Source organism: Myodes glareolus, chromosome 10 (genome assembly GCF_982192425.1).
Source record: "Myodes glareolus chromosome 10, mMyoGla1.1, whole genome shotgun sequence".
Lineage (NCBI taxonomy): Eukaryota > Metazoa > Chordata > Mammalia > Rodentia > Cricetidae > Myodes > Myodes glareolus.
Genome location: NC_142035.1, coordinates 59,938,772 through 60,007,750, shown reverse-complemented (window position 1 = coordinate 60,007,750; position 68,979 = coordinate 59,938,772). Strand labels below are relative to the sequence as shown.

Sequence of the window (68,979 nt, the reverse complement as noted above, 5' to 3'; positions counted from 1 at the left end):
GGCTTGGTGGCTCATTCCCATACTCCCAACATTCAAGGGCCTGAAACAGAAGGGCTGCTCTGAGTTCAAGGTCAGCCTGTGCTATGCAGTAAGTTCCAGATCAGCCTAGGCTACAGAGTGAGACCCTGTTTCAGAAAAACAAAAATAAGGGGCTGGAGAGAAGGCTCAGGCTAAGAGCATTTGCTGTGTAAAATGAGGCCCAGAGCTCAGAGCACAGCACTCTGTAAAAGCCAGGCCTGTCCATCATTGCCTGGAATCCCAGAAGTGACTGGAGGCTTGCTGGAGCTTGTTGGGGCTCACATGTTGCTATCCTAGCCAAAAAGCATGAGCTCTAGATTCAGTGAGAGGCCCTACCTCAAAAGGAACAATGTAAGCCAGGCATGATTGTTGACAGAGGTTTCTGTCCTACCCAGTCCCACAGCCGTTCAGTCCCAAAAAAACAGGCTTACATTAATTATAAACTGACTGGCCTACTAGTTCAGGCTTCTTTTTAACTCTTATAACTTATATTAACCCATAATTCTTGTCTGTGTTAGCCATGTGGCTTTGTACCTTTCATCAGTGAGGCATTCTCATCTTACTTTCTTTGTATCTGGGTGACGACTGCAGACTGAGCCTTTCCTCTTCTCAGAATTCTACTGTTCTGGTTGCTCCGCCCATACTTCCTGCCTGACTACTGGCCAACCAGCGTTTTATTAAAGCAATACAAGTGACAAATCTTTATAGGGTAGAAGACCATTGTCTCACAGCACATGGTGGCATATGCCTTTAATCCCACCAGAGGCAGGCCGATCTCTGTAAATCCGAGGCCAGCCTGATCCACAGAGCAAGTTCCAGGACAGCCAGGGCTACACAGAGAAACTCTGTCTCAAAAAAACAAAAGAGAGGGGGCTGGAGAGATGGCTCAGAGGTTAAGAGCATTGCTTGCTCTTCCAAAGGTCCTGAATTCAATTCCCAGCAACCACATGGTGGCTCACAACCATCTGTAATGAGGTCTGGTGCCCTCTTCTGGCCTGTAGACATACACACAGACAGAATATTGTATACATAATAAATAAATAAATATTTTTTGAAAAAAAAGAAAGAAAGAAAAAAGGGACAAGGTAGAGAGTGATAGAAGAAGATGCCCCATATCTTCCTCTGGCCTCCCGCGTGTCCACAGGAGTGTGTGTGCACTCACCTACACATATGCACATGCATCATGCATACATACATATACATTCGTGCACTCATACGCACATGCAGAAATCAACAATCAAACAGAAAGAGAAGGGAAAGATCGTTCCCAAAGAACTTCCTCATCCTTGAACCTGAAGCAGCGCCCGTTGACATCATCCTTAGAGATGACAAAAACGCAGGACCTCTCAGACTCTTGACTCTGCTATTTTTTAATTCCATGCTGAAGATTTAACGAGAGCCTTGCATCCTATGGAAAATCTGCATGGTGTACAGATGCGTCCAGACGATTTGGGGGAGTGTAGAATAACTGTCCTAGTGGATCGGTTCCCTCAGGGACCCCTGAGCTCTGTCTCACTAGTGGCCTGTATGTGGGAATCTTTGGGAAAAGTATGTCCCCGCGGGACAGCCTAAGTCCTCTGTTCACAGCCTGCCCTCCAAGCTCGTTGGGGGTCAGAAATGGGACTAAGAGGGATGTCTGGGTCCTTGGATAAGGTGGTCCCATGATGGTCTTGAGTTTTAATCGACCTGCCAAGTATCCCCTGTGTGTGCTACAACTTGTTTGGAGTGAAAAGGCAGGACGCTGGTATATTATGGTTCTGTGTTGCCTTCCAGAAAAAGACTCTGCCTGGGTTGCCATGACAGTAAATGCCTGAGCTACTGACCTCCTCATCCAGCCACACTCCTGGGCCTTGAGGGCAATATGAAAGAACTGGTTCTCGTTCTCTCTCGCTCTCTTGTTTGGTTGTTTGGTTGGTTGGTTAGGTTTTTTTTTTTTTTTCAAAACAGGGTTTCTCATGTAGCCCCAGCTGTCCTGGAACTGCCTCTGCAGACCAGGCTGACCTCGAACTCAGAGATCCACTGGCCTTTGCCTCCTGGGTGCTGGGATTAGAGGTGTGAGCTACCACTGCCCAGAAGAGCAACTGTCTAATCCCACACTAGGAAGGCTAAGGCAGGAAAACTAGAAGTCCAGTCTGGGCTACAGAGCTAAGATCCTCACTCAGAAAGGGGTTGTGGGGATGTAGCTGGAGAGATGGCTCAATGGTAAAGAACACTGGTTGCTCTTGCAAAGGACCCACCCCCGGTTTCCAGCACCCAAATGGTGCCCACATCCGTCCATTGACTCCGGTTGCAGGAGATCTTCTGTCAACCAAGGGCACCAGGCGTGTACATAGTACACATACATGCATACAGGCAAACACCCGTGTGCATAAAATAAATAAATGTAAAAATGTTTAAGGGGAATAAAGTAATATTTGTACAAATACTAATATTTATACAAAGCATGTACTATTTACATAATGAGTAGTAGAGGATTTAGAGGATATGGGCAGGTATGCATAAATTATATTGCTGTTTTATTTATGTAAGAGATGTGACTGGATTTGGTATCAGAGACGGGTCTGGAAACCAAAGGTACAGGTGTTGGTATGACAGGTGTCTGTATATTTCACCTTATATCCTCCTGGAGTTTGAGTTGACCCGGGAAACTTACCCTGGTGATACAATGAAACTGCTTAGTGATTCATTTAAACCATGCTGGGACCCTTTAATATAGTACCTCATGTGGTAACCCCCAACTAGAAAATTATTGCTACTTCATAACTGTAATTTTGCCACCGTTGTGAATGGTGATGTAAATATTTTTGGAGGTAGGTTCCTCAAAGGGGTTGAGAGTCACTGCTCTAGGGGCTCTCCTGGTATTTGGGGGCACCCGTACACGTGTGGCACACACACATGCATAGGTAAGAAAAAACGCTAATAAATCTTTTTTAAAATCTCACCTTCTTGAGGCCTCTGCACATACCCAGTCTGTAACTGGTTTTGGTGCTCTGAACATGGCCCCCTTCCCGCCCACCCCCTTCGTGTTTCTTTGCCTTCTTTCTTCCTCCATCCATCTGCTTCCGCCTTCTGTAACTTCTGGAGGAGTGGGTGCTCAGGTTTTTGCTTGTCCTTACTGAAGATGTCTGGGATAAAGCCAGAGTCAGCGGTGATAGTCTTCTGAAGTGCAATTCTCCACCAGGTCAAGCAGAACAAGGTGTACGTCCTTCTGAGCAGAGCCCCTGGCAACAGCCTGCCAGCCCTGCTGGGGGAACTTGGAATAACTACCAGGGTGTTTCTTTTCTGCCAATCAATAAAAGATTCCTGCCGGGCGGTAGAGGCGCACGCCTTTAATCCCAGCACTCCGGAGGCAGAGGCAGGTGGATCTCTGTGAGCCTGGTCTATAGAGTGAGTTCCAGGACTGACTCCATAGTTACTGGGAAATCCTGTATCTCAAAACCAAAATAATTAAAAAAATAAAAGACTCCCGTCAGTGTTCCAGTGTAACCTGGTTGCCTTTCTGCTTCCCACACTGCCCCACTCCCAGTTCAGTATGGCGGTTCTGGCCTGGGCTACCTAGAACATGTGTTGGTGATGGAAGAGATATCCCGGGCTTCTGGAGCAATAGGGCTCAGCTACGGTGCCCACTCCAACCTCTGCATCAACCAGATCGTCCGCAACGGGAATGAGGCTCAGAAAGAGAAATACCTTCCCAAGGTGAGGAGACGGGAACGAAGGAATCCGCGAACGAAGGAATCCGCGTGGACTCGGCACTACCACTGTATGACATGCCCTCCCCTTGGTGGGGACAAGCAGATTCTCCTTCTTGTCTTGTTACCACGAACTAAACAGAATTAGGAGAATGACTGAGATTGATTTGAAATACTTAAATCAAAAAATTTAACTGTATGGTGGTGACGCACACCCTTGATCCCAGCACTTAGGCAGCAGAGACAGGGGAATCTCTGAGTTCAAGGCCAACTTGGTCTATCGAGCAAAGTCTAGGACAGCCAGAGCTACACAGAGAAACCCTGTCTCAAGAAAGGGGGGCTTCAGTCGGAGCTGTGGTGACTTGTGACATGTGTGGAGTTTCAACTGCTTGGGAGGCAGAAGCAGGAAGATCATGAGTCCCAGCTTGGGTGCTTTGGCAAGGCCCTGTCTCAAAGCAAATAGGAGTGGGTAAAAGTGCTTGCCTGCCACCAAGCTTGATAACCTGACTTTGACACGCATGATGGAGAAAGAACCAACTTTCTTCCACAGATTGTCCTCTGATATGAGGGTGCACATACACACAGTGGCCTTTGTGCATACATAAACACAGAACAAATAAATAAAAATATAATTTTTAAAAGTCTAAAGACTAGGGGGTGATGGGAGGGCTCAATGGTAAATCCCTTAGCATGCCTGAGACCCAGGAGCCAATCCCCAGTGCTGCCAAAAGTGGTGGATGCGGGAGTGGAAGAAAGAGAGGCCTTCCAGATAGTTACTCCACTTTGCTCTGCGGGGCGTTTGCAGGGTGGAATATGGGCAAGAAGAGCGGTCCCCAGAGCTGCTGCAGGGGCCTTCCAAGGTCCTAACAAGGCCGGTCTTGGTTTTCCTTGTAGCTGATCAGCGGCGACTTCATCGGAGCCCTGGCCATGAGTGAGCCCAATGCGGGCTCTGATGTCGTCTCCATGAGACTTAAAGCAGAAAAGAAAGGTAAGGCCACTTGCCACAAGGCAGTTGGGGGTCTCTGCTAGGTTCCCAGTATGGCTTCTCAGCAAGGTGGCAGCAGTTACCGGACTGGTTGGCTGAAGCAGGACAGGGGACTTCAGCCAGCGGCCTGTTGTCCCTTAGGAGATCACTACATTCTGAATGGCAACAAGTTCTGGATCACCAACGGTCCTGACGCCGATGTCCTCGTTGTCTACGCCAAGACAGATCTGTCTGCCGTACCAGCTTCTCGGGGCATCACAGCCTTCATTGTGGAGAAGGTGAGCATGGGATCAGAGAGACCTCCAGCCGATTGAGATTCAGTCAGTGGTCAGTGTTCTGTGCTCTGCTCCCAGGACGGGGTGGGTAGCAGAAGCTGAGGAAGGTAGCCCAGGAAGTCAAGTCTGGTGCTGCTCTAGTTGCTCAGAGGTAGAGCAGCTGCTTAGCACGTAAGACCCTGAGTTCAATTTTCAGCACTACAGAGAAAAAGAAAAAGAAAAAAAAGAGACCCAGAGAGGCTGGGTCAAGTCTGAAGACAGAAAAGCTGTCTGTCCACAGAGTCAAGGAAGAAGAAAATGGAAAAGAAGCTATGTGGTTTTCTTATGAGCTGAGCAGGAGCTGTGGGGGAGACTGGGGCCTGGGCGGGAATGCAAATGCCGATTTGGACATGGTCCCTCCAATAGTATGGACAAGGACAAGATACATCAGGAGTTAGATTAAAACTCAAGAGTTCCGGGAGCTGGAGAGATGGCTCAGTGGTTAAGAGCATTGCCTGCTCTTCCAATGGTCCTGAGTTGGTTAAGAGCATTGCCTGTTCTTCCAAAGGTCCTAAGTTCAATTCCCGGCAACTACATGGTGGCTCACAACCATCTGTAATGAAGTCTGGTGCCCTCTTCTGGCCTGCAGACATACACACAGACAGAATATTGTATACATTTAAAAAAAAAAAAAAACTCAAGAGTTCCATTTTGGTTTTGCTTTAGTTTTAAACAAACCAGGAACTGGACAAGGTGATGTGTAATATGAGCCGTGCTTGACGGGCAGAGGCAAGGCTGAGGCTAGCCTGATCCTTGTAATAAGGTCCAGGACTGTATCGCTTGACTGTCCCCAAAAAGTAAAAGCAGGAGACAGCAAAGTTTTCTGTATAGAGAAAAGAAAACCAGGGTCATCTTTTGTTGCTGTTTTATTGTTTTTTAAGATGGAATCTCTTTGTGTAGCCCTGTCAGGCCTAGAACTCACGGTATAGAGCAAGTTTCCCTTGAACTTACAGAGATCTGTCTGCCCCAGCCTCCCAAGTGCTGGGATTAAAGGCATGCGCCCCAGCCTGGAAAAAGTTGGAGATATATAAGTTAAGGGAGTGGGTGTTGGCCTCACACCATCTGCCTACTGTTGGTGAAGAAAGAGGGCAGGTGCCACTGAGGCCTGGGGACCTGGCTACAGGGGAGTGGTAGGAAGTTTACTACCTGGTTAAGTTAAGCAAGGGGTTGGCAGCACACCCCGTGAGGAGGGGGAGTCGCTGGCCAAGACGGGAACTGGAAAGGCCTGGAGGTAACAGAACAGCGTGTGCCTTCACTCCACTGTCACCTGGTGACACCTGTGCATCCAAGTCACCCTGGCCAAAGCATGCTCATGGTTGGGGCTCCTTTAGGGACAGGTGGCTAAGGGAAGGGACAGAGGAGTTGGCGTGGGCTCTGAGTGTGTCTTCAGCGTCCTGTCCCTGGGAGAGTGAGGAGAGCTGGGGACTTACTGTTTTGTTGAGGAAGAACTGCACCCCTGAGAACTCAGGAGAAGCAGACTGGCAAGAGAGATGTTGGGAAGAAAGGGGGTGGGACATGAAGACTGAGTTTGGCATCCAGAGTGAGAACTTGGGAATAAGATGTGGGCAGGTATCCGAATCCGTGGGTAGAGTGAGTTTCCCCTTTACTAGGCCCCCTTGGTGCAAGTCTAACCAGGACCTCCTTTGGTTTCCTGCGAAGGGTATGCCTGGTTTTAGTACCTCCAAGAAGCTCGACAAGCTGGGCATGAGGGGCTCCAACACCTGTGAGCTTGTTTTCGAAGACTGCAAAGTTCCTGGTAAGTGTCCCGAGAATAAGGGAGTCTCCATCCTGGCTCCTTTGCAAGCCGGAGAAGCCCATCTCAGCATTACAGAGGTTCACCACCGTTACGTGTTCCGTGATATGCAGCTAGGCTGTGGGCTTAGAGCTGCCGGACAGCCGTCTGTCCTGGCCACAGCCCCTGCTGCTGTTTGCTTGCCTGCCCAGATGAAGGCTGGTGAAAGGTAAGGCTTACCGTCGCCCGCTGACACCTGACACCGTAGCCCACTGACGTCCTTCGATATCTCTGTGCATCTGCCTGTGCAGCCAACATGCGCTAGGCCGGCTTCTTGTCTCCTTTGAAAATAACCCAATAGAAATGAGTTAAAGGAGGAAGAAGTTCTTTTGGCTCGTGGTTTCAGGAGTCAAGCCTATGGCCAGTTGGCTCCATTTTTCCTGTGCCTACCTTGAGCCAGAGCATAAAGGTAGAAGGGCCTGGGGAGAAACTGCTTATCAGGATAAGTAGCAGAGATCAAAAAGAAGCCAGAGTCCCATTAAACTCTCAAAGGCACACACTCAGTGGCCAATTTTTCCTGGAGGCCTTGTGTGTGTTTCCATTGTCTCATTAATGCCGTCAAATTAGGAATCCATCATCGGGTTAATCCATTGATTGGGCCAGCCTTCACGGTCCGGTCACGTCCCAAACCCCACCCCAGAACACTGCTGCACAGAGAACCCCGACTTCAGCACACCGGCCCGCAGGGGGCCATTTTGTGTCCAAACCACAACACTCTGAATTACACTCGGTAATGATGCTAAAAGCCCTTCTGAAATAAATTGACAGAAGCCAGACTCGATGAAGGAGAGCTAATTTGATATTGCAGGAATATTTTATCCCCTGTGCCGTAACTGTGAACGTGACACTATGTAGCACCATGAGAGAACGGAGGGCGTGGATCTGGTCATGAAGGAGGACCGTTTCGTGTATCAGTGTAAACCTTTCAGAAACAGATGTCGTGTCCAGAAAGAGTCTCTAGGAAGAATCCATACACACTCGCCTTTTAGAAAAAGACAGAAAATGCATTCACCGGCAGGTTAGGTTGTCAAGTTTCTATCCCAAACGTTCTGCCCACATCTCCCATCCTCATTAGGGGGTAGCTGCTCATTGGCTTCTGCCACTATCCCCCTTACTCTCATGGGCATCGCAGTAGGGTGACCCTGAACCCGAGCACACAACCTCAGTCCGATCAGTCCTCTGATTGCTGCATGAGTAGACGTCAGGTGTAGAAAGAAGCGGAGAGGGGAGGGTGACTTCCAAACCAATCCTAGGGAGTCCAGGGTGAGAAAAAAAAAGGCCTAACAACTTGGGGCCCTGCAGTGTTGTGGACGGTGCGGGGTCCCGAGAACTCCGCTTCTGACTGAAGTGACAAAAGCCATCTTTTCCTCTCGCTGGAAACCCGAGGTGAAGGTCGAATAGTGTGCTTTTGTGCCTTGTGTAACACGGTACATTGTGTGAAAGTGAAGAGGCTACGAACGGCCCTCTCTGGCGTTTATCCCGGCAGCTGCTAATATCCTGAGCCAAGAGAGTAAGGGAGTCTACGTATTGATGAGCGGGCTGGACCTAGAGCGCCTGGTGCTGGCAGGTGGACCCCTTGGGTAAGTATGAGGGGGACCGGAGGCCTCCTGGGTAAGTTTTACCAGTGTGAGGCTTACTGGGGAAGCTAGTGCACCCCTGGATGAGTGTGAAACCTGGGGCAACCTGAGCTTGCCAGTCTTGTTAGGTTAGCAGCCTCCCGCTGATAAGGAAGGGAGGAACAAAGGAAGCTACTTTGTGGTTTATCCTCCGTCCTCGAGAATCTCCCCCTGTATTTAATTTCTTCACACAGAGGGAAATGTCATTATGTGACAGATGGCAGGTGAGGCCTGAGAGCAACTCTGCTTAGTCAGTGTGGTTGTGAAACAAGAAGCCCAGACTCTGACACCTGCCTGCTGCTCCACCACACCCAACTGATCCCAGAGGCCGTGTCTGGGAGCTGGGCGGGCACTGCTGTCACTGAGACAGCAGGGAGTCTCTCGGGAACTTCAGTTCCTCCTCTCCCTCACCTCAACACTCAGACCTAACCCTCTGACACCCTTTCACCCTGCTGGACATCACACCCCCATGCTGTCTTCTCCCGACAGGATCATGCAGGCTGTCCTCGACCACACCATTCCCTATTTGCACGTAAGGGAAGCCTTTGGTCAGAAAATCGGCCAATTCCAGGTAAGGGAAGTACTTTCTGAAGTGGCCTCTTTTGCTGGATTAAAGGAGATGAGGAGAGAGCTGTGCGGTTCGGGTTATTGTCCTTCTCTAGCAAAATGAGCTTGAGTTCTTAGAACGCAGCCCCTTTGCCCATCAGCCTGGCTTTGGAGGGCCGTCACGTCTCTTTGTCCTGCCCATTCCTGTTGGAGACGGACGAACTCCACACTGCAAGGCTGGAGGGTAACGCTGCATTTCTCATCACACCCATCTGCCGGGAGGAGCTGCCGAAAGTTAGCCACACAGGCGGCAACTCTACAGCCTCATCTAGAGCACTTTCCATCTCCACAGTCCGAGGCAGGCCCCATCTCTTCTCTGTGCCCCTGGCGCCTCATCCCTGGCCCTCAGCTTGTCCTTGCCCTTGACCTGCTTTTAGTCCTTAGAATGTCCCAGCGTGTTGATCCTCCCTTTGTGCCCAGCTGATGCAGGGAAAGATGGCTGACATGTACACCCGCCTCATGGCATGTCGACAGTATGTCTACAACGTTGCCAAGGCCTGCGATGAAGGCCACATCATTGCCAAGGTGAGCGCCAGCTCTGGGGGAAGAAGAGGCGAATTGGTGGGTCATCTCCGGGGACGGGGCCAGTGTGTTTGTCAGGCCCCTGCTGAGCAAAGCCTCGTCCCACAGGACTGTGCCGGCGTGATTCTGTATGCAGCCGAGTGTGCCACACAGGTGGCCCTGGACGGCATTCAGTGTTTAGGTGAGTGGCCCTCACTCTCCACTCCTCACTCTGCTTAAACTAGCCACAGTCATGCTGGCATCTCTAGGCTCTGCCTGCCTCCAGTGATGAGGAAAGGGAAGTTTTTGTAATGGCCATCAGTAAGTAAGTGGATCTTTATTATTTTAAAGAGAGTAGGGCATGGAGACACAGTTCAGTGGTTAAGAACACTGGCTTCTCTTCCAGAGGACCCAGGTTCTATTCCCAGCACCCACCTGACAGCTCACAACCATCTGTAACTGTAGTTTTAGGGGAACCAACATCCTTGTGTGGCCTCCGAGAGCGCCAGGCATGAATGTGGTGAGCAGACATGCTGGCAAAACATCCATATACATAAAATCAATTTTTTAAGAGGGGGAAAAAAAACCACAGGGTGGTGGTAGCACACGCCTTTACTGCCGGCACCCAGGAGTCAGAAGCCAATGGATCTTGAGTTCAAGGCCAGCCTGGTTTATGGGGTGAATTCCAGGACAGTCAAGGCTACACAGAGAAACCCTGTCTCAAAGAAAAAACCCCAGAAATAAAAAGGGAAGAGGAAAATAAATGGGTGGGAAAAGGTTGGAGTGTTCCTTATCTTCCCTGCCTGGCCTAAGGTCAGCAGGAAATGGGGAGAGAGAGTTTCAGGGGAAGCTACCTCGTTCATTGGTGGCTTAGGTTTGAGTTCCATGTCTGCCGCTGATTATGCAGTTTTTTGGTTTTTTTTAAATGAGGTCTCAGGTGTGTGAGCTGAGGATGACCTGGAACTTCCAATCCTCCTGCCTCCACCCCCTGACTACTGGGATTATAGGCATATGCCACCACACCTGTTTTGTGTGTGGTGCTGGGGACTGAATCCAGAGCTTTGGGCATGCTAGGTGAACACTCTGCAGTCCCAGGCCCAGGTTTTGACCTGTCCGTCTCTAGGTCCTCAGCATCCTGACCTTCTAGACCAGCTCTTCCATGATTTCCTGGCCCCAACAAGCGTCCCTCATTGCCTCTGCTTCTCTTTAACCAGCCGTCCTCCAGAACCTGTATATCCTGGAGTTCTTCTGCATTCAACCAACAATCAAATATATTCAGAAAAGGCTGGGCATGGAAGTACACACCTATAATCCAAGCACTTGGGAAACTGAAGCAGGAGGATTGCAACGAGACTGAGACCAACCTGGGCTACTTAGTAACTTCTTGGCCAACCTGGGCTCTAGCTCAGTGTAGCACACTCAGTAGCACACACCTGTGATCCCGGAACTCAGGAAGTTAGAGGTTAGAGGATCAGAAGTTCAAGGTCATCTTTGGCTATTTTGTGAGTTGAGGGCCAGCCTGGGATATGGCAGATCCTGTCTCAGAAGGAAGGAAGTTTGGTCCCCAGGACTCACATGGTTAAAGGAGAAAATTCACACACACACACACACACACACACACACACACACACACACACACACACACATATACACACACACACCACACACACATATACACACACACACATCATTATCCTCTGACCTCTACATGTGTGCCAAGGCACCTGTGCATGTGCACACATACACACAAAATAAATAAGTGTAAGACAAAAGGAAAATTGTCCTGAGGTGAACATAGACTTCTCTTGTCATGGTTCCCTAAACATTCCAATATAACAACTGTTTAAATGGCACTTGTATCACATTAGATATATAAACAACCTAAAGATATGTAAAATATGAACTGGGGTCATAACTCAGTGGTAGAGCATTTGCCTGCACGGGCAGTGGAGGGTATTGGGAGAATGCACGCAGGTTATATGCCAAGAATCCAATCCCTGAGGTACTAGGGAATGACTCCTTGGCTCTATTTTTCTTGCTGCTTTCAGTTCTGTCCTTTCTCTTCCACCTGTTGTTTCTCTTCACAGGTGGAAATGGCTACATCAATGACTTCCCCATGGGCCGCTTCCTTCGAGATGCCAAACTGTACGAGATCGGAGCGGGGACCAGTGAAGTGAGGCGGCTGGTCATTGGCAGAGCATTCAATGCCGACTTCCGCTAGCACCACGGCCAACCGCCCCTGGTCCTAGCACCGAGGCTTTTCTTTAGAAGCAGAGGCATGCCGTCTCACGGTAGCCCGCTGCCCACACGAGGCGGGGTTCTCCGGCCGTGTCAGCCAGTCTGTCAGGAAAGCTTAAAATGGACTGCACAAAGGACTTGGGTTTTTCTGGGGCTCATAGGGGGCTTCAGGGACTGTGCCCTTACTCTCCACCTGCAATGCTGATGTTCTCACCCTCTGGGATGGCACCTGGGATATGCAGGTACCCTACTCCTGAGCTGGGGCAAACCTCCGGCAGGGAGCCCTTTCCACTCAAGTGTAGCCAGAGCGCTGCTGCTTCCAATTTTCTTAATGGTTTCTTTTCTTGAGGAAAAGGCAAAAACCTTGTCCTCGTTAGCTGTTTCCCTGAGGTCTAAACAGTTCCAGAACATCTATGTGACAGATCCATGGAAGACAGGGTCCTGGTCTAGCCGTGACAGCATGAAAGATTGCCTCTTGATGGCGTCCCTGGTGTACCTGAATCTGACTGCATCACTCTGTCATGGACGAGCTCTGGAACTGCTCATGGGACCTTCTGCAGCTGACTGGGCAGCAGGCACAGGCCCTGTGGCCGGCCCGGGTTGCCTGGCTCAACTCCAGTCTCTCTGCCTGTGTACATTTCTCTAGACACCCTGTGGCTAATTTTGTTACGGCTGCACAGCGGCTGCTGCCATTTTGTATTAAATATACTGCAAATCGAACCCTTCTGTGCCCAAAGCAGTGTCTGGAGGAGAAGCAATCCGCTTCTCTGTATCCTGAGTGTCTTGAAGAGTCCTGCCCTTTGCTCTGCCAGGAGTCAAGAATGGGAAGTCACAGACCCAAATCTCCCAGTGACTTTTCTTTTGTGGTGCTGAGGTTGAACCTGAAGTGTGTTAGGCAAGCACTATAGCACAGAGTCCGCTGTCTCCTCCTTCCCCTGTAGCCCAGACTGGCCTTGAACTAAGATCTTGAACTATAGATCTGGGCTGGGCAGTGGTGGCACATGCCTTTAATCCCAGAGCTCAGGAGGCAGAGGCAGGCGGATCTCTGTGAGTTCAAGGCCAGCCTGGTCTACAAGAGCTAGTTCCAGGACAGGCACCAAAAACTACAGAGAAACTCTGTCTCAAAAATAAAAAAATATATATATATATAAATAAATAAATAATGAACTATAGATCTGCCCTTACCTCAAGAGCTGGGATTACGGGCATGAGCCATATGCACCTCCCTGTGATTTCTCTTAAAAGAAGTGGGGGTTCCAGCATGAAAAGGCAGAAGGAGAACCGTATTAAGTTTCTGGAGACCATCCTTGAGAGTTGTTTGGTTCTGAGACAGGATCTAGCCTGTCTCTGCCTCCTTAGTGCCAAGGTTACAGGCATGAACACACCCCGTGCATCTCTGAGTTTTGTTTTGTCTCAATATATATCCGTGGCAGGTCTTGAACTCAGATCCTTCTGCTTCTGCCTCCCAAATTCTGGGATCAAAAGAATGTGCCACCACCATGCCCAACCCAATCTCTGAGGGTGGTTTTGTTTTTATTTTGTTACTTACTATCCAGACAGCTTGACAGTTTTCAAGGTCAGAATTGAAACAGATGAGCTAGTAGTGAAAAAATGGAACATCCTGAACATCCCAACCCGGGGCCGATGCGTATAGCATCCTAGGTAGGAGCACCTGAATATCCCAACCCGGGGCTGATGCGTATAGCATCCTAGGTAGGAGCACCTGAATATCCCAACCCGGGGCTGATGCATATAGCATCCTAGGTAGGAGCACCTGAATATCCCAACCTGGGGCTGATGCGTATAGCATCCTAGGTAGGAGCACCTGAACCCAACCCGGGGCTGATGCGTACAACATCCTAGGTAGGAGCACCTGAACATCCCAACCCGGGGATGATGCGTATAGCATCCTAGGTAGAGCACCTGAGTTGTCCCACTCCTCAGTTCCCAAAGGTCAAAGTGGTTTCCTGGATCCCAGCCCAGCGGTACTTGGTCTGAGCCTACAGCCAAGAGCTGAGGCTTCAGACAGGTGAAGTTGGCACCTGCCCAACCCAGTCTCATCTTGAGATGATCCAGAGCTCGCGGCTGCCCCTTCACTTGGCTGTTCTGGGTCCTGCCATGACCACGAATGCAATAGAAATAATGGTCAGCCGAGGCAGGACGCTGGAACGACCCACTGAAGAGGGTCCAAATGCTGCAGGCCTGCATGAAGGCTTGTCTCGCAGCCTGACCATCTGCACTGGGGTCCCACGAGGTGGATGGAGAGAAATGATCCTCAAGTTGTCCTCTGACCTCCACAAGTTAACAGGAAGAAGCCTGTCACCCCGTCACACCCAATTTGAGAGTGTCCCCAGAAGTACACGTTTTAAAAAGTCTCAACCCCAGCCCTCTGTTAATGACTGGGGTAGTTGGACCCTTGTGACTTCGGTGGCTTTATAAGATAAGGGTCTTAAGCAAGTTTGCCTGCTGTCATGTGAGGTCCCCTACCGTGCTATGGTGCAACAGAAGATCCTGGCGATGGGAGGGCCAGTGTGTCTGGAAGCTTGAGCTAAATCTCTATAATTACCTAACTGGTGTTCCTCCAGCTATAACAACAAAGGAAGGAGGTGATTGTTTTCCTGTTGTTGTTGTTGTTGTTGTTGTTTAATGTGATGTACTCAAGAAATGTTTTAAAATAAAAGACAAAACGAACTGTGTATCCTGAAAAGTGGATTGGGAAGCAGGCAGGGGCTAATGAGATGTGTTCATTGTGGCCTGGTCATGGTCTTTGTCAGAATCTAGTGACACAAAAATGTAGACACCTGGGTCCCCTGGGAAGTGACACTGGGCTAAGGGCAGCCACAGAATATTACAACAACCCAACGTGGGCCGGGAGGGAGTTTGTCCCCAGAGACTTGAGTCTTAACCCTATAGCGAAGTGGTAGTCCCTCACCTCTGTAATATTGTTTCACTTCGCACACCAAGTCCCTGACCTTTGCAACCAACTGGGTGCTCCAGGCAAGATTGCTTAAGGCCCCCATACAAAGCCCTGAACCTGGAGTTACTTAAACCTAAGGGACCAAGGGTGAGTCAGCCACGCCCGGACGCCGGGGAAAGGTTGGGTGGAGCCTGAGACCGTGTAAAGCAGCAGTTTGCGGGATTAGGGGGAGTGCCTAGCACTTCGCGGGCCTTGATGGGAGCTGGGACCCTCGGACCTGGATGGTCGTTGGTCGCGATCCGCAGCCTACACAGATACGGAGTGCTCTCTTTCCGCCTCCTGCTTCAAAGCTCTGAGAGCCGCTTAGCGTAGCGGTGGACCCGCGGGACCTGCTCGGGCTCTGCGTGGAGCTCGCCTGACCCCTGCCGGCCATCCGCGGGGTCGCAGGTGCGCGGATCGGGCCATTCCACGTTCCCACTCTGCCAGGGTGTTTTGGATGAATGCACGGTTTCCAAGACAGAAATTTCATCATGAATTGTATTTTGCTAATTTAGAACATTAAAAGGACATCGTCCTCTATCACCACCCTCTCATACAATAATGACCGAGCAAAGGCGAGTGCCGTATTTTTTTTAATACGCACTGTTTCAAAAACTGTAATTTTATTTCAAAACTTATTTTATGTGTATGCGTGTTTTGCCTACATGTATGCATGTACTCTGCTTGCGTGCCTGGTACCCGCATAGAGCAGAGGAGGGCGCTGGGTTCCCTGGAACTGTACTTAGGGACTTGTGAGCTGCCATGTGGGCACAGGGAAACTCAACCAAGATCCTCTTTGAAAAGAGCGAGTGCTCCAAACCACGGAGCCATCTCTCCAGTCTCCAAAACGGTGTAGGCTTTGAAAAGTTTATGGAAAAGAAAAGCTTGACTCTTGTTTCTCCTGTACCTTCCCACTTCTCCAGGACAAAACCACCTTTGAGTCTGTAAGGTGTTTCTTTTTGATTGAATTCAATTGATTGAATTGTAGGCTCTCCTAAGGATGGCGCTTGCTATGTGCGAGTATTTTTCACTTCACAAGCAGGCGTTTAGAAAAGCCCTGGCTAAGATGAAGCAGGGGCCTTGTTCACATACCAGCAGCCTCTGCTTCTGCCTGCACCCAGCCCCAAGCACAGGCTCTCAGAGCCACAGTTATGCAGGGTGGAGGCTCTCTCAGTGAGCTACGCCTACTTCCTCCAACCAGGAGCCATTCTGGAATTTTGACTTTTGACTTCTCCACGATCCACCAACCTGCCTCCCTTTTCCAAGCCAGGCTGCTCAACCTACCTCCACCCTGAGCCAGTGGGGACAAGTCTCCCCTAGAGCCGTCATGTGTCCTAGCACATTTGAGATCAAAGGTTACCCTAGATATAGCTGTGCGGTGAGGTGAGTCCTGTGTTTCCAGCACTCACAAGTTGGAAGCAAGAAGATGGCTGTGAGTTTGTGGCCAGCCTGGACTGGTTACATATCCAGTTCAAGGCAAGCTGGGTTATATAAAAGTAAAACTGTCTGGAAAATGCCCCAAAATAAAGACCGAACATTTCAACAGAACATCTTTGTCCCAGCTAATTTGGAGACTGAAGCAGGAGGATCCTTTAGATCCAAGAGTTTGAGGATAGCCTGAGCAGTGCACTAGACCCAGTGTTAAAAAGGAGGAAGGACAGACATGGTGGTGCACACCTTTAATCCCAGCACTTGGGAAGCAAGGGGGGGGGTCTCTGTGAGTTCAAAAACCAGCTTACTCTATAGAGAGAGTTCCAGGACATCCAGGACTATTGAGATCTTGTCTTATAAAAAGAAAAGTCGAGTGGTGGCTCATGATTTTAGTCCCAGCATTTGGGAAGTAGAGGCAGGGCCAGGTGGATCTCTGTTTGAGACCAACCTGGTATACAGAGCAAGTTTCATGACAGGCATAAAGAAAGAAAGAAAGAAAGAAAGAAAGAAAGAAAGAAGAAAGAAAGAAAGAAAGAAAGAAGGGAGGGAGGGAGGGAGGGAGGGAGGGAGGGAGGGAGGGAGGGAGGGAGGGAAAGAGTGGGATGAGCTGACTTAAGGATTTGAAGGCAAACATTACGAACCATCTTGTACTGTCCTCCTTGCCTGATTTCCTAGCCCATGTCTTTGCCCCAGCTGGTTCCTCCTTCCAGGAAGTCCAGCCCTTACCTCACTGTGTTTTTGCTTCATCCTTGAAGCCTCAATGCAGGACTCCTTCAGAAGAACTCTCCAGCCTTTCCCCAGTCCCCTGTCTCCTCCTCACCCCCTCCATGACCTTCCTCTTGCCTTGGCCTATGTGCATCCATGAGCTTGCAACCGTGCAAGGACAAGGTGGGGGCCTCTCTTCTTCTTCTTCTTCATGTGTTGCACCTACTTCTTCCAGCCAGGGACAGTTCTAGAAAGTGACTTCAGCACGCTTCATCTGCCTACTCTCAGATAGAGGGGCTAGCCTCATTTCTGCCATGTATTTCTTGGGTCTTGGTTGCTGTTAGATTAACCAGACAGAGCACTCAGCGGGTGGAAGCCCCCATCCCGCCTGACAGGTTGCATTCGTTTGATATATCCATTTCTCTGCCATTAGGCTATAAACCTGAAGTCTGTGATTGCGCCGTCTGTATAGCAGCATCGCCAGCACCGCTTCTGGTGGGCAGCTGTGTAACGTCTAGTTTTTATTTTACTGATAACATAGTTTTGGAGGGTATGGTCCCCTCTGGTAATACTGTTAGATCATAGAGTTCAGAAATCACCTCTCAGACGGCATAATGGCAAGTGCCCACAGTCCCACCACTCAGGAGGTGGAGGCAGGAGGAGCTGGTGTTTGGAGCCAACGTGGGCTTTGTGTTTGCGGGGGTAAGGCAAAAAACAAACGAATGAGAACTCCAGTAACAACAATAAGCCCCTTTCACATCTCTGAGCCTTCGACAGCACCCAGTGCTTGCAGAAAGTGCTCAGCAGCCATGCTCATGTTGGTTGAGTGAAACAACAGGTGGGCCAGAGCCCTGGCCTAATCCAGAGTTGGCACAAACAGCAGGGCCAGCCGGCTTCGTCTGACCCTGCTCTCCCCGTTCCTTCCCACCACCCTGGAGTAGCCAGGGCCCAGCTGCAGAAGGGAGGCCCTCACCCCCCACATGCCTCTGACCCGCTCAGAAATAAAGAAAGGAGCTGTTATAAGGGACCTTGCTGCCCCCCCTCTGCCGGCTGGGGAGAGAATGGGGTCTGGATGGAAACGGGAGGCAGAGCGAGACCACACACTGCTCTCTCTTCCCACAGTAAAATGTGTAGGAAGCCAGTCCATGCAGGGTCAAAACTAAGAGGCAGAAATAAGGTTCCGTGGTCTACACCTGCAGACCCACCATTTGCAAGGCTGCAGCGGGACTGCCACTTCCAGACTAGCCTGGGCTACGTAGTAAGACCATGTTTTTTTTGTTGTTGTTGTTTTTTTCTTTAAATAAGTTCAAATGACTTTGAAGCCCTCCACCATTTTATTTTATTTTATTTTATTTTTTTTATTGTACTGAGGTGGACTCCAGGACCTAATTCATATTAGGCAAGTATTCTGCCACCAAGTTATTCCACCACCACCCAGTTATTATCTTTTTGTATATTTTTGTTACTTTCGAGAAAGACTCACTATTTGCTGGGGTTAACCTTGAACTCCAGGTTCAGGCTGTACTCTTGCTGCGCCCTCTCACAGGTGTGCTAGTACCCTTTTTTATTTTAGGTGGCTTCTTACCTGATTGTGTATCACTACACAATATTCCTTAGGATGTTTGTTTGTTTTTGTTTGGGGGGGGGTGTAGGTGTTGTTGGGTTTTTTTGAGACAGGATTTCTCTGTGTAGCCCTACCAGTCCTGGAACTAGCCCTATAGACCAGGCTGACCTCTAATTTACAGAGATCCACCTGCCTCTGCCTCCTGAGTGCTGGGATTAAAGATGTGTGCCTCCACTGCCTGGCTGGATGCCAGTTTTTTGTGGTTTTTTTTGTTTGTTTGTCTTAGCTTTTTATAGTTGGACTCACATCATGTATATTTATGCATGAGTGAGTGGTGTGTGGGTGTGTGTGTGTGTCTTGCTATCTGGTTCATCATTGTATAGTTTTACTGTTTTTCTTCCAGGCTAATGAGCAGAGCTATAATCTGTTCAACCTTTTCCTTTTTCCTTGTCTAGTGCTCTCTGATGAGGAAGTCCGCCAATCGAATGCACTGTCTTCCTTACGGGCATTTCTATTTGAGATTGCTGTGGGATGCTCTACAGGCTCCAGGTGCGCCTCAGGTTCTCTAGGTATATCGTCAGGATGGAATTTCTCTATTGTAGGGTATACGCATGGCCTGCCTGAAAAGGAAATTCCAAGTCGTTTTGCACAGCAGCGTAAGGGGTCGGATGAGAAGGCTCAACTGCTGCCCTTCCTGCCAACCTGAATTCAATCCCTGGGACCCACGCAGGAGAGGACATCAGCACCTACAAGTTGTCCAGCGACCTCCACATGCACACAGAGCATGCACACCCACAAACATGCAGCACAATTACAGAATAATGATGTGATAAAAAAAAATTTAAGGGGTTGAAGAGATGACTCAGTGGTTAAGAGCATTGACTGCTCTTCCAGAGGACCTGGGTTCAATTCCCAGCACCCATGTGACAGCTCACAATTGTCTGGAATTCCAATTCCAGGGGACCCAACACTCACGGCAAAACTCCAATGCACATAAGAAAAAAATATGTTAATTTTAAAAATTAAAGCAAAGTAGTGGTCTACCTGTATGTTTTTAGAGCAGTACCTCAGGAGGTGACTCAGAACAGAGGTGGCAGGCGCACCAGAGCAGGGTCAACTCCAAGTGTTTATGAATATGTATTGCTGCTTCCCCGGTCAAGTGCATAGTCCACACATTCAGCTGGGCCAGGAGTGTGGAGACAATGACAGCTCAGCCCAGACCAAGCTCAGAAGGACAATTATGTTTCTATGTATTCTGCCAGGCAGCCCAGAACTTCAGCTTGTCCTGGGGAAGAGAAGCACTTGGTGAGTAGGTCTTAAAAAGAAGATCTACTGTCTTAAAAAGAAAGCTACTTCAAACCCAGGAAGGAGCAAGCTCCCTCCTCAGAGACAGCAAATGAGTCAAGGGCCTGTAGAAGAAGACCAGGTCTAGCCCAGCGGTGGTGGTGCAAGCCCTTAATCCTAGCACTTGAGAGGCAGAAGTAAGCAGATCTCTATGAGGTTGAGGCCAGCCTGGTCTACAAAGTGAGTTCCAGAACAGCCAGGAGTGTTTCACAGAGAAACACTGCCTCAAAAAAACAAAACAAAACAAAACAAGAAAAAGAAGAAAACCAGGTCTACACTTGTGCTGACAGAAAAAGGCACAACCCGGATCATCCAAGCAGAGTTTGTGCCTTTGCCTGTCTGGAGCAGACATGGGTGAGCACACACATGGACTTGCATACCACTACACACACCGAGAGTCTGTCAGACACGCTGTAGGAGCAGAAGCAAGGAGTGTGTACACGCAGCTGCCAGTGGGATATAAGCCCAGGACTGGGGGGCCGCCTGCCTGGCCTGCCGGGAAAAGCCACCTTCTGCATCTGCCTGAGCTCCCCAGGGGCAGCCTCTGCGGAGTGCTGCACTCAGAACGGCCTGGGCACCTTGCCCCACCCTCAAGGGCCTGTTCTATTTACAGGCATGGAATAGCAAATTCTCCCTCCGTGCAGCTTGGGTTGTGGCTGATGCTGACAGCCCCAACAGGATCGGGTATTCAGTGGTTCCTTCAGTTGTTAGCGAAAAGTTTAATGACATTTGCTATGAGAAACCGGGCTGGGACTGTAATTTGGTGATAAAGTGTCTGCCTAGCATGCTTGAGGCCCTGGGTTCAGCTGATCCCCGGCTCTACTAAACAAATAAATAAACGAATGAATGAAATGAAATGAGTGAGGAAGGGAAGATAAGGGCAGGAAGGGAAGAGAAATGAAATGAAATTTCGCAAGACACCTGGACTTGTGAGTCAGCCTGCAGCTTCCGGGCTGAGAGTGGAAGGGGAGAAAGAGGTTGGGGTCATTGCAAGGCTGCTCCCTAAGACTGGACATAGGTCAGTCTTACACGGCTGTGGTGTTTAGAGGAGCTGAGGTCCGCTCTTCAATCCTAACAGTTTCCAAGGCCCTGAGCTGACTAGTTAAACTCAGCAAATCCTAGCTCCTCTCAGCACCTCTCTCCCTTCCCCCACCTGCAACCCTCACCCTGTGCCTCCGGACAGAATACATACTGACATACTGTGATCTAGTGAGGATGGAGAAGGATGGGAAGTGGTCTGGCTTCCGGGGACTCCACGTCCCCTGGATACCCTCCCTCCCTAGGTTTGCCTGGCCCCAGGGAGGAAAGAGGAGAAGCCCTCAGTGGGAGGCAGCTGGGGCCTGTCCTGTGGCCAGGGTACCCAAGGCACACACATCTCTGTGTCCCATTCGCTGACCCACACGTAGCTGTGGCTTTCTGCTCTTGTCATCTGGTCGCTCACAGGGGCAGCAACCCCTCTATTTTGGACTCCTGAGTCTGGTGAGAGGTCATGGGTATGTGGCAGGAGTTCTAGACGTCTGTTCTAAGTATGGAGCCTGTCGCAAGGAAGTGACAAGGCTGTTCTCTTGTAGGAGAGGCTGCTAGGTTTCCCCAGAGAGCACAGCCCTGCCAGGGATATCTGCCTGAGACATCAGAGCTGTTATTATATAAATCCCAATAGCAGTTCCCTCCCCAGAGGTTACCCCTTCCTAGCCCATGTTCCTCTTCCACATTACCCTCCCCCAAGGTGGGAAACCCCACTGGCTACTTTATGCTTCCTCTTCAATGTCCTCTGAGAAGCCCACTCCCACCAAGAACTCAGTTCATCTCCCTGTTGCCCATAGGGACATCATTGCTCCATACCTCAGAGGATACGCCAAGGCCTTCTGTGCCCACCATGTCTTCCCACCACCCTGCTTATGAAAGCATGTTCTTGGCTAGCCTCTTCTCCCGGGCACCCTGCCCTCAGCCCACTTGAGTGATCTGCCCAACCTGTACCAGTCATCAGTTTGGTTTAAGATCAATTGGCATTTGCTGAGTTATCACCAAACACCTTTATCAGTTTTGTTTTTTTGTTAAGGCAAGATCTTGCTATGTAACCATACCTGGCCTGGGACTCATAATATAACCCAGCCTAGCTTGGAACTCTTAGCAATCCTCCTGCCTCAGCATCTCAAGTCCTGGTACTGCAGGCATATGCCCCTGTGCTTAGTTTTAGGATTGCTGTGCTGAGACCTAAACCCAGAGCCTTGCACATGTTCTAACTGATATTACTAACCCTTCAGCCAATTTTAATGTTGTTCTTTATGACGTAGTGTGAACACCATCCCAGTCCTCAATCTATGAGGCTTAATAGTCCTCTCCAGCACACTACCCCGGCTTAATGGAGTTGCCTATGCAATCTATTTTTTAATTGAAGTTATTGAGATGGGGGTGGATGAAACATGGTTTAAAGGGCTTGCCTGTCAGGCAGTGGTGGCACACGCCTTTAATCCCAGCACTCGGGAGCAGAAGCAGGCAGATCTCTGAGTTTGAGGCCAACCTGGTCTACAGAGTGAGTTCCAGGACAGCCAGGATTACTTAGGGAAACCCTGTCTCAGAAAAGAGAGAGAGGGGGAGAGAGAGAGAGAAAGAGAGAGAGAGAGAGAGAGAGAGAGAGAGATTGCCTAGCATGCATCAGGCTGTAGTTCAGCTCCTAGGACTACATTTTATAAGTTATTTATTTTTGGGTCTTGAGAATGGCTTGGCACCAGGTTTGGGTCTCAGCACCCAGATCAGGTAGCTCACAACAGCCCGTAACTCCAGTTCCAGGGAACCTGGCGCCTCTGGTGCCACAGACACCTGCTCTTGTACGCATACCTGTGCTTACATGGAATTAAAAATCAAGTCTTTCTTTAAATGTGCCCAATTTTGAGTCATTGTCTCAATGTACAGCCTAGACTACCCTAGAACTCTTGGTCCAAGTACTAGAGTTCCAGGCATAGGCCACCTTTGCAGTAAATACCTGCATCATAAACACGGTGGTAGGTCGCTGCAGACCCATCAGGAGCATCTCTCTTCCCAAGGCTCTCCAGCAAGCTTATCTAAATGAAATCAGACTGAACCGAACATCAAGGGCAGCCTTGGAGAAGGGAGGAAGAGGGTAGGCAAAGGAACGCTCAAGGCTTTGCCTTGAACTAAATTCTCCCTTTTAGTCTTTTAGTAGCAGCTGAAAAAGTAGGCTCTGTTCGCAGCACCTGCCTTCTTGGATGGGGAAGGCAGAGCCAGAATAACTTTTTTTCTGGTTCCAATGACAGAATTCAGGGCTTTGAACAGTTAAACACATGCCTTATCACTGAACTATCTCCCAAATCCCAAACTGTATCTTTTGGGTGTTCGGGTTCAACAAGATAGTCTGCTATTGTGTCAGGCGACTTTGTAAGCTGTTGAGTGAACGTAGTCAGTTGATTTTATAGCAAAAGTTAGGCATCGGTCTTAAAATAAATAACATGAAAGGCAATCCAGGGACCACAATAACATTACTATTACACAAGAAAACAAGCGAAGTTATCATTCAAGTCAGCAGGAGCCTCGGACAGTGGGTAGGGCCTGGCACACAGTGTGACTGTAGAAGCTAGCTTCCAGGTTGGTAAGGAAATTCCGAGCAGAGTCACAAAGCACAGCGCACTGGCCAGGCTCTGTTGGCCACCGAGTAACCGCCTACTGAGAGCCATCGTGTGCAGGTGCCTTGCAACCCAGGACACTGGGCATGAGTGCCTGGCAGAAGACAGTTGGCACTGAGGAGCCATAGGAAGCCTGACTTTCAGGTTTAGAAGTGAGACCGAGGCCAGGGATAAGATACGAGGGCCCGCAGCTGGGGAGCCGCAAAGGCAACTCCAGATTTGGACCGCAGGGTGAGGGAGGAACACTGAAGGGCTTAAGCAGGCCATGGAGATTAAGTGGTGTGCTCTGGAATGATCTCACTGAGATTCGGCTGGCTTGGTGAGAGCAAGCAGGGGTCAGGACTTTGGGTCATGGGGACCGGAGAGCAGGTGAGGTTGATTCATGCAGGTAGATGATAAGCTGTGATGATACACTAGCAGACAGACAGACGGGCAATGTCTAATGAGGAAAGAGGGGCGTGCCAACGATGACTGGAAAGTTCTCGGTTTTCAAAACTGGCTGGGAGGGGGTGCCTCTGCGGCAGCAGGAGAGCCACCAACCATTCTCTTGCAGTGAGAAGTGGGGTTAGTGGATGGGAGGCTCCTCAAAGCCTCATTGTTGTTTCAGTGTCAAAGCAAGTGCAGAGGGTGGGGAAAGAGGACTTCTGGTGAGATCTGCCAAGGGAATATTCTTTTGATAAAGAAATAGGGCAACCCACTTGCAACATTTTGCTCCAATCTCATAGTGAAAGGAAGGTTGCTCACAGCAACTTCACGTGTAAAATTCAAATGAGTTGCTAACAGACCTTTGGAAAACAGAACAGGCAACCATTGGGTAAGCTCACTTAGGAATACATGATGGGAGAAGAGTTAAAAGAGGCAAGGCTGGGAGCTGAGCACCCAAACAACGCCGAGTACAAGTGGCCCAGTCGACTGTGGCCCAGACTAGTCTCTACTGACAGGAACTGGTCCTGGCCCTTACTGCAAGTTCATTAAAGGTGAGGGAAGAGAGCAATAGAAACTCGGGTGATTCTCCCCCTGCTCGGGGTTTTGGAAAATTAGAGGGATTGGTGGGAAACCCCAGAGGTAGAGTCGGCCTCCTATGCGATCAGGGTTGCCACTGAGAATCTTTCCAAATGCAGAGGAAGGAGTCTGAAGCCATGAATTCAGCCTTGGTGTCAGATGGTGGAGTAGGGAAGCCATAGAGAAGCCAGCTAGACCCAGCCAAAGAAGCCACTCAACCTGATTGAGGCCAGAAAAAGGAACAGGCTGCAGCTGGGAGGACAGAAGAAAGCCACAGTACCACGGAGCTGGGGATCCAGATGGGAGACATAGCGCATAGACAGAGGATGTAGGTCTGGACTGCACTGACGCAAGGCAGCCTGGGGCACAGCTGGATGAGCACAGCATAGACTCACAATTGCTAATGCTTTGGGGGCACCTGGCTAGGGTCAGGCACTGTTCAAAAACACGTAAATGTTTTAAGAAGACAAAAAGCTAGGACACCTACGTAAGCACTCTGTCTTCAGAGCTTGTATCCTTTTAACAACTACACCGTGTGAAATACAGTAAAAATATAGACAAAATAAATAAATAAAGCTCTATAAAGGATTCGACTTCTGCTTGACCTTTATGTTAAATGCCATATCAAGAATCAAACAAACAGGGCTGGAGAGATGGCTCAGAGGTTAGAAGAACTGACTGCTGTTCCAGAGGTCCTGAGTTCAATTCCCAGCAACCACATGATGGCTCACACCCATCTATAATGAGATCTGGTGCCCAGAACACTATATATATAATAAATAAATTTAAACAAACAAACAAACAGCAAAGGTTTTGGAAACACCCAAGCCTGTGTGATCTTAGCGGTCGCTCAGATCGTTCATCTTTCCGTTTTCTTGTTCATTTGTAAATTTGGGCATAAACCCCACCAGGATTGCTGAGGGTTAAATAAAGAAGCCTGTCAAGCGCTTGTGCTTGCCTTCTGCTACTTCACTGGTTTTGGAGCTCTCAAGATAATACCCTTGCCAGATCTGGATTTCCTCATCTTTCCAGGGACTGTACAGGGCTACAGGTCTGTACTCATGGACCCAGAGAGTGTGCACCCTGGTTTTCTTTATACCCCAGCCTCTATCAAGATACTTCCAGGAAGAAGTCTCAGTTAACATACTCCACCGTGGTATCCGAGGAGACAATTGTCTGCTAAGAAAGAAGCTGCTGACCCCGGAGAGGAAAGCTGCAAGCACCCGGCATCTTGTCCATCACGGGCATTTCACACTTCTCGGAATGGTCCTCTCCTCCCACTCACGAAGGAGTGCTCCTTACCAATCGCTTACTGATCCTTCCGCAAAATAAAGCTTGGCACCTCCAGTTTTCCAGAGAGTATGCCATGTTCTTAGGAGTGATTGCCTGGAAGAACCCACAAATTCTGTTTAATTTCCCTTTCATCGGCAGCCTGGTCTGTGGGTGTTGGCTAAAGTATGTTGGGTAAACTTTTGTTCCTGGGGGAATAATGAAAGTGCTTCTTTAGAGACGGCCATGAGACTGCAACAAGGATCTCCAAAAAGGTCCAAAGTAGGCAGATATTCCATGGCTACGATTATAAACTTGAAACCTTCAGGGTTAGGACATCTCAAAAGTACCCCAAATGGGAAAGGAGGAACGGTGGGCAAATAAGAGCATACTCACTCTGTAAGATGGCACTTGTTACCTCCTATTTGCCTATCACTACAATAGAATATGACCAACAGTAGCAAATCTTCTAATTTTTTTCAAGAGAAATTGAAGTTTACTTTAAATCTCAAAAAAAAAGTATTGGCTTCTAATTTTACTTTTTTGAGAGTCTTGTGAAAACCAACAATACTTGCTTGCTGGATTGTTCTTGGGGACTAATTTACCTCTAAGAGGATTTGAGGGAGGGCCGAGGTGAAGGGCTGTGTCCAAGGGCAAAAGCTGAAGGATTGGCAATGTTTTCTTGGGGCTAGGACTGAGCTAGACCTACAGGAAACCACAAATGTGAACTATAGACCATAGACCTGTCCTTCAGGTGTTTATAGACTCATTTTAGAGATCCAGATAAAGCAATAGTTGGCCCAGGAAGCAGAGGCAAGGAGCTATGTAGACTTCCTAGAACTCTGAGCTTCAGATCTTTCTGGACAGTCAGGATTGACTTTGAGAATAGCAATTCCAGAGGCAGAAATTCTAGAGAGCTCCAGAATGGAAGATAAATAAATTGAGCAAAAGCTGGGTCAAGTGGCACAAGCGTGAAACCTCAACATTCTGGAGGCCGGGGAAGAGAAAGGCAAATTTGAGGACTGCAAAGAAAGTCTGAACCCTGCCTGGGCTATCCAGTGAGACCCTCTCTCAACAGATGAATCGATAAATAGGCATGAGCTGTACCCAGAGAATTTGCTTGCAGGTTAAATAGCATTTGGAAAAGGCTGTGCTGGAGCGTGGGGCTTCCTTGATACCCGCATATTGTCACGTGAGACATAGCAATCCCCAAACCGAGGTGGAAACCAGCTGGGGATGACTAGAAAATAAGAAGGCCCTACATGCCTTTCAAGCTGGAAGAAGGCAGTGCTGTGGGCTGCAGCAAGCGTGGCAGCTCCAGGCGGATGCTGAGCACTGGCTTAAGAGTCAAGAGGAGGACAAGTAAGTCCCTTTCTGTAACGAGGGATAGGCACTTACCGCATTAATCGTGGGTTCCCTCATCTGTGAATCGGCCACATTAAATGTATCCCAAGTGGGATTGGGGTAAGAAGGAGGAACCAATTCACTTTTCTCCATTTACATATTTTTTAGCAGCCCTGGCTGGTCTGGAACTCACTATGTAAACTGGGCTGGCTTCAAAGAGATCCACCTGCCTCTTCCTGCCAAGGAATGGAATTAGAGGAGTGTGTTTGCCACCACACTGGTCTCTCTATGATTTTTATGGCTTGAGAGTTCTAATTTTAAATAGGGTGGGGGGAAGTGCTTTTGGTCTCCATGTTGGTATCTTTTCCAGTAGGTGCTCCCTCCAGTGAACAACAGTTTGGGGCTAGCAAGACTGACTGCCTCTGAGGAGAGAAAGAAATCGCTTTTGCCTTTCTCAGCCTTTCCCGGGTATGGCGGGCAGTTAGGGTTGGCAGCATCCTTGAGGGGGGTCTGTGCTCCAGTAGGGACCCTTTCCACCTAGTTCCTACCTGGGGAAGAAGGTGAGATCCAAAAGCAAAGCTAGGAGGAAACCGTGCGGCTACCGGACTGCCCCCATCTGAAAGCATAGCATTGTTCCAACGGTTTGCTTTGGATCTCAGGCCCAGAGTTTCTTTTCCTCCAATGATCTAGAGTGCTCCCCAACGCCTTTGGGGGAGGGCGTGGCTATCTAAGAGAACCTGAGTGGCCCCAGAGGTTCTCCAGCTCTGAGCGGGTCTCACAGATCACTACCTATGCTAAAAGGGGAGACCCTTGCCGCCGGTGTCCTCATCTTTCCTGCTCCTGAAGGTTTGTCAAAAAAAAAAAAAAAAAAAAAGTTGATTCCTCTGCAAAAGCAGCTCGCCTTGTGGACTCTTGTCAGAATGCCCGCACCTTTCCCCAGCCCCACACCCGGGAGCAGACCCTGGCACCTGCCCCTCCCCAGCAGCCATTACACGATGTTCACAGAAAGTTAGTTTCCAGTCTCCTCCTCCCTCTACCCACAACCCATCCGGGTGCGGGACTGGAAGCATCTTGAAAGTAGGAAGTCACTCTCCGACTGGCCTCTGCCTTGGGACGTTCCGACCACTCCCTAAGGGATGGAGCGCGGTGGGGGTGGGGGGTCGTGAGCCGCGCAGAACCCCAGCCGCCGACCCGGCTGCCCAGCCCGAACCCTGGGATGGGGGCGGGGGTAGGTTAGTACTTCGCCCTCTAGGACAGGCTCCAGCCTAATCCAGCCCACCCGGCTCAGCTCCGACTCTCAGAGGCGTGCCCACCCAGCCAGGTGATCTCGAACCTTCTCTATCACACACCCCAACAACAAACAACCCTCAGCTCTCTCCATCCGGAGAAAGGAGGTGGAGCCTGACCTCAGCCGGAGGCTGCTGCAGCTACGGAGAGGGGGGGAAGGGGGGCTCACTACTCCAGTTCTGGGGCGGGGGGCGAGTCTCTCCCTCAGGGAGTGGCAAGGGTGGGGGCCTTGGAGGGTTCCCAAGCTTCAGGAAAGCCCTCCCCCAGCAGTGTCGACCCTCCGCGAGCGAAGGGAGAATGCAGAAGAGGTGGCTTTAGTGAATGCGACTTGTGACTGTCCCTCTCCGGCTGAAGTGCCCTCGGGCCCCTCTCCGCCATTTATGCCCTCCCCCCACCAACAACCTTCTAGCCTTAAGGGCTGGATGAACCTAGGTGCCTGGTAGGCGGCGGAGAGGAGAAGCAGCTTTACTGCGCTCTAGGGAGCTGAGGTGTGCCCATCCCCCCCCCATCCCTTGACGGGTGGGGGTGCAGGCGGACCCCAGGGACGCCGACTAGGGAAGGAAGGAGCCTGAAATAGGTGTAAGCAGCAGTTGTTGGCATTGAGGGAGGCAGCTCGGGTGAGGGATAGAGAATGCAGCGTAAGGGGAAGGCCGGGGACCCAACGAGGGTAGAAGTCCAGTGTCAAAGGGAAGGAGAATGCAGAAACAGCTTTCGCTGGGAGGGGCAGCTGCAAAGACTTCCCTGGCTAGCAATCTGGAGGCTAGCGCTGGACAGATGGGGGTTTTGGACACAGCACCATGGCATGCGGCCCCCAAAGTCTGAGCGCATGCGGGTTGTGCGAAGACTGGTCCCACTCAGACCCCCGATCACCCGGACCCAGCCTGTGGCAATAGGCGTCTTTAGGGAAGAGAAACGATCCTCTTTGATGGGCACTCAACAACTGGCTTCTTGGTGGCAGGAGGGGGCCCGTCCCCTCCGGCTTAGTTAGAAAGGGAGTATGTCTGACTCTCCTATCCCTGGGGAAAGAGGCTACAGCAGGTAAAAACCAGAGTTCTACACTTGGCTTTGCCTGAGGGCAAATAATTTCCGGAAGTCCCTTTAAGGAGGGGGTGTTCTGATCCCTCTGAAGAGGGAGCGGGTCCCAGCAAAAGGGGGCTTCATTTGACGGGTGGAGGGGGCCAAGTGGCATCTAATTTAATCCATGCCAAGGTGTCCCTCCACAAGACAGCCAGTCCTTCATCTTGTCCAGTGGAGCTTAGGGGCCAGGTGGCTCAGAGTTCTGGGACCTGGAATTTGGACGCTCTGAGAGAGGCAGAGGAGGGCTGCTTGTCTACACCGGGAAAGACGACACGTGGGCATGACATCGAGGCAGGTGAAAGTGGTCAGTGCCACCTTCACAGAAACTTCCCTGCGGGCTTGGGTGCCCTGCCCGTGCCAGGTGGCTGGATCTCTCAGGGCAGGCAGTCTGCTGGGACTGCAGCCGCACTTGGGGGGAGGTGCTTCGCGGCTGAACTGGGGATGACAGAGCAGCCAGTCTGTCCCTGCTGTCAGTCTGGTTGTACTTGGTGGGGGAGGGGTGTGCAGCACGTTCTCCCTGGATGTTCTCCTCCAGGCGTCCATCTCCTCGGCTCTCCTGCTCCGAGGCAGATAACCCTTACTGAAGGGTCTGGAGGTGCTTAGGTAGAGAGCAAGCCTCTGCTGCGGGCTGCGGTGAGCTGGGGGTGGGGGTAGATAGTCGTGGAGACCTGATGGATCCATTCCTCTTTCCAGACCAAGTGACAAACCCTGTTTTGGTCAGAGAGAGGAAAGGTGACAGCCCCCAGGCACTGGCACAGCTGTTCTGGTGGAGTGGGATGGGAGCAGCACGCACTAAAGAAAGGCTGGAGAAACGAAGAGAGCTGGAGCCTTTTCAGAGAAGCTCTGGATTGGGAAGGAAGATGGACCAGATGCAGAGGTTCCTGAAAATGGAGTGAGAGAGGACAGGAGGCCAGAAGGTCCCTTTGGGGTACAAGCAGCCTATATAATAACCCTGGCCTCCTCTTAGCTGACTTGTTGGTCAGCTTTAAAAAGCGAGAGAGAAGGGGACCCAGGAGATCAGTGGGCTGCTTAAAGGAGGAACATCAAGTGCCTTTAGCAAGCCAGTGCTGCCCCCCTTCCCCCAGCCCACTGAGCCTGAGCCACCTGGGGCAATAGTGCCAGCCGCCCACGGGGAAAGCTCTGAGGACAGAGTTCCTTTGGTAATGGAGCAGGCTGGGCAGTCTAAGTAGCTCCTGGGGGCTTTGCCTCTTCCACAGTTATGATTCTCTGTTCCCTCCTACCTGGATCCGGGAGATGTCAACTCTTGCCCTCTAGCACCTGGCCCACGGGGTTTAGCCTGAAGGTGTCAGGGAGAAGCCCAGGCCAGCAATGTTGCTCTGTCAGTTCCCATGCTGAAAGTGGCCTGCCCCTTGAGTATCCTTCCCTGTGACATATCTTTCCTGATTCTCAGTCTCAGTTCCCCCACTATCAGAGATAAAGCAGCTATGTCATTGGCCGCCTTATCCCCTCTTCTGCTTCAACCTTCGGGAGCTTCAGTGGCCATTTAGGTGCCCTCTACTCCCAATCTGATGAGGACTGAGGTCTACCATGAGACACAACAATGGACCTGGCCGAGGAGAGGGGCTAATTTTGTGAGATGGACAGTAGGGCTAGCCTGTGTGTATTGGGAAGGACTGCTGGGAATCTTTGCCTTGGGAGCCTCAAGGAAGGGAAAAGTCCTTCAGTGTCCTACTTTCCAAGGTTTGGGATGTTGCCTTCCCTAAGGATGGGAAGCAGAGGGAAGGGTAGTGGTCCTAAGAGAATTTGGCCCTTTGAGAAGTTTGTGCACAACGGTTTAGCATGGCCTTGGTAAACCATGTCCTGTAGGTAGTCTGGGGGTCTCCCCACCCCCTCGAGCAGTTCTGGAGGCAAATGAACTGCCTTTTTCTTTTTTCTTTTTCTTTTTGCGAGGGAGGCTACTGCCCAGCCACAGAGGCTGGCGGCCCTCGTTCCCTTCAAAGCTGCCTGGGTCAATGCTTCAGTAGCATGGTCTGGGAAAGGTGGGGCACAGGATATAGGGCAGGAGGAGCCCTTAAGCCACTCTTTAAGGCTCGGTTTTTCCTGCTTACTAACCAGGCTTCCTCAGCAGCACTCTGGGCGCTTCTCTGCCCTAGGCGTTCCAGGGCCCAGCCCCTCCCCGGCTGCTCCCAGGCTCGGGTGACTTGACACTACCCTTTCTGCTCCTGCTCCTTTACCTCCCTAAGCGCCCCTCCCCCGCCTGAATTGGGAATGAGGCTTTGTTCAGGGGTGGACTCTCAAGAAGGATTTCTCAAGAACCTACTGTGTGCACATTACAACTCCTTGAAGTGAAGTCCTGGGCTGGCTCTGGCGCGACAAGGTGTCCAGGACACAGTTCCTCCCTGTACCTCACAGGGACCTCCCACCCCTTCGTATGACCTCAGCCTGCTGTGCCCACCCACCCAGCTGACCCCGAGAGCGTGCTCAGGCTTGGAAAAGCACGTCTGTGGGTGTGAGAGCCACAGCAGAAGGTGTCTATGGGGAAGCTAGGTGAGTGTCTGCATTGGGTCTACACTGGCTTGGGGACGCCAAGGAGGGTGTCCAGCCGCGCCTGTTGGGCTGCCCGCCCCTTTCGCCCTCCCTCAGAGAGCTCTGATGTTCCCCGCGGTGGTGGAAGAGGGTGTGTGGGTGTCAAGGACTCACAGACCGGGCTCTGCTGTCAGCTGGAAATGGATGAGGGTTCCACACTCGGCTTCTGAAAGAGGGCGAATTGGGAGCCGGGGTGGGGGGGCGGTAGGTGAAGGGCAGAAAGAGGAAAAAGAGATGCGGGTGAGGGGTTACCGAGCCAGGACCGACCTTGCTAGGAAGGAAAGGAGACGTGGCAAGCAGGGAAGTCGGAAAGATGAGGCAAGGGCGGGAGGGGCTTCTCAGCAGTCGGGGCCCTTTCGCGCGAGTCTGGGGCCCTTTCAGCAGAAAAGGGGGTGTTGTTCTTGCTTGATTTTTCGGCTGGTCTTCCCGAAGCTTTGCCCCGGGGGCAGCAGCCTGAGGAGGGTGGGGTGTCCCTTGGCCCGCAGTTTACTGTAGCGGGTGCTTAGAGAGGTTATCAGGGAAGAGGGATGTAGAAGGGTGACGGTCAGGGCGGGGGTGAGCTAAGATTTCTCAGGGTGGGGGTCTGCAGCTGAGGGGCTGGGGCTTCAGGGTCAGGTCACCATGGGATACGGGCACAGGCTCCGAAGACGAGGGGAAAACCCAAGAAGCCGGCAAAGAAAATCATCCCCCGCCACCACCCTTGGCACCGTACCCCTCCCCCCAGGCCCCACCACTCCCCGCACCGCCTCCCCCGGCCGCCTCGTGCTGCCCCCTGCGTCGGGACGACCGACCCGCGATTCTGATTGGTTGGAAAGCGGGAGGGGGAGCCGAGGGCCGGATTGGCTGGCGGGGCCAGCGCAGGGCGGGGCGGCTGATTGGCGGAGCTTGCCGAGGGGCGCGCCGCTGATTGGCTGGAGACGAGGAAGCAGGAAGGAGGGCGGCGGAGGCTCCGCTCTCGGGGAGTTTGTGGGGGAACCGCGAGCGGCGTAGCGGATCCCGGAGCCCGGCCCCCGCTGCCCGCCCGTCTGGCCGCCTGCCCCGCCCGTCCGGCCCTTGCCGTCCGCCCGCCCGGACCAGGCGCGCCCGCCCCCCCGACGGCCCCGCCCAACCGCGGCCCCCGCTCCGCCCGCCCGGCCCCGGCCCCCAGGAGGAGGCGCTGACGCAGCAGCGTGGAGCCCGGGAATTGAGCGCCCCCGGGGGGTTCCAGCCGCCGGATTCCAGCCCGGCCGGGGCCTGCGGGCGCCCAAAGCCGCGCCGTCCGCGTCGCTCGTCCCGGTGAGCGAGGGGCCGGGATCCAGGAGGGGGAAGGGGCGGGCGGGCGAGCGAGCTAGGTAGGCGGACTAGCAAAAGGGAGAGGACCGGCCGCCCGTCAGCGCGCCCCGCCGAGCGCGCCGCGCCGCCGCCCCCGCCAGCCCCGGGAAGGGACGGACGGACGACAAGAAGCAGGTGCGGCCGCCTGCCCGCCCGCGCGCGCCGCCTCCCTCCCCCGGGTCCGGCGCCGCGGTCCCGCCATCGGGGAGCGCGGCGCGCCTCGAGGTGACAGCCCCCGGGGGGCGCCCGCCTCACAGGCCGGGGGCGGGGTGGGTGGCGGCCGCAGGGTGGCAGCTTGGCCGGGCGGCGGTGGCGCGGGCGTCCCGGGCTACGGAGGGCGGGAGGACGCGGGGCGCTTCCTCGCCGCGGTGGAGCCGGCTCGCCTCCGAGTGCGCGGGCGGCAAGGCCCCCGCCGCGCCCCCTCCCCCATCGCGGTCCCCGAGGCAAGGGGCCGCGGCCGGGGGCGTCGCCGCGGGATCGCCCTCTCGGGGTGGGGGGCGCCCTCCCGGGTTGGGAGCAGACCGGCTATTGCCGGAGGGGGGGTGGGGATGGGGGCCGCGCCAGGGCGAGGGGTAGTGTGGACCCGATCGGGTCGGGCTGAAGGAAGGGAGGCGCCGAAGACGGAAGGGGACCGGTTCGAACAGCGAGTGTGGGCCGCGGGAGGCCCTATGGGGACCGTGCGGGGCGGCGGCCGAGTCCGAGGTGGGGCGGGGGCAATCGAAGTTGTCAGACCGCCTCCAAGTGACAGCGGGACCCGGTGCTCCAGGCCCGGCCTGCTTGTACCCTTCCAACCCCGCCGCCTCTCCTCCGGGGCTGGGGGCCGGGTCAGGTCGGGCCCGAGGGGCCCGCTCGGCGATGAAGGGCCGGACAAAGGCAGCGCCCGAGCGGGCGCAGGTAGTGGTATCGGGGAGGGGAGCGAGTCCGGGGCACCCACCCTAAGGGGCGGGCAACGGGGCCGGACTCTGCCCTGGGGACTGCGGGGGCCGGGGCGTCCACCGGGAGGAGCTGCGGCACTGGCTCTGGGCTCTAGCCGCAGATCGCCTCGCGGCTCCGGGAAGAGTGGGGTCGACTTAGCCAAGGCGGAGGGGCAGGGGTGGGGGAGTGTGCGCACCGAGTGCCCTGGCCGGTGGCGAACCGGCTTGGTGGACTCATGGAGGCGAGCAGAGCCTGCTAGCAGTGAGAGGCGTTCAGCAAGTCTGCCTACCGGTAGAGGTTTAACTCCACCTGGGATGTCTCCTAGTGGCCCATTGTCGGCAGTCTTAAGAGCACCGACAACTGACTACTTGGATTGGGACTAAGGGACCCACCCCCCTACACACACCCCCACTGTGCTTGTCGATGCCTTCACTACTGCTGTAGCAGTTTTTCTTAGCTAGGAAGGTACCCACATAGGGACATGATAAGCGAAGTCCATAAATCCAGGGAGAAATTTGATGATGAGAAAAAATGAGGTTTCCAGTTCTCTTCTTTTGTGCCACCTGACACGTTTCTTCCCATCTTCTACACCTGCATATCTTCTACTAAAAAAAAAGTAAAGAGCTTCTGGGGAACCACATTTCTCAGACACAACACTGTCCTAGGACACTTTGGAATCCCTGACTTAAGCTGAGAGTGCTGATAACCCCAGCAGTGACCAGCTCTAGGCTGTATGCTGTTTACCCGTTTGTAAAAGACCCACTCAGCTCCAGTGCCCACCCCCCCATGTGAACATGTTGGAAACGGGAAGAGAGGAGACTCGGCTAATGACAACTGAGAACATGGCCTTTTGCTGAGAAAAATCTGGGTTGGAGTGGCACACCAGGGGGATCAGTCAAGAGCTCCATTCCGCTAAGGTTGGCTGTAAGCCCTTGGTGAGAAAGCTACCTGTCTGCCAAAGGGGGCAGTGCAGTAGGATGTGGAGTTCATTCATGGCACCCATTGCTCTCCCCGGGAGAGTCTGTACTCCAGCTTGGGTGGAGTTGAGGCTTGTGGGGAAAGGGAGTATTACTTCTCACAAGAGACTGAAGTTTGTTTGACAGAATTTAATTGTATGTCTAAAATCCAGAGAAGGCTGGAGAATCTGCTTTTGCTGGGGTTGCACTGTATGTGACTTCTTTTGGTGGCAGTCGGAAGGGTGACCTGATTTGGCTGCTGGAAGGTTAAAAGGAGTTGCCAAAAAAAAAATTTCCCTCTGTGGTAGGGATTTTACCTGGCAGGAGACTCATGCCTGTCAGATCAGTGTTGAGGGGAGCTGAGCCGTTAGTGTGTTTCTGCTCTCTGTTCCTCTCTGTCTGTCCTTCCTTCTCCCCTTTCCAGCCCTAGCTCTCACGCTCCAGCTGAGGCTAGCCAGGAACTTGCAGCAATCCTTCTGTCTGCCTCCTGAGTGCTGGAATTATCTCTGTACCGCTGTGCTGGTTTGGGTTTGTTCTTTTGGTGTCTCCCTCCCTTCCTTTCTGTTGCCGTGTTCCCATGTCATTTTCCTCTGGCTTCCTCTGACTCTTCTGATCCCAGTCTGTGCACAGCTACCAGAGCATTCTTCCCCACAGGACCCCTTCAGTTTCTTACTCACTAAATTGTGGTTGCTCTCTCTTGCCTGCATTCTGACCCCCGACAGTGTCCCCAAGGCTGCTCACCAGTCACTCTGCACATTTGTCTCTCCTCTGCCCTTTGCTCCTGGCTCTTCCCTTTCCTTCTCTTCCACTTGTCCATTGTCTTGGTGTTGTTCAGGAAAATGTATTTTCTAGCACGGTGTCTTCTCAAATGTGTTGTGAGCTGGAAGTTTCTTAAGGATAGGGGTAGTGAATTAAAGTGTGTGTGTGTGTGTGTGTGTGTGTGTAGTCTATTCTGGGACAGAGAGGAACCTTTGGCTTTTCTAGAAGTGCCCTGTATGGATTCAGTCCTTGGAGGGCTCTGACCCTCTCTGTCAAAGGTATATAACTAGGGCATGTTTGTGAGGCTCTGATGAGTGTTTTCCTTTGCCGCTCTTCTGACCTATCTGCTGAGAGTCAGTCCTAGATTGTTCGTGTGACACCACACAGACATGAATTGAAAAGGGGCTGTAACCCTGTTTTCCTCCTGTCCCAACTAAACCATTCTCTCCCTCTCTCTCTACCCAGCTTTTCTGTTCATTTGCAATTTACTTGCTGTTCATGCTGAATGAATCCATATGTTTTACCTCTTCTCATCTGGGTGTAAATAAGAGAGAAAACACTATTCGGAGAACAGAGGAGAAAAATAAACCTGGGCTAGTCCATGGATGGGCTTCGTAGGGTCCTTTTCTAGAAGGTGTTTTTCCACTTTGGGGGCTAGGTCTGTCCCATATTGTACCTTTGAGGAGGGAATGCTATCCTTCCAGCTCTCTTAGAAGTTGGTTTCTATTGGTGATCAAGCATGGATCTTGGGAACATGGGAGAAGACTGACTGGCTTGAAGCTCAGTGGTGAAGAAGTATATCTTGCATCCATTCTGTCTCCCCCAAACCTCTCTTTTGTGCCCCAGTTTGATGATTAATGGACCAACATTTCCCTTCTAATCAGGAAGGCCACCCCTTACAGTTGCCATGGTGATGCAGACCTCTCCCCCGTCAGTTAAGGAAAAAAATCCTACTACTTCTTATCCTTGACTGTAAGGGAAAGGCCACCTCAGAACGTCTCTCCTGGGCTTGCTCCTCATCTGCTTGCTCTGTCTGCAGTGTGCATCCTGGAACATAGTCCTTTCCCTACTCAGACATTGCCTGAGTACCTTAACCAGATTCTGCACTTGTCGGAGCCAGCAGGTCTAGAACTGGCAGGAGAGGAAACAGCCTTTTAATTTATTCATCCATGATGCAAAGTACAATCCAGAAAGAAGAGCCCTTCTCCTTTAGGGATAGAGGAGGCGCCCTCCGTATGCTCTCCAGTATTTAGAGGTTGAACTAGGTAGCATTTGACACCCGAGAAGGAAATTTCAGTAGACCTGAAAGAAAATCAGCCTAGCATATCTACTAGAAATTGGAGTTCAGTGAAAATTTGGTAATTATTTTCATTTCTCCCCACCTCTCCATCATAGCATCTAAGAGGACTTAGAATGTTTTCATTTTATTACTGTTGTTCCTCTTGACCTTGCTCTGGCAGCATCTGGCCTCAGTGCCCTGTCGCAAGGTGAGTCATTAAGGAGGAGGAAAAAACCTTAAGGAGGAAAAAAAAATCCCCAGAGCTCAAAAGTAGCCTGTGTTGAACTGAAGCTGCCAGCAAAGCTGGCGAGTTTATGGAGCATTATATGAACAGTCCCGACATTAAAGGGCCTCCTTTTTATGAATGGGTCGTGAAGAATGTAAATAAAGCAACATCTCTCAATGGGGAAGCATTTTACATAAGCAGCACTACCCCAGCCCAAGTATTTATGGGAACTTGCTAGCACTGTCTGGCAAAGCTTGTTTCCTTTGTGTCTTGACTTTGGAGGGACAAGGGGAGTGTGAGGAGAGGGTGCTTTGGCTCTATGGGTTTGGCCTTGTCTTAGTGGCCAACACAGTGTCTGTTAGCCCTAAAAAGATGGAAGAATATCACATGTGGTCCAGAGCTTGTGAAAATTAGCAGCAGAGGCTCCCGACACCTTGTGGTGTAAGATTCTGCATGCAGCTCCTGACCCCTCAGGCTGCTTAGATCTTCCTAGGTCATGCCCAGGAGGTCTTGGATGATGAGGTCCTACCTGGTTTTATGGGAGGCACCTAGCTGGAATAAAATGTACTAGTTTGAATTTCAGTTCCTTTATCTTTCTATATCCCCTCTCCTGGTTTTGCCACTAATGAGCTGTAAGCCGGCTAAAAAGTGGAGGAAGCAGTGGGCACCGAGCATTCCTGCTCAGGGCTGCCAAGTCCTGGGGTCCCAGTGAGGGCATGGGTGTCCTGTGCCAGGCATCTTGGTGTGAAAGCTGGGGATGAGAGGCCACTGGGTTTGTAGAACAGGACCCAGAGTGCAGTCAGTTCTCAGACTTGGTGTCCTGGAGTGGTGGTCATTACATTTCTCTTTGCACAGCGGGAAATACCTGCAAGGGTGATTATTCATTTGATTCAGTGTGGTGGTTCTTGAGCTCCTCCACAGACTTGGTATGCCAGGAAGGAATGAGGGGTTTATCTCTTGGTCTGGTGTTATGAATCAGTAACTTTTAAGATACCATAACCAAGTTACTTGAATGAAAAGACTTTCATAGTTAATGATATCAGTACTAGCTAAGAATGTATTGGGTCTGATTATTTTCTCTGGCCTCTGCTCCTTCTCTGGGATTTAGGAAGGACAAATGTGTTGATTTCCTTGGAGTAAGGTGTGTGTATCTAGTTTCTGCCTCTGCCAATACAATTTTTCCAGTTTCCCGCTGCAGAAGAGAGGAATGGACCCTTCTGTAATTGTAGTCACTTGTCCAGAATGTTTGGGGATAACACAGTTTGTTTATCAGGTTTCTGTGCTGCCAGGTGGTTTAGAAGTGTGTTCTTAGAATAGTTATTATCGGGGTGCCACTTGTTGCCAAAAGAGTAGAGCCACCTCACCTCTGCAATCAGGGTCAGTGGTCATTTCCCAGTCCTGACGCGAGCTCACAGTTTCCATTGACTGTGGAAAAGAATTCTATAGAGAGGAAATGCTCTTTAGAGAAAACTGAAAGTATGAGAGATTATCTGCCCCGAAGAGAGGAGCAGGAGCAGTTGCTGTGTCTCTGTGAATTAGGTGGCCGTCTCCACTGGGATAGGCCACGTTCCGTCTCCATTGCAGTCTGAGCCGGGGAAGGGTATTTCCCTCGGGCCTGTAGACTCGAGTAGAGGCTTGGGGAAAGTTCTTTCTCTGGATTTACTGTAAAATGTGCTCTCGCTCTGTCTCTGGAGCATTCCCCACTTTCTAAGTAATAAAGTGATTTTGTTTCAAAAATGTATGTAAGAGTTTATTCTGGCCGGGCAATGGTGGTGCCGCACACCTTTAATCCTAGCACTCAGGAGGCAGAGGCAGGCAGATCTCTGTAAATTCAAGGCTAGCCTGGCCTACAAATTAAGTTCCAGGGCAGCAAGGATTGTTACACAGAGAAGCCCTGCGTCAAAAAAAAAAAAAAAAAAAAAAAGTTTATTTGGAAATTCGAGCCAACTTTTCTAAAGATGAGATGATGATTTCGAGACAGGATCCTATATAGCCCGGTCTGCCTAGAACTCTCCATCCCCCTCCTCACCTTGAGTGCTAGTATTTGTTGGTATGTGGACCTATCTGTCTGTGTGAACAGTTCTTTAGGCTGAGAAATTCAAGAGAAACTGTTATGTTGGGCTGTGAGGCCCTAGGAAGTGGCAGTATGAAAACAGTGTGGAAGTATGGGCTCTGAGACGCCTGGACACCCCCCCCCCTTGCTGTTTACTATACTAGGTAGGGTTTTCTTAGGAGGTGGGGTGGGAGAGTGCGTGCGTGCGTGCGTGTGCACATGTAGGTCAGAGGACACCTTGCGGCAGTCAGGACTTTCCTTTCACCATGTGGATTCTGGAGAATTGAGCTCAGGTCATGAAGCTTGGCAGTATGTGCCTGTACCTGCAGAGCTCTCCCATGTATAGGCACACACCTTCCGTTAGTCCATCTGTCCGTCCGTCCGTCCTTCCTTCCCTTCTTCCTTCATTTTTATTGAACTCTTTGTGCCTGTTTATGTCTTCTGAAGATGTAATGGTAACAGCTGCTTCCCTAGACTGTTGTGAAGGTAGATGCAGTGATTGACATGTACTAAGTGGTACTGGGTACCCAGAATACAGAGTAGCATTCTTGGGACAGTAGGAGCCCCCCTGGTGAATCATGTTCCCTGCCCCTGCCCACTTAGAGACCTTGGGGGCTGATCTGGCTCTTTGGTACTGATTCCACCTCCCTATCCTTTCTGGATTTACTGCTTACTGTTTTGAGACAGGGTCTTATGCAGACCTCACATTAACTGTGTAGCCAAAGATGACCTTGAACTTCTGAGCATCCCGCACCTCACTGAGATTACAGCTGTACATCACACTGCCTGGTTTTATGCAGTGGTGGGGATCAAACCCATTGCTGCCTGCATACTAGACAAGTGCTAGCTACATCCCTAGCCCAGGCTGTCTCTAGCGTTTTTTGTCATAAATGTGTGTATGCTTACTCATTAATGGTTGGGGTGGAGAAGGCAAGTAGAATTTTTCCTTGAGGTAGCTATGGAAAATGGAGAGGAAAGGGGATGGTCGTGAAAGAGTTAATACAAAATTAATTTATGAATGTGGATTAAGTTGAATACGCACAGTGGACTCCTGGGAATGAGGGTAAAGTTGAAGGCCAGAGGGTTCCCTAATCCAGACATTTAAAGTCTTTGGATTGCCTCAAACGTTGTTGGGGAGCATATTCTCTCTCTCTCTCTCTCTCTCTCTCTCTCTCTCTCTCTCTCTCTCTCTCGTAATTTTGTATTTTAGATCTGTAGCTGGTAAAGGGTAAAGTAGATGTACATTTTCCAAAATGAACTGGGGTGGGGGAACCCAGAAATCTAAAATACTTACAGATCCAAGGATTTTGAATATGGATTTTCTACCCTTACTGAGTCAGGCCAGTGAGCTGGCAGTCAGGTAAACCAATGGATGGAATTTAGTAGTGGGGAAGGCGGGGGCTACCTGACCTCCCCCAGGCTTGCAACCTGTTTAGGTAGCAGAGGAGGCTGCCTTGTGACTCTCTCCCTTAGTGGAATGTTTGGAAGGCTTGGCCTTGGGACTTGTTTTCAAGGCTGCCTCAATCAGAAGATTCTTTGTTGGGAAGGTGTGGGGCGTAGCTCTCCTCCTCATGACTACTGGTGGTCTACTTCTGTTCAGGACCAAGAGGTAGCTGACAAGCCACTGGGGTCACCCAAACTGACCCAAAACTACTAGGGTATTGAGTATGCCTTAAGATTTTTTCCCACCTATATTTTACTGATGTTGGAGATTTGCAAATATTAGGCAAGAGAGTGCTCAGCAGTTAAGAGCACTCATTGCTCTTTCAAAGAACTCAGGTTCGATTCCCAGCACCCACGTGGTGACTTACAGCTGTTTGTCAGAGGATCTGATGTTCTCTTCTGACTTTGGGGAGCACCAGACACACTAATGGGTGCATATACATGGCAGCCAAAACACTGATACACGAAGCAATTTTAGAAATAAGAAAAAGAAAAGAATGAGCTTGTATTGCCTGGTGTATACTAGGCACTCTATACATGATCTCACTTAATCCTTAAAACAAGCAGTCTTGCTTTGAAAAGTAACCCAAGCAAAGTTTGGAGTTCGGGCTCTGCTGTGGGACTGCTGGTAGGGACAGAGATCAAAGTGTGCAGTGTGCCTGGGAATGAGCAATGGGTGTTCTGGTTCTCACAGGAGCTGTACACCAGGAAGAACTATGGGAGAGTAAAATGGCTAAGGTGTTGGGGCCTTTAAATCCCCTTGGGCCAACAATACGACTCTGTGGGTGAAGGCATTTCCTGCCAAGCCCGGCATTCTTGAGTGCCATCTTCAGAACCCTCATAGTAGAATGAGAGAAACCAGCTACCCCACAAGTTGTCCTGACCACCTGCGCTATTGGTGCATGCACTCACACATATATGTACACATGCACCAAAAACAAAAAAAGTGTTTAAAGAAAACCCCTAAAGACTAGTTGGTATTGCACATGGTTACCTTCTAATTTGTCAGTTTTGTGAAGCAGAACACGGAAACTACTAATGCACTACTAAAGCTCAATGCCCTCTGCCCACTGTCCTTGCTTAGGGATCTGTAGATATGAAAGGCGCTGTCTTTATTTACTCCCTACCTATAGGAAGGGCTTTGCCTCCATACTAAGGCATTGGCAGTTTCTGACCACCTGAGAAAGAGCTTACTATTGCTACTGTTACTACCCTAAACTTTGATCTCTAACAGATATGGGAATCTGTAGTCTTAAGTTAGAGCTCCCCCTCCCAGCATATCCATGTGCCTTTATGGTTAGTGGAAGAAGCCTGGCTGGCTTTGGCTCTGGAGCTAGAAGTAAGCCAAGGTCTGAAGCTTTGGCCCTTTAGGCTCTCATACTAGGGTATTAGAATCGATTTAAAGAAAAAAGTTAGAAACAGACCTGTCCATCGGGCTGAGCTGAGCTGCCACAACCAGCTTCTTTCTGCGTGGGATGGATGGTGGGGTGGGCATGACTTCCTATGCAGCTGCGTGCTGTGTGTCTCTTGGGTTCCCAGAGGCCTCAGTGTGACCCATGAAGAGCGGGTGAGGTCTTACAGGCTCTAGACAGTATTGGCACCTCTAGATGGCAGGTGTAACTCCTCAGATGGGTGCCAGACCTAAGGAGAATCAAAAACAAGCCTGTGCCCAGGTGGGTGGGAGCAGTTCCCGTTGGTTGGGCACTATGCTCTTTCCTACCCAGGTATTTCTATAATTCAGCTCAGTTGCAAGGTGGCTTGAGTACCCGCAGCAGGGGCTGTGGGCCAGAACCGCTGTTCTCTTAGCAGGTAGTGCCCCAGGGTGTGATGGGTGCCTACTGTGGATCCTTAGTCAGAACACATGCCATCCTGGCCCCATCTCCCCCCATTCATACCACCCTGGCTCCACAAGGGAAAGGGAACATTGTTGCCATCTTTCCTTGGGATGGACATTTGAATGTCCTTGGCAGAATAGTAACAGAGCAGAGTTCAAGTGCTGACTGGATGTTTGGATTCTCGCCCAGATTGTCCCCGGCTCCTGCTGTAGGGAACTGATGATAGGTGCCTCTTCTGTGGCCAGGAGGGAGAGGAGCCTCTGCTCTCCACCAGGCTTCCACAGTGGCTTGCCATCCTTGTCAGTGCTGGGAAGTAAGATTTATTTTGGTATGTCAATTTCAGACAAGGAACCTCAAGTTGAGTTGTTCATTTGAGTCAGAGCCAGCTTCGGTTTTGCATTTTGCTAAGCTAAATGTGAAACCCAGGATCTCGTACTTGGTAGACAAGTTTCCTACCATTGAGCTGCTTCCCAGCCCCAGAGTCAGGCCGCCTTCCTTAGACTCTGTTCTGTCTGCTTCTCACTAGAGATGGAGAGGTGCAGTACCTTTGCCTGACTTTACCATAAGCCATGCAGAAGAAGCTGCTGTTTTCCCAAGTGCCGTTGAGCATGTAAATGAAAAGGAGACTTTGCCTTTGCGTGCTTGTTGCTTTTCTTTGGTAAGATTCAAGAAAGCTGGTGTTTCTGACAAAGGTTACTTCTTTCAGGGGAATAGCTCCGGTCCTGAGACTGAGGACACTGATTGACTGGTGGGCACTATGTAGTAAGGGGAGCAGGAGGCAGTTTTGAGGATCTCTTCCTACCCAGGGGCAGATTTAATTTATGGGAGTGGTTCATACTGTGACGTGTACCTCTGGCCTCTCTTGTTGGACATGTAGCACCTTGTTCTTCAGCTGGATATGTAGCACCTAGCATGTGCACTGCCTTTTTTGACAGGGTGGTATGTGTCTTTTCTGCTTCTGGGCATGGCTTCTGCTAGCCCCAGGCAGATCTGAGTTACACTGAAGCCTAGCCTCACGCACCCATCGCTCCAGACACCAAGTTTTGAGGCTTTGATGTGCCTGGAATGGAGATCTCTTGCTTGCCAACTTTGACTTATACTTATGGGGATTGTGGGGTCTTTGGCCCAGAAGCTCTCTGGTCGGCCAGTGTCCTTTAGGTCAGTTGTTCAGGGCTGGTGACAGTCAGACTGGTTTTCCCCAGTGAGAACTTGCTTGATACCAGCTAGGTAAAAGGTAATTGCCCTGGGGAATCCTTCCCAGGAACCTTCTCTCAGGGGGCCCGGATTGTTTGTGCAGGGACAGGTCTTCCCGAGGGCAGAGGAGCAGTGCTCATCACTTGACAGTGGTAGAAAGTTCCGGGCTGAACTCATGGAAATGAGAGGGCCCGCAGGAATGGCTGTCCTCACGGAATAGGGACCAGGGCTTCTGTGCAGTCCCAGCCAGCCCTGCTGGGCCACCTCCCTGGCAGGCTGCAAGCCCCTCCACCTAGCCCCACCCCAGGGAAAAGCTGCTGCTGAGGTTCTCACAGGTCTTCAAAGCATGACTCACGCTAGTGCTCCTCATTTCCAAGTACAGCAGAGGGCGGCGACAGAGACCCCAGCCTCTCAAGACCGCACCACCTGGGCCCCACATGAAAGCTGGAGGTTATTTTGCAATGTGCTTTGATGGCTCTGGCAGTCTTTAGCCAGTGACAGGAGGTTTGGCAGATGCAGAGGAGGTTAGCAGGAGGCTCCTGTGCTTGGCTTGGAAACAGGACTTGCACCCTGTGATGTAGAGATTTACCGGATGTCCAGCCCTCGGGGGCAATGGCTCCCTGAGAGACTGGAGTACTAAAGGCGAGGTTAAAGTGAAACCATCTTTACAGGAAACACAACACTCTAGGAACAGGCTCCTGAGAGTGGCCACTGCTACTGCTTCCCACCTCTCTGCCTGGGACTTCTGGGTGCTAAGAGGGAAGTACCGAGTATAGACAGATAGCCCGGGACAGCCTACCACCCCTGTGACCAGGCAGCCTCCCCCCTCCTCACAGCCCTCCCCTAGCTGCTGTCCTCGTGCCTATGCTCTTTCCTGCCCACCCCCTTTGCTCTGTGCTTGGTATCCATGTCCTCAAAGGCCACAGGCCCAGGTGACCTCACCCTTGGCCCCCAGCCATTCCCAGGCCCAGCTGCTCTGGCGACTTGGGGCCTGTTGAGGGGCTTCAGCCCGTGTTTGGCTGCATTGTCTATTCACTCATCCTTCATCTCCAAGCTTCTTGGGAATGGGAAGCAGGACCTTGGCTTTGCCCACAAGTGCAGATACTCTGCCGCCGCCACAGGGTGCCTCCTGGTTTGAGAAAAGGGTCTGTGGGTTGTCTGAGCCTGGGATGCTTTTAAGCGTAAAAGGGGCGAGCTGACGAGTGTGCTGAGCAACCAGGACAGCGATCCCAAGTCAGAGCAGAAAAGAGACTTCAGGCCTCACAGACGCCTGGAGTTGTTATGAGCTTTGCCATTTAAGAATGAATGGATTTGCCTCCTGTTACTCTTCTGTGCCTGGGGCCTGATTTCTGGACAGTGGCAGGTTCCCACACATGGCCCGTTGCTTCTTCCCCCTTGCAATTTTCCCAGGCCTTTCTCCATGAGGGTTGTCTACACTGCCCCATCAACTGGGTTTCCTTTCCCTCTTTCCAGGCCAGTGCAGCTTATCTGGAGAGAAGGCACCCGGTGACCCCCACTAATGGCTGAAGACCACAAAACTAATGGGGAAGAACTTGGCAAAGCCTGGAAATCCTCAGGCTTGGGATCTTTGGGGTTAAGTCCCCGCCCCTCTCCACTTCTCCCAGCATGAATAACAATAGTGGGGAAACTAAGCTGAAAAGCCTAGCCTGCTGGATGGGGAGGGGTCCCTGAGGTGCCTGGTGAGGAGAAGCGTGGACTGTCTGGCACCTCACTTGGCAGCCCCTGTGCTTTGGAGAGTAGATGGGAAGTAGTCTGGCCACCCTCCCTCACCCTTGTAGATCTGCTTTGCCTTTATGGTACAAGTGTGCAGTGCACAGCTCAGCCAGCTCTGGCCTTTTGTTACTTAGAACCTGAGATCAGACTGCCCCTGAGTGTATATAGTAGGGAACATCTGCAAAGCCAAAGGTAGGGATCATGCCTGGTCTTGGGCATCCTCGGGCTTCCTGAGACTCTCCTGCCCACTATCTTGCCTATCAAGGAAAAGTGAGGTACAAGGCAAGGCTTCCAAGGACCACTGGTTTTTCTCCTGTGCTAGCTTTGATCCTAGCTTAATATCCGTTACCAACCCTGGCACGCTGAGCTGCCTTTCCCTGGAATCTGACCAAATTACGTGGGGGCTGCCTCCTTGGGCAGGCTCAGGCCTCACCTTTGTTAGGACTTTTCCAGAAAGATGCAGTTATGACTCTCTTGCTGGATGGAGGGACCTTCTTCCCCTGCCTAGCAGGCAGGTTCTTTGACTCAAACCTCTCTCTGCCCACCTGTTTATCCTCTGGCTAGTCTCAGAAGCCCGGAGTTGAGGAGTTGGAAGTACTTTGGTCATGTCTCTAAAGCCTCACACCGCCTCAGCCCCGTTCTGGCTGTTTTCACAACCTCCTCTTGGGTGTCTAGTGGGAGCAGAAGAAGAGGTCTGATTGTTGCTTTCGGTTCCTCCTGTACCTTGGCACTGGTGTCTGTGACATTTCTCAGGCTTTCTGGGGCTTAATTCGTGGGGACTAGGTGCTAGAAGGAGAGGGGGAGCCAGTACTTACACAGCCACTGGTGGTCTGCTCATACCTGGAAGGCAGGTCCTAGGAAGTTCCAAGCTGGAGACAGCAGGAGTGAGCCAGAGAAACTGCAGGGTGAGGGTGGGTGGGCTGCAGGGGAGCAGGAGAGGGGCAGCGACCAGGTCTTCTCATTCTCTGCCTTCTTTCCCGCAGTTTGGAGGGATTCCATGACACACACTCGGAGGAAGTCCCTTCCTATGCTTAGTTCTGGCCCCACTGGCCGAGGGGAGCCCCTGCAGATGGAAGACAGCAATATGGAACAGGGGACTGAAGATGTGGAGCCAGGCATGCCTGAGAGCCCTGGGCATCTCCCAGGGCGCCGCAAGAACTACCCATTGCGTAAGCGCTCACTGGTTCCAGGAAAGCCCAGAGCCTGCAAAGTGCTGCTGACTCGCCTGGACGTGGCCGGTCCACGAAGTGCCGATGAGGCTGATGAGCTGCCCCCCGACCTGCCCAAGCCCCCTAGTCCGGCCCCATCCAGTGAGGACACTGGCCTTGTGCAGCCCCGCAAGCGGCGCCTGGCCTCTCTCAACGCAGAGGCCCTCAATAATCTGCTGCTGGAGCGGGAGGACACAAGCAGTCTGGCAGGTGCCCGCCGAAACCGAGGCGGGGACCCTCACCGTAGCCGGGACCGGGCCACAGGGACCTGGTCTTTCTCTAAGAAGCGACCTCGGCTGGGAGACCTTGGAGAAGGAAGTCGAGACCAGTCCCCAGAGCCAGCCCCAGATGAAGGTCCCCGACGAGATGGAGACCCAGCTCCCAAGAGACTGGCTAGCCTAAACGCAGCTGCCTTCTTGAAACTCAGCCAGGAGCGGGAGCTACCTCTTCGACCCTCTCGTGCCCAAGCTGAAGCAGATGGGCGCTCCACTGAGCCCCTGGCACCCAAGATTCTGCGGCCAAAGTGGGCCAAGGTCAATAACAAGAACTGTCCCAAGGCTCGGCAGGGGACTGGCTCTGGGGAGACTTCAGGGCCCCCCAGCTGGCAAGAACAGCCTGACGAACCTTGTCCATCTGCTATTCCTCCTGGGCCACCTATCCAGCCATCTCGCCAGGTCCCGGGCAAGGCTCTGGAAGACCCCTTGCGCCCCCACCTGCCTCTGCTGATGGGTGGGCAAGCAGCTCTGAAACCAGAGCCTGGCCGTCCAGGTGAAGAGTCACCCGCCCCCAAGCAGGAACTGCACCAGCCCTCCTTCCCTGCACCTCAGCTGTCTCCGCTGCCGATGCCCGGCAATCCAGCAGACTACAGTGGTCTGTGCGGAAGGCCTGAGCTCACTGCGCTAGGCAGCTTCTACCTGTACTGTGGCCAAGACGGGCTACAGTGTGGGAGCTACTCCCCTTGCCCCATGCTCCCAGAAGGCAAGCTGTCTCCGGTGGCAGCCCCCAATGAGGGGCTTCTCATGTCCCCGAGCTCAGTGCCCTCTGGCATCCCTTTCCAACACCCTCCTTGGAGCTCCTCTCGCTACTGCTCCAGTGAGGACACTGGAGTGAATGGCTACAGCATTTGTGGAGTGCTGCCCCTGCCTCTCACCCACATTGGCACTACCTGTGGCGGCTGCCCCTACAAAATGCCTTTTACAGCAGGTAAGCTCTGTCGGGACCCACATGGTATGCTAGGGAGTTTTTAAAGCATGACATCCCAGGAGGCTGAGATATAGCTCTGGACAGGGGACTCTACTGAGTCTGGCTACTACCTGGGAGGCAGGGGACTTTAAGAAGGGAGGTCTCTACTCATTTAGGCAATGTCCTAGGCCTACAAACAATCCCATCTAGCTCTAATGGCCTGCTTTGCCCAGACTGTCAGTGAGGTTTCCCAGCTTGGAAGTTAATGTACATAATTGGACAAAGTTTCTCCTCCAAAACTGGGATTCCCGTTCTTAAACTCTTAGATACAGAAATGAGGGTCTTAGGTAGGCCCTTTGGTACAAGACTGTAAGCTCAGCTACTCAGAAGGCTGAGTCTGGGATCATGAGTTCAGGACCAGGCAGAGTTACAGAAAGAGACACTTCTCAAACAAAAAAAGAGAAAGGTCTGGAGTTCAGTGGTGATAGGAGTGTTTAGCACATGTGAGGCCCTAGGTTCAGTCCCCAAACCTGGGGAAGAGAGAGAGAAAGAGAAACTAGGGTTTTTGCCAAGTCATTCCCTTGTCCCTTCTATCCGGGGCTCTCCCTCATCCCTTGGAAAAACTAACATTCCTCATGTCCAAGAGTCCACCTACACGCCGGCTGAGTTTAGCATTCATACGAAGCAACACCAGGTGTGGTGGGATAGTTTTGCCCTGGCTGTCTGTACAGGCTTTGAAAAGACAATAGATACACAGACGTGGCATTGTGTGGATAGCTGGGTGTAGGCAGGGTGGGTGCGCATACTCAAGAAGAGACCAGTGGGTTTGGCACCCTCGGCTTTGATAGCTGTAAGACCCAGGGGTGGTTCATGCTCAGCTAGACTGGAAAGGCTGTCTGCACCTTCTCTCCAGGCTGCTCCCTCCAGCTTCTTGATAGAAATGAGGTGACTAAAGCCATCCTGACCAGCAGGTCTGCCCTGTGCAAGAGAGATGAGGGCTGGGCCATCCCCTGCTCTTCCTCCTCCCCCACGCCCCTTAATGTAGGGGTCTATAAAACAGCTTTATAGACCACTTGGCTCTGGCCAGACTGGTTATATCAGGTTCTAACATGGATTGGAGTCCTGAGAAACAAGAGCAGACTGTTTCCTGGCCTTTTCTCATAGACCCTTACCTTTTACCCTCATAAGCAAGACCACCCATAAGCACTGTATGCCAAGCGCCATTCTCAGTCCTTGACACATAGTCACAAGGCATGTAATTAGGCAGACTCCGCCAAAGTGCCTGGATTGAAATGTTCTCCCTTTCCTCATGACATGGGCTAAGCCAGTAACTGCTGTGTCTGTTTCCTCCCGTGGAAAGCAGTAGTAACAGTACCTACCTCGGGATGTAAGGGTGAAATGAGTTAGTATGTAAATAAGGAAAACAGTCGGAATTCTGTGTCATGCTTGTAAGCACTACTTAACATTGCAGAGGGGCCAGAGTGACTTGCCTGAGGTCACGTGGCTGGTAAGTGGTAGGTGTGGGGCTCATATCCCAGTCTGTCTGACTCCAGAACTGTGAAACCCTGGAGAATCTTAAGTTAGAGCTAACGAAGATATTTTTGCTGTCCCTCCTTCTTCCAGTTAGAGTGGGACATACAAATGTCTGCTGGCCAGTTTCCAAGGGGAAGAAAGGCCCGAGTCCCACCTCCCGTCTCAACTGGCCTTAGAGTTGCACCTTGGAACTAAGCCAGGCCTGGGACCTGAAAACAGATGGCTAGAGGGGTTGGAGTTTGTCCTACCTACCTTGACCCATTCTCCTTTTTTAGAAGGCTGCAGGTCCCTCGGCCAGCTGGAATTTCCTCTCCCAGAAGCTGGCCACCCAGCCTCACCTGCTCACCCCCTCCTGGGATGCCCTGTGCCCAGTGTGCCACCTGCAGCAGAGCCCATTCCCCATCTTCAGACACCCACCTCGGAGCCGCAGACGGTAGCCCGGGCATGCCCTCAGAGCGCCAAGCCTCCAAGTGGTTCCAAGTCTGGCCTGCGCACAGGCTCTAGCTGTAGGTACACTGTGAGGAGCAAGGCTGCCCGCAGACCCAGCCACCCCAAACAACCGCGTGCTCAGCGCCCACGTCCTCGCCGCCGCCGTCGCCGTCGCACTAATGGCTGGGTGCCTGTAGGTGCCGCCTGTGAGAAGGCAGTGTATGTCCTGGTGAGTGTTAGCACTTAGCTGATGGGAAGAGGGTAGGGGAAGTAGGTCATAGGACACTAATGAGATGGGTCTGGCTACTCTAAGGGCAACAAGGAGCTGCAATTCACCTCAGGAACCAGTGTTAACTTCTGGTTCTTTTCACCCAGGTCTTACCATGCGCCCTGGTGGTTTCTGTTTGCCACTTATTCTTGGTGATCCGAGTCTTCAGCTTCTCGGCCCTGTTCAATCCTCTTTCCATCCCACACTGTATGGGGGGTTGGGGTGAGCCAGAAAGTTAAGTGATGGAGTAACAGCAGGAGAGAGAAAACAGTGTCCACTAGAATGTTGAGTACGTCTGAAATCCATGTTAGAACTTAAACTAAGTGCTTTGCAAGCTTTTTCCTCTTTAATGTCACAACTGCCATATGTGTGTAGTATGTACTCCACGGTCCCTTTGCTAGATGAGGAAACTGAGGTTTAGATAACTCTCCTAAGGCTCTGTCACTTAAAATGGTGATTTAGGGTTCAAGCTCAGACCACCTCATTAGTGCCCAAATGCTTAGAGAACCAGCCTCATTGGTATCACTGTTTTCCAAGCTTAGGAGTTCCCCACCCCATCCTGTCCCAGTTTGCAGCTACCTTAGGGGGTTGACTGCCTTAATGAACTAGAGGAGATGTTAATCCCTGCTTCCCTCTGTCGTCAGTCTTGAGTGTGGCTCTCAGACTTATTTGTGTCATTGGTTCATTGCCCAGGATGAGCCAGAACCTGCCATCCGAAAGAGCTACCAGGCAGTTGAGCGACATGGAGAGACAATCCGAGTTCGTGACACTGTCCTCCTCAAGTCAGGCCCAAGAAAGACATCTACACCTTATGTGGCCAAGATCTCCGCCCTCTGGGAGAACCCTGAGTCAGGTACCTGCCCCTGAACCCAAGAGACCGCTACCTTCATTTGGGTCCTGCCTACTGTTTGGCCTGGCACAAGACCACCACTCTTGGCAGTCTGGCTGCTGCAGAGGCTGGAAATTTTGACTTGAGTTGAATCCATGCACTCGCTTCGTTAGTCACCAGAGCCCAAGCACTTGTCCAGGCCTTACCCATCAGTGCCTTCTTGCCCATCTCTCTGTCTAACAGAATTCCAGGCTGCTGAGTGCTTGGCCTTGGTCAGGGGACACAGGCAGCCAGAGCCTGCAGGATGGGACCAGGATCTCGGGTTGGAGAAACCTCTAGGGCAGGTGGCCAGCCTATCTTAAATAAACAGGGTTGCTAGCTCCAGCCATGACCTCTTCTGTTGTCTTCCTAGGAGAACTGATGATGAGCCTCCTGTGGTATTACAGGCCTGAGCACTTACAGGGAGGCCGGAGCCCCAGCATGCATGAGGTGAGCTGCCTAGCAGGGTGGCCAAAAAAGAGGTTGTGACATTAAGACATGGCATACGAAAGGGACAGCTAGGAAACAGCCAAGTCCTCCTTCAAGTCCTCTGGGGGTTAGCATCTCCCAGCTTATGTTCCAAATGGAAATAATGACCCTTGAGCGCCGGGGCTTTGAAAATGGAAATGAGCAGTTCTGTCCTAACAGCGGGATGACAAGGTGGCACTGTGCACCTCACCCCTTTATCACCTGTTATTTCCTTTCTTTTTAAGGGACTTCTCTTTTTGAAACAGGGTCTCACAGTACAGCTCTAGCTAGCCTGGAATTTACTATGGGTAGACCAGGCAGTCTTGAACTCACAGAGATGTATCTGCTAGGATTAACGGCATGTGCCACCCCCTTTGGTGTGGGACTTTTCATCTCATGGGGGAGAAAGGGACCACTTTCTTTTCTTCTTAGGGCTGTGTGGGCAGACAGAGTCAAGACTTAGATGAAACTGACTCTGTTGCTGCTGGCGTTGGCTCGGGTCAGCATTCCCTGCACAGGAGCCGAGCCTGCCTTGTTTCTGGAGTGAGCTGCCTCTCTCTCGCTCCCATAATAAACCCGCTCCTCTTTCCCCTTGAGCCTTTGCAGAATGAAGTTTTTGCATCGAGACATCAGGACCAGAACAGTGTGGCCTGCATCGAAGAGAAGTGCTATGTGCTAACCTTTGCTGAGTACTGCAGGTAGGTGGTACTCTCTGCCCCCGTAGCTGGTCTCTGCCCCCGTAGCTGTCCTCTCCCCTCGGACTCAATGTGCGTGATTTGGGGCAACTTTATGGAGTTCCAAGGAAATCACATAATGCTCTGGGCCCAATCTTAATGGTTTAAAATGTTCTTCTCTAAAACCTATCTCTAATACAGTTTCTCACCCTGTAGGTTATGACCCCTTTGGGGGTCAAGCAACCCTTTTACAGGGGTTGCCTAAGACCATTGTGTAGAAATAACCAGGCTTGCTAAGGATAAAACAATTATATTTTATTTATTTGTTTTAAGGGGAAACCTCACAAAACAGGAAACGCAAAATAACTATCCACTAAAGATCATCTAACACCTTTTGTTTAGTTTTGTTTGAGACAGAGTCTGTGTAACTCTCTGCAGTCCTGGAACTCAGTATGTACACCAGGCTGGCCTCGAACTCCAAGAGATCTGCCTGCTTTTGCCTCCTAAGTGCTGAGATTAAAAACCACACTTGGCTGGAATTTTATTTTTTAATTATCAGATAGAACTGTTCCTCCTGAGGAACAGTAATTTAGAGAGCGCAGGTTAGCCCCATTCTCCTCATGTTGTGGCCCACTAGTGTTCTGAGAGAGAAAACTGAGCTTTTTGGAAAGAAGCCCTGAACGGTGTGTGTGTCCAGGAGCTGAAGTCAACTGGAAGCTGTCAGAATGCACCCAGCCTTGGAGATCAGAATAGGGGCAATGTCACCTCTCAGTCCCCCCTCAATGGGTAGTGTGGGGAAGAGATTGGTTTTCTTAGAAAAGTGGCTGTGCTGAAGGCAGTAATGGTGTGTGGTTGTGTGTGGTTGCAGGTTCTGTGCCATGGCCAAGCGCCGGGGCGAGGGCCTTCCCAGCCGAAAGACAGCACTGGTGCCGCCATCTTCAGACTACTCCACCCCACCACACCGCACAGTGCCAGAGGACACGGATCCTGAGCTGGTGTTCCTTTGCCGCCATGTCTATGACTTCCGCCATGGCCGCATCCTCAAGAACCCCCAGTAGCTCTTCTCTCTGTGCTCACACTGGGGCTGCCTTCGGGAGAGTGGGGCCTGGGGTAGGGGCACTGCTTGAAGCACAGCACTTGGTTAAGGGCCATGGGATGTTGGCCTGTGGTCCTCTTGGGGGGGAGGGAGGGCAGGGGCCCTATGGATTCTGGGCCACATGGGAGAAAGGGAGGCCAGGACACGAAAAAGTTATCTGAGCCCTCAGCTTGGCCTGGGGTACCTATTTGGGCACTCCAGGGTGGAGACTCCTGAAGATTCAGTCTTCCCTGAGGTTGGGCCAGACCTAAGGGACACGGGTCAAGGTAGGGCAGGGCAAGTAGAAGGGTTAAAGTCCTTCCAGAAACAGGCCCAGCAGCCCCTTTTCTAGCCTCCTAGGCCTTCCAAGGGTAGCAAGAGCCAGCTTTACCTCACCCACTGTGACCCGCTGCTTCCCGTCAGCCTGGGATCAGGCTCTGCAGATTCTAGCACAGCTCTGACTTGTTCCAGTGAGTCAAGAGAGCCAAGCTTTGACTTCCTCTTCCTGAACTCAAGGCTTTTCCTTGGCTTTCTTCCTTCACCCCTGCAGTAGCCACTGGTGCTGGCATAAGTTGACCCGGTCCACCCATGGGTGTCCGCCTACTGTCAGCTTTCCATTTAGGGCCACCCAGCAGGTCTGGCTTCCCAGAATACTGGTCAACATGGAGCTTGTCATGTCTGGAAGAGCTGATGAGTGCTGGGAGAGAGGGTGGGGGGCAGGGGACAAGGAAAATTGCTACCTGATTTGCTGAAGATTTTTCCTCTTGCCTTATACTTGGAGGTTCTGGGAAACCTCTTGCAGAACTTCACACAAGACTCTTCAAGCCACACCCACCTGAAATCAAACCAAAGGAGTGCTGTGGCTCCCCCTGCCCTACCACCCCTTACCCTAGTCTTTTGTAGATTGCACTAATTTACATCCCAGTGAGAATCAACACTGTATCAGTCCACAGACTAGAGCTGCAGCCACTTACTCTAGGAGCTAGGACCTGCATTTTCAGTTTCTTCCGTCGCCCAGAGGTTTGTTCTCACCTCATGCTCCCTACTAGAGATTGATCAGGAGGCTGGGTCCCCTGTTGTCCTGGCCTGGGTCTAGGCTCTTGGAGGAGCTGGAAGCCTGGTTGTTTGTACCTTGTTTGTACCAAAGAGGAGCATGGGGCTTGAGGAGGGTGCAGTGCGGTTGGGTTTGGGCCCAACACTGGGAACCTGCCAGCCAGGCACTTCTACAAGGGCATGCTCCAGGGGCATATGCTGTGGAAGGTGGCACTGGGTCCTCCCCTAGAGAGGGGTGACACGGGTCCAGGAGTCTGAGATGGCACTGGGGTGAGTACAGTCTGGCACAGGCTACAGTGGGAGGTGGAAGTGAACCCTGAAGGCAAAGCCCTGGCAACTCCAGGTCCAGGTGCTGACTCTTAGAAGATAAATTGTTCCTGATGGGTAATTGGGCTGGATGAGGACCTGAAGGCTTCAGAGGTTAATTTTTGTTTTGGAAGCCATGTCCCAAACCCAAAAGGAAGACTTTGTATTGAATAAGCTCTTTGGAGGAAGGCATGTATCTGGAAGAACAAGGCGTAAGTAAGAGGTCAGCACAGTGGCAGTGGACCCCTTGGAGCCTGCTCTTTCTAGGGTGCTGCCAAGGAACCCAGCCTCACCCCCAGGAAAGGAGAGAAGAATCCTAGGAGGCAGGGGCTGCTGCCAGATGTTAAATGCTTTTGGAATCTCTTAGATGTGGAAATATTTTTTCGAACATGAAATTGCAGCTGGTAGAATTTCAATGGAAGTATAATCCATGTAAAATATATTTTAGTTGATATTTTGTAAAATGCACTTTTTGTGTGTGTCGATCCTGGTTTCCCAGATCTGTATTTCAGTGTTTACAAGGGAGGGGGTACCTTTCCTAACCTCCCTTCTGACAGAGATTAGAAGTACTTCTTTAAGAAAAATAAATAAATTTGAGAAATTGTATTGATTTAGAAAAGAATCATTTCCTGTGTGTCTTATCATTTGGGGGGGCATATAAATATGAAGGGGCTTACCGTTGTGTTGGGTCCTGGTTAATTACTCCTGGCAACCCAAGGACTCACTAAGGCCGGTGAGGTTGCAAAGTTAGAAAAAAAGAATGGAAAGACAGGAAATGGGAGCTTGAAGTTAGCCTTGAGGCAGCCATGGCTTCTGGATTTGTGAAATTCTTGGGTTGCCAACCCTGGCCTGGTCACTGACCTGAGTGGCAGTTAAGTTCCTCTGGGCACTTGAAGATAACAGTATCATAATCTTGGCGTACCGGCCAGAAACTCGCTTCAGTGTCCTGCAACTGGCATTTCTTTTGTGGTATGGGAACAGGACCACATCTTAGGTCAGAGAGTTTCTCACTGGTGGAGTGGCTGTGGATCCTAGCCCTACCTTGCTAGCCTGGTCCAAATCCATATCGGTGGAAGTAATGGGGAGAGGCAGAACTTTGATCCACAATGCTCTCTACAGAGGTTCATGATAGGGGCAGCCAACAGTGTGCTGCCTGTAAGAGTTGTCAGTTTGTGGACAGACGTGGTACCAAGTAATCCCACCACCAGAAGTCCATACATATATTGACTGGAAGCCCGCAGCAGTGTGGTTGGTGAAGGGTCAGAAGTGACCTCATCCAGCTGGGTTTTAGGGAGCCAGCTCCCGGGAGTTTACCTCTGAACCTCCCAGTTTTGTGCTGTAGTACCTGTTTTCTGTGAGCCTGGGTTTGGAGGCTCACACACTTTTTCAGCATTCAGATCCCTTCTGCCTGATAAGCCTCATCGCTGTTACTGGCTACTCCTTCCGTCACCTGGATACAACCTGTCCTAAGGTCGACACTTCCTCCACTCATCTAGTGTTGTGCTCTGTCATGACTAGAAATTGTTTTAGAGTAAGATCAGCAGATAGGCATGGTGGAACATGCCTGTCATCTCAGCACTCAGGAGTCTGAGGCAGGAAGATCCAGAGGTCAGCCTTGACGCCTCTGAAAACCTTAAAACAATCTATAAGGGGGGGGGGGGGAACAGCGTCACAGCTACGCCCAGAATTTACCTGTCAAGTGGCCGTGACAACTGAAGAAAATAATGCAAAACTTTTTATTACCTTTGACCTCCAATTCTGCTGTGTCTATTTCACAACCTTGCCAGGACCCCACATACAGATTCAAACGAGTGTTTAACTCTGTTCAGACAGGAACCGGTTGAATGCCGCCTTTCAAAGTGCTCTGGTAGCTGACCGTATGTAGCCCACATGGCCACCCTGATGCCACTGGCACGTCTTGCCTCCAAGCGAGGAGGCTCTTTTTGTGTGCTTGCTGCGTTGCGTTTGCTTGCAGGCCACACGTGGACCCGAGGTGCTTGTCCTTAACTTCTACCCAGAATGTCCCAGTTAGCCTTCTGCTTCAGAGTTGGGAGGGATTATTCCATCTACAGACAGATCAGCACCGCTCGGTGGATAACCCCCAGGAATGTCACCATGGAGATGTTAGCAAGGGCTTGACAGAGTAGCCCTGTCCTGGACTGAGGGAGGTAAGGACGGCTAAGGACCGTACTTTTCTGAACCCGCAGAGTGGTGGGCTGCCCTGCCTTCAGATCACCACTGGAGGACCGGCTTTGCCAGGGCAGTCTGAGGCAGGATAGTGGGTGCAAGTCTTATGTTTAGCTCCCAGAGGGCACGTGTTGCAAGATGCAGGACCTCAGTCTAGCTCTTTTCTGCTTTCCAGGTCTCATTGAGCTTTTCTTCCCAGGCCCGGGGGTCTGGAGTGGCCCTGACTCAAACGTCTTTTCCCGGGCAAGGGTCTGCCTTCGGCCTCCCCAGACAACTCTTACGACTCGGGCACCCGCCTCTCTCCCCGCCCCCCCACCCAACGTGGGCCCGCCCCCGAGCCTGTGTCACGGCGGGGCAGGGGGCGGGGTGGAGAGCAGCCGGGCGGGACATCCGGCCCTGGTCCCAAGCTGCACCCTGGAGCCGGCCACCCACTAACCCTCCCATCCCGAGATCTCCAGCCCCAGCTGCAGTCGCCTCCCCAGCAGTCCGAGATTGGCGAGTTCTGCCTGGATCACCATGTTTCCTCGCCCTCTGACCCCACTGGCGGCCCCAAAAGGCGCCGAGCCCCTGGGCCGCACGCCGAGGCGGGCCCCATTGAGTAGGGCCCGTGCTGGGCTCGGGGGGCCACCCCTGCTGCTGCCGTCCATGCTGATGTTTGCAGTGATCGTGGCCTCCAGCGGGCTACTGCTCATGATCGAGCGGGGCATCCTATCGGAGATGAAACCCCTTCCCCAGCACCCTTCCAGTCACAAAGGCGCGGCCTGGCGTGGGACAGCTCCCAAGCCTGGAGGCCTATCCTTGGATGCTGGGGACTCGGACTTGCAAGTGCGGGAGGACGTCCGAAACCGGACCTTGAGGGCTGTGTGCGGACAACCGGGCATGCCCCGGGACCCCTGGGACTTGCCGGTGGGGCAGCGGCGCACCCTACTGCGCCACATCCTCGTAAGTGACCGCTACCGCTTTCTCTACTGCTACGTCCCCAAAGTGGCCTGCTCTAACTGGAAGCGCGTGCTGAAGGTGCTGGCGGGCGTCCTGGACAACGTGGACGTCCGCCTCAAGATGGACCACCGCAGTGACCTGGTGTTTCTGGCAGACCTACGGCCTGAGGAGATTCGCTATCGTCTGCAGCATTACTTCAAGTTCCTGTTTGTGCGAGACCCCTTGGAACGCCTTCTGTCTGCTTACCGCAACAAGTTTGGGGAAATCCGAGAGTATCAGCAGCGCTATGGAGCTGAAATTGTCAGGCGCTACAGGGCTGGAGCTGGCCCCAGTCCTGCAGGGGACGATGTCACCTTCCCGGAGTTCCTGAGATACCTGGTGGATGAGGATCCTGAGCACATGAATGAGCACTGGATGCCTGTGTACCACCTGTGCCAACCATGTGCTGTGCACTACGACTTTGTGGGTTCTTATGAGAGGCTGGAGGCTGATGCCAACCAGGTGCTCGAGTGGGTGCGAGCCCCACCCCACGTCCGGTTCCCAGCTCGCCAGGCCTGGTACCGGCCGGCCAGCCCGGAAAGTCTGCATTACCACCTGTGCAATGTCCCACGAGCCCTGCTTCAGGATGTGCTGCCTAAATATATCCTGGACTTCTCCCTCTTTGCTTACCCACTGCCCAATGTCACCAGGGAAGCCTGTCACCAATGACAGTAGTGGGCCGGCAACTTTTGGAGTTTGGTTTCAATGACACCGGCTTCGAGGTACCTTTCAGAGAATCCTCTGGCTCTGGGGCTTGCTGGTTTCTCTAGATGTCTCCATATCTCAGTGGCTGGGACTCGGGCTGTGTTTGTCCACGGGGAGTGCCCACAGTGGCTCAGAGGATAGATCTAGTCAGGAGGTGCCCTCACAGGTGGACTCTTAGGGGCCTGTGGCATCCTTATCTGGTAGGGCCAGACACAAGTGTGTTACTCAGGCCATATGTTTGATCTAAAGACTGACTCCAGGCCCCTGGCTGCTGGGCCTGTGCCGTTCTCCTGGTCCATTGGAATGTAACCTGTGGCCAAATCCCAGAGGTGGGACCAGCCGAGCACCTGATCAAGCCTGGGACCCATGGCTCTGACCCCTGTCTGCCCACCCCATGGACCTCAGGACCAGAGTGAGCTGTGGTGCCTTAGACATGAATTTTGAGCCTTTCTACTCCAGACTTTGAATTTCCTACATTTTCCTACACATTTTCAATTTTCCAAAGAAAGAAAAACTGAAACTAGGGCCCTTACCTCACAGCTCTAAGATCCAGCCCTTCAAGCATCCAAAGACACCTGCACCTGACCTCTTCCTAGGGCTCTTGGAGCATCTTCAATAAACCTCCCTTCCCTACAAAGCCTTTGAGATTGTGTGTGTGGCCTGTGTATCTGACTGTCACTTGTCTAATGCATTTATTTAAAATGTGTGTGTATACATACATACATACATACATTTTTGTTTCTCTGTGTAGTCCTGACTGTCCTGGAATTCACTTTGTAGATCAGGCTAGTTTCGAACCCAGAGATCTGCCTGCCTTTGCTTCCTGAGTGCTGGGATTAAAGGCATGAGCCTCTATGCCCAGTTAAATGTGTATATATTGATAGAATCTTTGTAAGGACTGACTGACTTTTAATAAAGCTGTTTTGTATACAAAGTGAGTGTTTTCTGTGATTGCCCTCAGTTCCCATGGTTGCAGGGGTGGGGAGGAGACCCCTAGATGCTTGCTTCCCCAGATCAAAAGAGGACGCTTTCAGATAAGAACAGTAAGACCTAACTAAACCTGCTTAAGTAGGTCCAGTGTCCAGTGGCCCCTGTCACACCGGTGTCTTAAATTAAAGATGGAGCCTTTGGGGACTTCTAAAAGGCTCACAGACTCAGTTTCTAAGATGCCATTTTAAAAGGCAAGGCCGGTCAAAAATGACATCAGCCAGGAGAGAGGAGTGTACAGAACCCGGGCAGAGGGAGGCGGCAGAATTTGCGGTCAGCCTGGTACGTACAGAAAGTCCAGACCAGCCTGAGCTATACAGTGTGCCCTCAGGCACAAAGCACACGTACATACGTACGTACCTGGAATGAGGGCTGGAGGGTGATTCAGAGGTCAAATCTAGGACTGGAGCTCAAGTCTCAGCACCCACCTCTGGTGGTCACAGCTGCCTGGGACTCCTGCTCTGGGGGCTCCTACAGCTCTGAGCTCTGGGTACCAGAACACACACAGATGCACACAACACAAGGATTGAAGGTGAAGTAAGGCAGAGAGGAGAAGGGGGTGAATAGGAAGTGTGGGCTCTGCATTGTCTTAGGGCAGGCAGGAGACTTTTGTTGTTTTGTTTTCTGGTTTCGGTTGGTTTTGGTGGTTTTATTTTTTTCATTTTGGTTTGATTTTGATTTTAGTTGTTTTTTTTTTTTAAATTTTGGTTGGCTTGGTTTTTAGGTTTTTGGGTTTTTGAAACAGAGTTCTGTCTCTATCTACCCTTGGCTACCCTAGAGCTTGATATGTAGACTAGGCTGGCCTCGAACTCAGAGATCCACTTGCCTCACATCTCTGAGTGATGGAATTAAAGATGTGAGCCACCATGCAGGCCAATTTTTTTTTTCAAGACAGGGTTTCTCTGTGTACCCCTGACTGTCCTGGAACGCACTCTGTAGATAGACCAGACTAGCCTTGAACTCACAGAGGTCTGCCTGCTCCTGCCTCTCTGAGCGCTGGGATTAAAGACATGTACCACCATCGCCTGGCTTAATTTTCTTTTTAAGGTATGGTGGTCCTTCTATACTTTTTTATTTTGAGTTGGTGTGGGGGAGGTCTTACTATACCTAGGTTGGACTTGCAGTCCTGATGTCTCAGCCTCTGGAGCAGCCTGAATTACAGATGCCTACCATCATACCTGCTAGGAAGACCCTCTAATGTAGAAGCTCCCATCCCTACCCCAGTATTTTCAAACAAGAAGAAGATAATGTGTGAACAAGGGGAGAGCTGAGGATTACCAGAAGGTTCTGTCACTAAGTCCTGTGAGCCTCAAGGACCTCAGGAGTCCTATCCCGCTCCCTTCTCTTTCTTTCTCACTTGGGGCGTCACCCAATTAGTCACCTATCTAGGGCCACTAGAGCACTGGCAACCTAGGAAGCCCAGAGATTGTGAGGCCCAGATGCTGGCTCTGCCTCATTCTGCTTAATACTGAGGGGTGCAGTTCTCTAAAGTGTCTACATCGTATTTTACAGATGTAGGAATCGAGTAGCCCACTCAAAGAGTCTGCCCCAGGTATACATGCCTCCCAGTTAGGAGGGAAGAATGGGCAGACACGCAGACATATGAGCCAACCGACCACACCGGGAGGTCTAGGAAGTTTGTGGAAGGTGGGAATAGAGAGGAGAAAGGATAGAAAGCCAGGATTGCATGAAGGACTGATGCGCTTGCAGACAGGGGCAGATTTCTCCACTCTGATTTGGAAAGAATAAACCCAGCCTAACTGGTTGGCCAGCAACACCCTCTAAAGGGGAAGGGGGAAGGCCAAACGAGGTCCTTGATAGGATTAGCGTATTGGTTCTCGTCCACCTGGTAGAAAAGGGATCCTGATGGCCAGAGGGACAGCTGTGATGTAGGAGAAGTGAAGTAGTAAGAGCAGAGAGAACAAGACAAACAGCACCTGCTGGGCTTCTTAAAAAAGGTCCACAAGGAAATGATAGAGAGTCGTAAGTCCCCGCTGGCTCTAGTGGGAATGACTTACCCTGGGTGCCCAGGCCAGAGCTGGAGGGAGCTGTGGGCTCACATCACCAGGAGAGGGACTTTTCAGGACTGAATGCTACAAGTATGTCTTTCAGATTTCTTTAGAATTCTTGCCTTTCCCTGGGTCAGCTGTGATCCCGCAGAGAAAAACCCTATGCTATAAGTTGGCCCCTCAGAGAACAAGGGCCCCTCAAAAGTAACTCCACCCACAACTCAGGTTCCCTGGCTGCAGGGGATGAGCACTAACTTCTGTAGGGTCCCCCGAGTCTGGGCCTGACTCCACTTCCAAGTCCCAGAACCTGTCTGTTTCTCTGCCTGTCTGAAGCTGCTGCAAAAAAATCACCTTAAACTCTCTGGTCTTTTCCCCTCCATTCAGGAGGACACACCATACTGAACCCTGCAGGACGCCAGAAGGGCACCCACCTTCCTGGCAGAACATAGAACTCTCACTTCTAGGGGATCCAGTCACCAGAGGAACCAGGCTCCTAGGATGGACCACTCTTAGGATAGCCTTTCTTCTTCTTTCCCAAAATGTATTTCTTTATTTTATGTGTTTATCTATTGACTTTTTATGTGTTTGTCTATTGACTTTATGCCAGAGGAGGGCGCCAGATCCCAGGACGGAGGGTTGTGAGCCACCATGTGGTTGCTGGAATTGAACTCAGGACCTCTGGAAGAACAACCAGTGCTCTTAACCACTGAGCCATCTCTCCAGTCCCAGCCTTTCTTTTCCAAGCCAGCTTCAGCTTTTCAGATTCTAAAGCCAGTAGTAACTCATGGTGGCTGCTCTCAATCGCCAGAGCCTGACTACCATTTTGCATGCGTTCCTCACCATCCTCCCGACTCAGTGCCAGTTGCTCAGTAAGATCTACCCCTACCCTAGAGCAGAGGAAGTCAAGTCCAAGGTGGGGAGAGAAGGGGCTGGGACTAAATCCAGTGCTCCGCTGTGCTTGCTGGGAGCTTGTGTTCGGTTTTTTTTTCTCCTGAGTTTTTGCACTGTTTTCCAGACTTCTTCCCTAACGCCATAAAATTGCTTCTGTCCACGGGCTTCTCCAAATCTGACAACATTCCCCAGGCTTGCCCACCCCAAAGGTCAACTTTCTGCTGCTGCTGACCCCAGACCATGAATGCAATCTGTTCAGATTTTTCAAGCAGTTGTGAATATAGAATTTGATGAGCAAGAAATTTACAGGAAGAACTCAGGCATTGTGGGTAAACTGTACTCCCTGTACTTGGGAGACTAAGACAGAAGATTTCCTAGGATCTTGGCTAAAAGAGGGAGGAAGAAAGCATACAAAGAAGGAGGGAAGGGAGGAAGGGAGGGAGGAAGGGAAGCAGGACCTTTATTGGGCGTGGAAGCTATGCTCTCCGCTCTGTGTTTTAAGTCTGAAGCCAGGCTGATCCATACGGCGAGTTTTGGACCAGCCAGGTGAGAAGTAGGGAGTCAAGAAGAGTCTGTGTCTGTGAGATTAAAAGCCAGAAAGAATCCTGAATCCACCAAGTAGGATAGGCCTTGGAAGGGAAGTATGGTAGGCCTGGAAGGGAAGGCCCATCGGAAGGCAATCTCTATGAGTGAACTATAGCCCGGTATTAGTACTGCCGCCGTGCTGGAAGCAGCCAAGAAACGTGAGCACTGAGGTGACCAGCAAGGTGCCAAGGGCAGAGAGCAGGGGGTTCTTGTCAGGCAGCTGCGTTTTCCCAGCAGGTCATCTTAAAGAAAGATGCTAAGATCCTAGCAGGGTGAGCCCACGGCTACCACACAGAACGAGTGTGCCACTTTGACTTATAACCTATTATCCCCTTGGGGTTCTGTCGACATCATTTTGTTTAGTGGTGCTGGGTGTTGATCCAAGGTTTTGCTCATGCTAGGCAGGTGCTCTACCAGTGAGCTGCATCCCCAGCCTTTGTGGCTTCTGTTTCTTAAATATTTAATTAGGCTGGGGGGGGGGGGGGCGCATGCCTACCATAGCAAAGCCTTGGCAGGGCAGCCTTGAGTGTGTCCTCGCCTTTCTCCTTGTTGAGACAGGGTCCCTTGCTGTTTTGTCACTGTGGACGTCAGCCCAGCTGACCTCCAAGCTTCTAGAGATTCTCCTGTTGCCACCTCCTGTCTCCTCAGAGGAGCACATGAGTTACTGTGTCCAGCAGTGGATGGGCAGAGGGGATTCAAACTCAGATCCTGAAGCCTTTATTCATCTCCAAAGCTTTTGTTTGTTTATTTGTTTGTTTCTTTCTTTCTTTCTTTCTTTCTTTTTTTTTTTTTTTTTGGCCAGGGAAGGGGAGTGTTGAGACTGGGTTTCTTTGTGTAGTCCTGGCTGTCCTGGAACTCACTCTATAGACCAGGCTGGCGTCAAACTCACAGAGATCTGTCTCCCGAATACTGGGATCAAAGACTTGTGCCACTACTAACCAGCTTCAACTTTTTGTTTGTTTGTTTGTTTGTTTTATTTTTTCAAGTCAGGGTTTCTCTGTAACTTTGGAACCTGTCCTGGAACTCACTTTGTAGACCAGGCCTCGAACTCATGGAGATCTCCTGAGTGCCGAGATCAAAGGTGTGTGCCACCCCCGTCCTCCTTCAAAGTTTTAAACATATTTTATTTTGTATTTATATGAAAGAGTACATCAACATATACATATGTGCACATGTGTGCTCATCCCTTAGGAGTCCAGAGGAGGGTATTGGAGCCACTTGAAGTTGTAAGCAGTTGTAAACCTCCGGAGCCCAGAAGTGGGAATGGAACTCAGGGCCTCTGCAAGGGCCTTCACCACTGCCACCAGGCAGGAAGCCTATTCTCTAGGAACACCTCTCCCCAGTTCTTCAGCTCCCTTCTGCCTGGTCCAGCAGAACAGTCCCCACCAAGGCCAAGAGCATTGTGGGATCAGCCCTGATTCTGTCATGGTAGGTCGGGGGCATAAGGAGGACCAAGGCCAAGCCAGGTCATCCAGGGCCCTGGAACCTTGTAGAAGGAACGCTGTGGCAGCCTTGACTTTGAGATGTGGAGCTCTGGGGAGCAGAAAAATAAAAGGGGGACTCTTCAGTGAGACATTCCTGCCAGTAGCCAGGTGATGTCCCCAGACCTGTTATGCCCCTGCCTCATGCCAGCTTGCAGATGGATGGACCTAAACTCTGTGCCACAGCCTAGGGACAGGAACATGCCTAAAACACTCACCTAAGTATGGCCCTTCTCAGTCCTTGAGGAGATTAGCTGCCCTTGCGACTTCTGCTAGCGTATTAGAGGCAATAGATATTATTAACATTCTTTTCATTTGGTTTGGCTTTTTTTCTGTTTGTTTTGGTTTTTTAAGGTAAGGTCTCACTCTGTAGCCCATGTTGTTCTAGAACTTATTATGTAGTCCTGGCTAGGTTCCAACTCTCAGAAGTTCTCCTGCCTTAGCCGTCCATATCCTGGGTTGTAGAAGTGAGTCACCACCCTCAATGAAGAGGCAATAGAGCCTTAAAAATCCCATGTACTAGCCGGGCAGTGATGGCATACGCCTTTAATCACAGCACTCGGGAGGCAGAGATAGGCAAATCGCTGTCAATTCAAGGCCAGCCTGGTCTACAGAATGAGTTCCAGGATAGCCAGGCCTGTTACACAGAGAAACCCTGTCTCAAGAAAACAAACAACAACAACAAAAAATCCCATATACTTTTTAGGGCTTAAAGAGATGGCTCTGTGGCTTAGACTGAACATGCTTCTCTTCCAGAGAAGTTCAGTTTCCAGCACCCAGTCACGTCAAGTGCCTCAAACAGCCTGTCACTCCAGCTCCAAGGGCATCTGAGGCCTCTGGATGCATGAACTCATGAGCACATACATGCAGACACATATATCTATACATAATTCAAAATAATAAAAATAAATCTTTAAACTGGGCATAGTCAGGAGGCAGAGGCAGGCAAGCTCAAAACCAGCCTGGTCTACACAGTGAGTTTCAGAGGCAGGCAAGCTCAAAACCAGCCTGGTCTACACAGTGAGTTTCAGAGGCAGGCAAGCTCAAAACCAGCCTGGTCTACACAGTGAGTTTCAAGACAGCGAGGGTTATGGAGAAAGGTCTTGTCTCAACAAAGTGGCAATAACAACAAGAGTCTAGCACAGAAGAGTCCAAGCACTGGCCAAGGACTCCAAAACCGACTTCTGGGAGAGGAACACTGACTGTGGCTCACAGAAAGAACCTTCCACACAGGCGGCTACAAGTGCTTCTGCAGAGACTAAATGGGCAGCCTGTGGAGTGACAGCCACAGAGCAGAAGCAAAAATGGGTGAAGATGCAGCTCCGAGCCAGCCCTCCCGGAGGCCTTCCGACCACTCAGCCCTCTTTCTTCTCTGATGTACTACGGTCCTAGCACACAGTCCGAGGAGAACTTTTAACCCAGCTTGTTATTTGGCGGGCCCTGCCCAAGGCAAAAGCTAGGCCTTGTGTCCCTTTGCGTTTGGTAAGTGCTAAGTGCTCAATAAAGATTGGACTGTAGAAGACTGGGTGATTGGACAGATGCTAGATACATAGGTAATAGAACTGACAGGCATGGGTATGTGTATATTCGTGTTGACATGGATATAGCTGTATGTGTACATGTGTGGGTGGAATACAGGAAGGGAAGAAATTGGGAATCATTGTGGAATCTGGCATTTGACGCTTTGACTTAAAAAGAATTGATAGGGGGCTGGAAAGATGGCTCAGCAGTTAAGAGCATTGCCTGCTCTTCCAAAGGTCCTGAGTTCAAATCCCAGCAACCACATGGTGGCTCACAACCATCTGTAATGAGGTCTGGTGCCCTCTTCTGGTCTGAAGGCATACATGTAGACAGAATATTGTATACATAATAAATAAATGAATATTACAAAAAAAAAAGAATTGATAGGACCAGGCAATGGTGGCGCACACCTTTAACCCCAGCACTTGGGAGACAGAGGCAGTCTCAATGAGTTGGAGGCCAGCCTGACCTACAAGCAAATTCCAGGACAGCCAGTAACAACACAGAGAAACCCTGTCAACCAAAAAAGAAAAAGAAAAAAAGAAAGAAAAAGGGGAAAAAAAGAAATGATAGCTGGAAGGGAGTGAAAGTGTTCCTTCCACTAAGAAAACAGGAGCAGAGGTTTGGGGCCCTGAATGGAAAGACCTGGCCTAGACATGACGGTGTCCTGAGTTTTCAGAGACTCAGGAGGGAAGCGGTGACTAGCAGGGACATGGTCCTGTGAGGCATGCTTGTCATGAGAGGTGAGACTAAGAGAAATGCCCAGGAGTCAAAGGGTGACCACAGGAATTCCCCAAAAGGGGCACTTTTAGAAATCAAATGGTGTCCCTAAAAGAGAAGTCAAAGAGGGCTGTGTACACCCATTTATAACCCATCCAGCCTTCCCTGAGGGTTTTATCTGTCTCGGATGGTGGTTATGGGGGGGAATCCCGGTGGTAGTAAAGGTCACAGAGGGAGTAAATTTGTGTCCCAACTCAGAATCTGCCACAAGCCCCTTCTCTGAGCTCAGTAGTCTCACATTCCACTTTCACTAACTTCTGAGGGCTTGCTGACCACGTTGGGGGTAGAGTTTTGCATAGTATCAAGCTCTGTGCACACACACACACACACACACACACACACACACACACACACCACGATCCAGAGAAGCAATGTTGTCAGAGCTCAGGAGTCAGGAGGTCCTGGATCCAGACTCTTGCTCAGGAGGCAGTCAAAAGACTTTAAACCTTCTCTGAGCCTGTTTCCCTACAAGTGGAAGAAACAATTCAACCGCTATCATGAAGAGTGACTGGGACTAAGGAGAACACAGTTAAGAAGATTTCAGGCTCTTCCAGCGGACTCAAGTTCGCTTCCCAGTACCCACGCTGGGGGAGCTCACAATCACCTGTAACTCCAACTCCAGGGATCCATCACTGACTGCAAGCAACTGAAAGCTCCTTTCTCTCTCTCTCTGTCTGTCTGTCTGTCTGTCTGTCTCTGTCTCTCTCGGTCTCTCTGTGTGTCTCTCTCTCCCTCTCTCGCCCTGTTTGCCACACACAGAAAGGAAGGAAAGAAAGAAAGAAAGAAAGAAAGAAAGAAAGAAAGAAAGAAAAAATAAAAATATTTTCTTCTAAATTGATTTATATTTACATGCTTTGGTGTTTTGCCTGCAGGTGTGTCTGTGTGAGGGTGTTGGATCCCCTGGAACTAGAGTTGGGAACTGCCATGTGGGTGCCGAGAATTGAACCCAGGTCTTCTGGAAGATCAGTCAGTGCTCTTAACTGCTAAGACATCTCTCCAGCCCTAAAAAATAGTTTCTTTAAAAAGAGTTGAAAGGTGAAATGTTTCTAAATAAGTGGCTGATGTCTGCGGAGAAGGGATTAGTCAGTGCTGCGGTGAGCAACTGGCACCCCAGTACAGGAGAGTCTCCCAGAGGACAGAACCCCTCACCCCCTTCTCAGTCAGAGTGCTGTCTCCAGCGAATCTGAAGACCGTGAGTATCCTTCCTGCCTTTTACCTTCCTCAGAGGTGACATCGAAAAGCCAGGCTGGGAACTTGGTTGATGACCCGGCTGGGTGGGCCCAGACCTTTTCCTCCCACAGTGTGGAGAACGTGATGCCACCACCCCTGCAGGAGATCTCTGTGTGTCTGGGAACACTGTTTACACCCTTTGGAAGGCAGGGCAGAAGAAAGTAGGCCTCCGCTTCTCAAGTCCATGCCAGACCGGCTCCTTCCACGGCTCTGCTACCCCGTTTCTTTGGTTAGCCCATTCTCATGCAGGAATAAAAATTAGCCCACACATCCGGAGACCGATTTATGCTGCCTGGCTAGTTGTGCCAAGCCTTGAGCTCCCCCCCTACTTTTTTTTTTTTTTTTTTGAAAATGTTCAAACCTTCAGGAACGTTATAAAAATAGTACAACGAGCACCATAACCCAGATTCTCCTGTTAGCATTGGACACTTTGTTTCCCCTCTTTGAATGTATATGTTTTGTTAAACCTTTACTCTGGTGCTAAAGCCCCGGAAACTCTAGCATGTCCCCCCATCAGGAAAAGGGCACTTTGCTGCATAACTCACTGCTGTCATCAAAGCTAAGACATCACACGCAAAACATCAGCACTATGGAAGCCATATTCAAGTTTCCCAGTTGTCTGAAAAATGATTGTTACAACTTAACAAAACAAAACAAAACAAAACAAAACAAAAAACCAAGAATCCTGTGCTGTATTTTCTTGGCTTCTTAGCATTCTTTAATTTTATTTTTACTACTACTATTATTATGTTGTTGTTGATGGTGTTGTTGTTTTTCAAGACAGGGTTTCTCTGTGTAGCCCTGACTGTCCTGGAACTCACTCTGTAGACGTCGGCCTCGAATTTACAGAGATCTACCTGCCTCTGCCTCCCGAGTGCTGGGCTTAAAAGTGTGCGCCACCATCACCTGGGTATTTATTTTACTTTATTG

General features: G+C 51.1%; 3 protein-coding genes across 5 annotated transcripts in view; all 3 read left to right on the top strand.

Annotated features, from left to right (window-relative positions):
• Nucleotides 1-12,479, top strand: part of Ivd (isovaleryl-CoA dehydrogenase) — a 19,160-nt gene extending 6,681 nt beyond the window's left edge. Inside the window, exons 4-12 of the mRNA XM_048459537.3 lie at nt 3,545-3,714; nt 4,602-4,695; nt 4,834-4,970; nt 6,666-6,762; nt 8,285-8,378; nt 8,904-8,985; nt 9,441-9,545; nt 9,651-9,723; nt 11,609-12,479. Coding sequence (XP_048315494.2) covers nt 3,545-3,714; nt 4,602-4,695; nt 4,834-4,970; nt 6,666-6,762; nt 8,285-8,378; nt 8,904-8,985; nt 9,441-9,545; nt 9,651-9,723; nt 11,609-11,742 — 986 coding nt within the window. The 3' untranslated portion in view covers nt 11,743-12,479. The remainder of the gene's footprint in view (nt 1-3,544; nt 3,715-4,601; nt 4,696-4,833; nt 4,971-6,665; nt 6,763-8,284; nt 8,379-8,903; nt 8,986-9,440; nt 9,546-9,650; nt 9,724-11,608) is intronic.
• A 20,403-nt stretch (nt 12,480-32,882) lies between these two features.
• Nucleotides 32,883-55,317, top strand: Bahd1 (bromo adjacent homology domain containing 1). 3 transcript variants are annotated; one of them, XM_085696457.2, is made up of 7 exons: nt 32,883-33,201; nt 46,615-48,042; nt 49,830-50,212; nt 50,945-51,104; nt 51,493-51,569; nt 52,185-52,285; nt 53,130-55,317. In XM_085696457.2, exons 2-7 carry the CDS (start codon nt 46,629-46,631, stop codon nt 53,317-53,319), a joined length of 2,325 nt encoding a protein of 774 aa, XP_085552583.2. In that variant the 5' UTR covers nt 32,883-33,201; nt 46,615-46,628; the 3' UTR covers nt 53,320-55,317. The 3 variants fall into 3 exon arrangements, with proteins under 3 accessions (XP_085552583.2, XP_048315572.3, XP_085552584.2); XM_048459615.3 differs by lacking the exon at nt 32,883-33,201 and adding an exon at nt 43,229-43,361; XM_085696458.2 differs by lacking the exon at nt 32,883-33,201 and having other exon boundaries at nt 52,194-52,285.
• A 1,930-nt stretch (nt 55,318-57,247) lies between these two features.
• Nucleotides 57,248-59,499, top strand: Chst14 (carbohydrate sulfotransferase 14). The gene has a single exon (XM_048459921.3). It carries the CDS (start codon nt 57,399-57,401, stop codon nt 58,527-58,529), a length of 1,131 nt encoding a protein of 376 aa, XP_048315878.1. The 5' UTR covers nt 57,248-57,398; the 3' UTR covers nt 58,530-59,499.
• The last annotated feature ends 9,480 nt before the right edge of the window (nt 59,500-68,979 follow it).

What these genes read in the sequence shown, in the direction of transcription:
- Bahd1 (XM_085696457.2), top strand. Translation starts at nt 46,629, where the DNA reads ATGACACACACTCGGAGGAAGTCCCTTCCTATGCTTAGTTCTGGCCCC. An exon ending in CAAAATGCCTTTTACAGCAG is followed by an intron (nt 48,043 to 49,829) that starts GTAAGCTCTGTC and finishes CTCCTTTTTTAG; the next exon opens with AAGGCTGCAGGTCCCTCGGC. An exon ending in ACCTTTGCTGAGTACTGCAG is followed by an intron (nt 52,286 to 53,129) that starts GTAGGTGGTACT and finishes GTGTGGTTGCAG; the next exon opens with GTTCTGTGCCATGGCCAAGC.
- Chst14 (XM_048459921.3), top strand. Translation starts at nt 57,399, where the DNA reads ATGTTTCCTCGCCCTCTGACCCCACTGGCGGCCCCAAAAGGCGCCGAG.